Genomic DNA, 67,647 nt, shown 5'->3' with positions numbered 1-67,647 from the left:
TTCGGAGATTATTTATTGCATATTTGTTTTCTAGAGAAAGGAAATAATATATTTTAGAATTGAAAAGAAAACCCTATTTTTCATTTTGGTGTAAAGAGGCATTGGTATTTAGCTTCATCTGTTGGCTCACTGGAATAACTATGTTGTAAGCTTTTGAATTTCCTTCATTAAACAGAAAAAAAGGGGCACAATTGAGCTTTTGAAATGATCTGTCTTCATTTTGGTTGTAATAAACTGGGTCAGAACTTATCTTTTTATGTGTCAGCATATTAGGATGACCATTCTTGATCGTTTGCATGAGAATTTAAAAGTTTCTAACATAGCTAAATCAATTTGTATAAAGCAGTAGTGAAGTTCTTTGCAACTATTTTTCACTCAACAAAAACTAAATCAATTTGTTAATTTACAAGGACAAATATTCTATATTGACGGTCAACTTTCACTGATAAATGAAGACCAACATTTATGCTCCATGGCGTGCTCAAATTGTAAATTGCCATTTTTAAGAACTACTACACCAAGGCCAATCTACTGCATCCAGTGTGAAAGATCCACCCAACTTATTCCCATGTATTACTGATAAACATAGCATCGACAAATATTCAACCTTTAAAGAAATACTAAAAGACGTTTACACTTACATTACTCAACTCAACCGCTGAAACTACTATGAAACTACTTTGTTCGCGTAAAATAAAAATAGGAGGAGGATCTTATACCATAGATTATATCATACAATAGAGACATATAACTACCATATATATATATATATATATATATATGAAATTTTAAAGACTATACTACTCTACGAACATTTCCCGAACTTCATTTATTATTTTCTAGAAATATTTTTAAGTTTACATATCTAAAGTTGTAAAGATTATCACGTTTTAGGCTTGGAATATGATCGTTCAAATGCTGTTTACACATGTTCGAGAAGTCTTATTAGTGCATAAAAATAAAATGATTAACATATTTTGGGCCCGTGGTGCCACTTATTAAACTTGAATTTTATTTTTTTTACTTTATGACAGAATCCAATTTGAAGTTATGGTCATTGATCACACTGGTAGCACAGTAGCCTTCATCTCGGATCAATCAGCAACAAAGATGTTGAACCTCACTGTACAAGAGATTTATGACATCTGCCATGCACGGGTATTTTATATCAACGAATTTATAAACTTATGACAATCATCATGACTAACTAACTTTTTCTCGCTGTAGAGAAAAACGCTACTTCTTGACAATGCACATAAACAATTGGGACGAAAGACTTTCAGAATCCAAATGAAAAGATTATTTTCCAAAAATCAAGATAGGCTAGCTATCATGAATTATGAGGAAAAAGAACCTACAAACCAACCATCACCAACTGCACCAATGACCAGCACTGCTGAAACAAGCAAGCGCAAGGATATAGAGATTAGCTTCGACCGAACGAATCAGCAAAACCTGCCCAAAGACAAACCTTCGAGCACTAGACAGAAAACAGAAACCAAGACTCCTCTCAAAAGGGAGTGAAAGCTACTGGAAATGTAAGTCTTACAATTTCACACACAACTGAATCTTCTCCTTACTTATTACCATTATTAAAGTTACCATTATTTGGTTGTTTATTCTCTGCTATGCTAATAGAAACTTGATAAAAAAAATTGGCAATGGCCAACAGAAATACATAACAGATGTTTTTCATGCGCTAAAAACAACACTTTAATTTTAAAGCTGCAATTTGATGTGTTGATGGATCTCTATGGTACATCTGGAACATATGTGCAAGATAGAAAACCTGTGGATAAGGAGCGATACTTTGTGTTGTTGTAGTTGGCATGTGGTTTATCTGGGTAATTAGTGTTGGCTCAGAAGGTTTTAGTATAAGGGCAGTTTACCATACATTTTCCATTTTTAAGTTCCTTATATTTTTATGAAAAACACACTGATATAAGTTCTGAATAGACGTAAAGAGATGTTCTTACACTATTGTTAGATTAAGCTATTGGTCAATATGACAATTGTCATGCTATTTCTGGAAATTACTGCTGCTATAGTAAACTCATCTTATTTCTGTATGTATTGCTACTAATACAAAATAACAATTTTACTTCTAAGAAAAAAAATACTTTCTTTATATCCCTAAACCACTTTTGTCTAATGCTGATCTATCGATTGTTCCTCTGCAGCTAGCTTTTACAATTTCAAGATCCTTTCTCTTAATATTTGCCCAAATTTCTTCCACTTCTCTTCATCTTCATTTTTTTTGTTCTTTCTAAATCTCTGTTAATTTGAGTTATGTTGTATCAGTTTGTTAACATTGGAAAGTTTGATGGGTATATATTTATTTTCTTCTTCTTCTTCTTCTTCTTCTTCTTCTTCTTCTTCTTCTTCTTCTTCTTATTTTTTACTCAATTAAGGTTCAAACTACCATGTTTTGCATTTTGTTCTCTTGATTGTTTTTTCTCCAAAGGTGCATGGACAAGATGCTCACTTTAAAGTTTAAGGGATGTTTATGGTATCACGAGTAAATGTGTCAGAAAGACAAGTTACAGATGTACTGATCTAGCTGTGAGGTATAGGAATAGTGAGCTTAGGGTCCTGAGTCATTTAGAAATTTTTTAAACACTCGCAAAAGCAGAGTGGAAGAGTCTTTTAGCCATGCGAATTTACATGCGAAATTGATCATAAAATATTGAAAAACTCACAAGTTATTGAAGCTCAATAATGAATTTGTAGAAACTTGAATGGTTGCCTAATAAAAAGGCTGGTCTGGTGGGATACATTTTTCTGTTGGACCGGAATAAGCCACTAGGTCAGCAATGTTGCATAATTGACATATCTGGTAAGAATAAAAGTCGGTTGATTGAGGCATAGCTTATGAATGAGACTGATCACAAGAATGTCAGGTTCCATAATTGCTTCTAGAATAATGTGCTGAAGTACAGATTGACTTTATTACTATCAAGAGCACTTTAAATGGTCTAGAGAAGAAGTTTTTGGCAGTGATTGCGAAAGTAGAAGGAATAAACCATAAAAGGGATATAAGATGAGGCAATAAGTTTATAACAAAACAAAAAATTGTCACAATTTACATATGATTATCCCAACTGATTGAGATACGGTCAAGAATAATGTGAAACAGATTGACCTTATTTTTCTAGAGTGCAAAAATCAAATGTTACTCGTGTATTATTTACACTGGTTTCTGTGGGTAGAGTAGAGTGGCTATATTTACTTCTATTTAGTTTAGCTGCTGGAATGCACGTCCTTTATTACTATCTGACACGAATGGAGATAAAAGTGCTTTTATTGTTTTAAAATGTTTGTTAGATGTGTATCTCCGGATGTCCTCAGCTTACACCTCTTCTCTACTTAAACAATTAAGTCTACTTTTTGTTTGAAAAGAAATATAACTAAAAAGTTTAGTGGTTGGCTGTATGCCTGTCAACCGGTTCCAACCGGATCCGGACCGGGAACCGGTTAGGAAACCGGCCGGTTCCGGTTCCAAAACCGGAACCGCCTAACTGGTTCCGGTTTACCGGTTTTAAGGTCCAAACCGGAACCGGTCCGGTTTGGATTCGTTAAAATATTTTTTTTTGTTTTTTGTATTATATATATATATATTATAGTATTTATTTGTATATTGTAGGTATATTTACATATGTTATACAATTTTATAATTAAAGTTTAAATATTTACTGACTAACAGCCTAACAGCAAGTCAGCAATACAGAATAGTGCTTTTCGTACACATATATATGTATAACTTACATATACTTATATATATGTACTATAACTTAATATATATACTATATATATGTACTATATACTATATATAGGATAGCTTAATATATATATAGGTATAACTTAATATATATACTATATATACATATCTACTATATATACAATATATACTTAATATATATACTATATATATTTATATAATATATATACTTATATACTATGTATACTTATATATGTGTATAACTTAATATATATAGTATATATACTATATATACTTACTTATTATATACTATATATACTTACTTATATACTATATATACTATATATACTTACTTATATACTATATATACTTACTTATATACTATATATGTACTATATACTATATATAAGTAAGTATATATAGTAAGTATATATAGTATACTTACTTACTTATATATGTGTATAACTTAATATATATAGTATATATACTATATATACTTGTATATATGTACTATATACTATATATACTTACTTATATACTTATATACTATATATACTATTTTTTCTATATATACTTAAAATATACTAAGAATATACTATATATACTATATATACTATTTTTTGTATATATACTATATATACTTATATACTATATATACTATTTTTTCTATATATACTATATATACTTATATATGTTTAAGTATACTATATAACTTAAGTATATTCTTAGTATATTTTAGGTATATTCCTAACTTAATAAAAGTAAAAATATAAACACAAGTAAATAGAAGAAAGCTCAATGAGCCATATATTTTATTCATTCTTGGATAACATTTATTTGCAAGTTGTATTTTTTTTTAACTTGCAAATAATACATGAGTTATACAAAAATAGTAGAATAATAAAATCACCAATTTTGAACCATTTCATTAATTTCCCCCACATCATATTCGGTCATGGAAATATCTTCAAAGTCTTCCATTTGGTCCGGTCCACTAGCTATCAAATCTTCAATTTCTTCCTCTTCGCCTTGCTCCGCTTCTGAGTTTTGGTTGCGTCGCTCCGATCTAATCCAATCTCGAATGCACACTAGTACTTGCAAGCTAAAGCCGGATAATGAATGTCTATGGTCTCCAATTTGTTGTCTTCCTTGGCTAAATGCGCTCTCCGAAGCCACGGTTGATACTTGAACCGTAAGGATATCTCGAGCCATTCTTGAAAGTATCGGATAGCTTGCCTTGTACTTCTTCCACCATGCTAAGACGTCCACCTCATCCAGTTGGCTGATATCCACATTTGGCTGCATCAAATAAAAGTTAAATTCATCAAAGTTTTCAGTAGAAGAAGATGTAGGCTGTGAATGTAAAACTTTTAAACCCGACAAGCCCTTTTTGCTACTATGAGAAGTAGTAGGGCGTGGAGCAACTGGTGTAGCATAATGTAAGTGTAGTTCCACCTAGTCTCAATTTCTACTTGAATTTTCCTAGGTCTAAGCTACCATTTTAGCTACTTCTACGCGTTCTTTTTCTTGTCATACTTAAAATTTCTACCGGTTCGTGGGTCTATCGTCATTTGAATCCCCCCCACATTTGAACCCGTTTGCTCTCCCCAAACATCCATATGTTTGGTTCTCATATGAGCATTTAGTGTACCCGTTCCACCATCCTTACCAGTTCCTTGCTTAAAACTAAATACTTGTCCACATAGGGTACATATAACTGATTGATTTTCCCTATCCTTAGTCATAAATTTCCAAACTTTAGCTGTTGGCCTACGAGTTCTAGGCGGTTTGTCTTGTGTATGTGATTGTGCAGGACCTGTATCTCCTATAGGATTTTCGGGGGGTTGTGTTTCATCATCATCATCATCTAAGTCTTCATTAAAAGTGTCGGTAAAATGTTGTTGCATTGCCTCATGACCTAAAAGTGGATTATTTCCACCAACATCAATACCTAAATTAGGTGTTTCTTCCACAAATGTTTCCTCATTAAGCGCACCCCTAACAGTACGACTACTACTACCGGCACCACGTCTTAATCTCTTTGACATTATTAAATAGAAATAATTTAAATCACAATCAAATAAATCACAAGAAAATAAATTACAACAAATTAAATTGCTAGAATTAAATTGCGTAAATTAAATTTCAAAAAATAAATTGCTAGAATTAAATTGCAAAAATTAAAGATAGAGTTGGAACGAAGGTACCAAATTGCCGGAATAATTTCCAACAAAGCGAAGGCGGCTAGAATTGCAAATCCACCAAAGCTACTTCGGATTGTTGCAAAATCACCAACTCCACCAACAATATTATAATTGCAAAATTAATAATTGAAAGTTTAAACTATAATAAGACTTTGTGGCTAATTATTGCAAAGTAACTATAATTGAGAGATTGAGATTTGAGAGAAAGATGAAGAAGAGTGAATTGAAATGAAAATGAAGAAGGGTTTATATAGGGGTGGGAGAGGGGTTAAAGTGTTAAAAAAAATTGGGGGGCCAAAAATTAAGAAAATGACCGTTTGGCAACGGCCATTTTTGCAAATGGACCGTTGCCAACGGTCCATTACCGAGGCCCAAGTCCAACGGCTCTTTCCTTTTTTTTTTTTTTTTTTAAATTTTAACCGGTTTAACCGATCCGGTTCCGGTTAAACCGGTTTAACCGGTTTCGGTTAAGAAAAATTTGAAACCGGACCAGTTAAAACCGGTTACACGGAACCGGTTGACACCTTTAGTTGGCTGTATGGGTGAATTTATACACCTTTACACTTGCACAGGTAAAAAGTATATTATCTACAAAACAAAAATAGTCTTTCATATTCATCAAAAATAGAAGAGTTAAATTCTTCCAGTAAATTAGCTGCATGTGAATTTATATACCTTAAGAATCACACCAGTGAGTTTTTTCACTTATAACATCTTCTAAAAGTTGAATCTTCATATTCATAGAAATGTTTGCTGCCATTGTTAACTTTGACGGTTTCTAGCTAAATATCTTTGGATTCTAGCACTTCTCTTTTCTATGTTTTTTCTTTACCCTTTTCTATATTTGAAGGTGTAGCTGGCGTATTAAATTTCTCCTACGATTTTTAGCTAGTTAACTGTAATTGGTAGTTTTTTTTGGAGAAATGATGTTTCAATTTTTGAAGTTTTAGGTTACTCTGGGTACATGGGTAATTTGTATACTTTCAACATGTACATTCCTAACCAAAGCTAGCATCATTTTGTTATCAGGTTTTGCCAACAAGTTTTTGGAGCACATCTTTTTGCCAATGCATTGTCAAGCTACTATCTTTTTGCCACAAGACTGCCTTTTTGAAAAGCTACATTACAACCATATGTGACGCCCTCTGCTTTAAAAAGGTACATGACACAACTAGCTGAACTGCACTACTACTACACTCTCTACATCCATCACTTGAAAATGTGCATTAATTTTAACAACAAATTTCTACAGGTATTTTGTCAACCATGGCGTTGCACAACTACAACATGCAGGATTACTACTAAGAAATACTTTTTCTGTACCTATGTAGTATAAATGATGTTATATATGACAGTGCAATCATTAATGTAATAGACAAATGTATATATGCATAAACAATGCAAATTTATTTTAGTTGTCTTATACTATCTTACTGTTGACACCCAATTTTGTCCCGCTTCTCCTCCAAAATATATATTTGCGCTTCTAATATTTTAAATAAAAAAAAATAATAATAATATATATTATGTTTACTATAGTTATTAGTCCCTATCAATAACAGCGTTTCATTATTCTGTTACAACTATTATTATTATCACTATTATTATTATTATTATTATTAATTACTATTATTATTATTATTCTTAAATTACCATTATTACTAATTGTCATTAATTATTATTATTATTGTTATTTCAATTTTCATTATTATTATTATTATTATTATTATTATTATTATTATTATTATTATTATTATTATTATTATTATTATTATTATTATTATTATTATTACTAATCATTATTATCAGCGTTATTTGTTATCAATTTATTAATCATCATTATCATCGTTATTTTCATTATTAATTATTATCATTATTTTATCAATAATTGTTATCTATTATTATTATTATTATCATCATTATCTCTCTTATTATTATCATCATTATTATTTTATTATTACCCCTATTATTGTTATTATTATTAATTTATTATCATTTTTGTTATTTTCAATAATTGTTATTTATTATTTATTATTAATTACTATCATCTTTATTAGCTTTATTAATTATTATCATTTTTTATTATCAATATTTGTTATTTACTATTATTATTATATCTATTATTGTTTTTATCACCATTTATCATCAACGTTATCATTATTACCATTATCATTATTGTTATTAACAGTATCACTACCGCTATTTATTTGCTGCTGTTATTTAGTATTATTGAACTTGCATTTATCGACATTTTATCAATTCCCGCGTATGCATCGCATTTTATTTTTCGCACATTTAAAATGATAGCTTTATTTATTGTCAAAATATTATTGCGCGGTCATTGCAACATGATATAACTTTATTATCCGGGTCTTTTACAATTACACATTTTTCGTACCAGGTGATATTCTGGCACCCTTAGTACATCGTTAATCAAAATGTGTCTCTTATTCAAATTTAGAAGCCAAACTATTTCTTGCACTCAGTCCGTATTTTGACTTACCGGACCCCAAATCAAAGTTCGATTAATTCCTAATACTTTTGGACTACACCATATTTTTATCTCAATTTTTAGATCAGTCCATGTTTAATTTACTAGTCCATTCTTTTAAACACCCAGTCTAAAATTTGACCCGGTTCACAAATGGACCGGGTCCAATTCATTTTCAGCAAAATAAGGGAAACCCTTTTAGGGTTTCCCCTTCATTTCCCCTCATTTCTCACCGCCGCACCCTTTCTTTCCTCTTCCCTTCTCCTTCGTCGCCTCTCTTCCCTTTACCCCGAAAACCCTCACCGCCGCTCCCACTCACCCCCTTTCCCTCCTCCTTCTCCGCTCCCCACCTTGCCCTTTTCCCCACTCAGATTTGTCTCCCCCACTCCTCCTTCACTCTGTCTCTAGCACACACACACAAAAAAAAAATCGTTGTATAAATAGGGTTTTCGAAATGAGTAAAGGGGGGGGGGGGGGGGGGTTTGGAGAAGGAGAAAAACAGAAACATAAACGAGCACAACAAGAACAGAAAAAAGGAAAAATCAGAAAGAAACGAAGCCATTTTCTTTTGTATTCTTTTGATCCCCAAATACTGAAACCCTTTTGAATCGCAAGGATCCCCTAGGAATCGTAGTTCTTGAGATCGAGAACCCCCCCCTAAACCATCTATTTTCAATCACCGCTTCTGGCATTAATCGAAAAACCAAACCATTTTTTATTCCCTTTTTGCCCTCATTGCTATTTCAAGTCTGATTGCATGCAAATCTGGAAGTTGTAGTGTGTCGAGGGAAAATCGAAGATCCGTACTCATTTCGCTGCCTCCGGAAAAGGTAATCTTCATTCCTTTTTTTTTTTTTTTGTTTTTTTTTTTTGTGTGTTCCAATTCCTGTTTGTGCTTTAGTTCCATGTTTAATATAGCTAGTTAGTGTTAGCCTAGAGTTTCATGCTAGTTGTTTGATTGCCTGTTTTTGGTTTGGTTTTCCTGTTCAATGTAGCTAAATATGGCTTAAAATTAGTCTTAAATCTGTGAATAGGTTGATTCCTCTCTTTGTTGTATTTTGAGTTGTTTGAAATAGTATCAATATTAGCATGTAATACCCTGTCCCTTTTTAATATTTTTCTGTATTCTTTGTAGTTTTTTTTCTTTGTTTCTGCATTGTTTGGCTTTCCTATTGTTTTGTTATGATATTTAATTGTTGTTCCTTGTCTAGATAGTTGTATCCTGTTAGTTATAGCGCTTAAATTCTTGCTTCCTGTTTAATTAATACTATGTTCAACATAGTGTTTGATTTCCTTTTCTTGTTTAGCTAGTCTTACCCTATTGGTTGTGGTATGTGATGCTTGTTTAGTTCAGTATGTTAGTTATGGTATTTAACTGCTTTGTTTCATGTCTAAGCTCAGCTACTATCATGTACCAAGTGTGACCTTTGTAGACTCTAACTACATATGTGTTTTCTTTTGGACAAATTCTGGGAATAAAACAAGGTTAAAATGTCCTAGAAATTCTGTTGTTAGTCTGCCTTATGCTGAAGCCACTTAGAGGCTAAAAAATGGTTAATAGTTGATCCTGACTGTCCTTGTCACCACCATGCTTAAAAATCTACCTCACCCCTGATTTGCTTAAACTACTCATGTGGTTCCTTATTCATCTGATTCATTAATGGCATAGGGGCAATCAAATGTTCAGATATGGGTTTTGGGTTCAATCATTTAGAGTCTCTACATACCTAAAAACAGACTCAAAATGGTATGAAATTATTAATGTGGCTATTTGAGCATTGGCTTAAATTATCGACAAAAAGTTTGTTCAATGGTTCTGTGCTAGGTTAATATACCTTTACTTAAGTTTTTTTTTATGAATATCCCCTGCCTGCCTCTGATCAATTTGAGTTAAGTCTATTATAGATGTTTATACAATTCTACAAATGCTCATATACTGCCAATATTAGTCTTGATATTTATTCAATGTCTTCAGGCGGCTTATAAATGCATACATAATTCATGAATGCCTCAACATTAGTCTAGGTCATGTACAAGGGTTCTGTGGAAGTCGTCTGGTTTATCCTTATATGCCCTGTGTCTTCATAGATGATGATTAGAGCCAATGTTGGCCTTGTATGTCCTTGGTGTCTGAATATGGCCATGTCTACCTGTATGCTTGAGGATCAGCCTGTATCTGATTGTCTAAAACATGTCTAAACACCTACTTTGCTGATGTATGAGAGTTATCATATGTTGGGGTGATTACATAAATGCTTGGGTTTTGAACTTCCATTTCATCTTAAGTCTTGTGTCTGTTTAAGTCCTGAAACAGTATGCATACTTGCTAAACATATGGGTTTGGACTAATCTCTCTATAATCAGTGAGTGGCATAGGTCATTCTGTAATCTGTTAAGTCCCTTCTTTGCTGTAAAAAATGCATGACCAGGTTAGTGCCTAGTTTTAGGCTATTCTGGACTTGGCAACACCCCTATTATGTTTTAGTTGGTCTCTGTCATCTATTAGCAGTTCAGCATGATCATGTTAAGGATTTAAATTGAAGTCTAACTGGTTACATAAGCACTCGAACCTTAACTTTTGCCTAGTTTTTGAACTTTTCTGTTAAATGCCTTCTGTCAATGCGAAGCATACTCTAAGTGTAAGAGATTAGTCTTCTGTTGATCCATTTATTAACCAGAGTCCAATGATTTAAGATACCAGCCTCATCTAGTCTCCAGGTCCTCCCTGTGTTAAAATAAATTGGAAGTGACTAATTTATGCTTCTCTTCTCTCTTACTTGTATTAATCTGTGTATGTGGACTTGGGAGTCCACAGTTGACCCTATCTCTTTCCTTGTGTGGAAACTAAAATTGTCTTGTTTTAAATTTGTATAAGGAATTACAAGTGATAGTAGGTCTTCTCTGAAACTGAAATGCTTTCCTCCTTCGATACTTTGCATGAAACAGATCCAAGTATTGTGGAACTGTAGTATTTTTTTTTTTCTCTGTTTGAACTTAACCACTGCCATGCTTCGTTTTCCTTTGCTGGTTCAGTTCAAATTCATCCTGCAAGTGTATCTTGGCTAAGTCTTGTATATGCTGTAGACAGCAGTATGCTTTTTTTTGCTCGGTCTTGTGTATGCCCAAACCGCAGATATGTTTTGCCTAAACTATATCCACGCTGGCTGTTATGAAAAAATGCATTTTTTGCGTAAGTCTTGTATGTATTTGTGTGAACAGATATGCCCTATTGAGTGTGTATACATGATATATGTTCAAAATATGCGCAGCATATACATAATCTTTGACCTGTTTTGAATTTCACCGTTACATGTTCGACCTTATTCTTCTGATTACATTCTAATCCTTTTCCTCTCATTTTTTGCATGATCACCGTATATGAGTCCGAGAGACTCATTCTTCTTCCATATTCGGTGTTGGGCTAAAAGCCCAACGAAATCTTCTCGGTCCAGCCATCTGTCCGCAAAAAAAAAAAGATAGAAAAAATGAGCCCAGGGCCAAAGCCCAATAGGCAGCAACAGCAGCAGTAGCAGTCTTTCAAAATGGGCTGAGCCCATTTAATTTTATTTCAGCCTCTATTTATTTATTTATTTCTATTTTTTTTTTGCATTTAATTTGTATTATTTGACTAACCCTTACTTTGTTTTATTTTCCTAACTTAGATGAATTCTAGTAAATTTAGTGGGTTAGCTTTAGTATAATGGGTAGAATTTAAAAAAGAAACTCGCCATTAGTCCCATAAGTTTCTTTTCATGTTGAACTATTTATAGCATATATAATATTTATTTTATTGGAATAATCGATTTGCAAAATAGCATGCCTATATATTTTGGGTTAAAGGAATCGTTTTTGTTCTTACATTTTAGGAATTTCAGGATTTCACTAATACACAAATATAAATTCAAGTATATTTTATAAATAACTCTTCAAGTTTGAATCAATCATGCATATTTAGCTAAGCATAATTAATAAGAGATAATGAAAAGGAGAAAGAAAATTCGCACCTTGTCTATATTCCTAAATTGTAAAATCAATTAATATCTTGCCATTTGAGTTGTTTCAAATATTAAAACGCTGCAACCCACACTCTTTTCCATTCATATGCATATTATTATATTTGGCAAAATCCTTTTTTTTAAAATAGCATTTTTTAGCCGTAGCAGTATTTATAAGATTATTTTAAATAGCATTATTATATTTTCATTTAAAGCCTTAGCAACATTCTTAAAACTTATTTTTATTTATAAGTTTCCTTTTATGCAAATTATTCTACGAGTCTTATTTTAAATAGCATTTTTTTAAGCCTTAACAATATGCAGAAGTCTTATTTTAAATAGCATTATTATATTTTCCTTTAAAACTTTAGCAACATTTACAAGCTATTTTCTTAAAATTTAAATGTTACATTTGCATCTTTGACCTTAATTAATTAACTTAAGTTTGGCCGGATAACCGTGTTTAACGGATTCTAAAGGATGCCTAACCCCTTCCCTTTAGGATGATATAGAACCCTTACCTAGAATCACACTGGTTAAGCAGACCATTAACAGAGGTTTAGTTTTAACTTTACCTTAGTTAATATTTAGGTGTCCTAATTCACCGTTTAAAATTAATTAGGTGGCGACTCTTTAAACAATCAATTTAGGAGTCTCCAATATGTTGTACTCCGCTCTAACCCAGTTAAAATGGGGTGTAACAGCTTGGCGACTCCGCTGGGGAATTTTAGGTTCTTAACCATAACAACTTAGGTTAATAATTAAATTTGTTGGATGTTTGGTTGTTTTCTTTATTTTTTTGCCTTTATTGTTGCTTTATTTTTTTTTTATGTTCTTTTAAGTGATTATTTTATTATGTAAATTTTCTATGTAATATGTATGTTATTGCTTTCCTTAAATTGGCATTCCGCTCATATTTCTTCCACTCCTGGAAAACTCACACATATTCACACACTTAAAGCGGCTTCGCAGTTTGCGCCCGTGCACTACTAAATTACCCCTTTAGTTGGATTGGTCTAGTGGATTTAGTCGATCAGCGGTGCAGTCGACGGCCACAGACTTTCCACTCCCAAGTTGTCCGCTTGGGGGAGCCTTGCGTCGTAGGAAAACAACTCCTAGTCAGCCTAAGATAGAGCTAAGCCAAAACCCTTTAAGGGCATGCACGAACCTAGGAGGCTTAATACCCAGGGTGTATTAAGTCCATTAGTCAACCTCTTCCAAAATGTCCAGGTGGGTCTACGACCCCGAGCGACGGTTATCACGTTATGTGCATTGATTTGAAGGATGAATGTGCGTTATGTGGACCATGTGCTATTTAGGTAGAACTAACCATTTGTGAACACAGGTAACCATGAGTCAACACAATGCCTACCCGAGATTCAGCATGGTTTTGAGCGTCCCTTCCCAACTAACAGCATGGTGGGTTGATTTGGGGGATTACAGACAGCGGGTTGTACGTGGAGCATTGGGACACTTACCGTCTTTGATGGATATCCAGCCCTGCAGAGACATCATCGAGGCTGCAACTGTGTTTTGGGATGAAAAGAGGGTCGTGTTTAGATTTGGCAACATTGAGATGACTCCGTTGTTAGAGGAAATAGGAGGCTATATAGAAAATGTGGCATTATTACGTAAACCAAGAAAATGGCAAAATTGTGGCATGATTATTCCGAGGCAACCTTTACCAAAAGAATTTGCTGACAGCTTCGGGTTCAGAGAGGGTAAAGGTGTGGAATGTTTGCAGAAGTCTATGATACCACTCGAGTATTTGTATCACAGATTCGGTTATCAAAGGAGTTTCGTCGATCATCAGGATGAATTCTTCTCATATGACTCTTGGAAGCAGAAACGGTGCTTCGCTTTCGCAGTATGTTTTTTAGGGACTATAGTATTTCCTAAAGGAACCACAAAAGACATTCACACCCATCTTGTTATTGTAACTAAGGCTCTTTTTGGTGGCATCGACGGGAAACACTACACTCTGGTCCCTATGGTCGTGGCAGATATCTACCGAGCATTAGGGCGTTGTAAGCGCGGGTATAAGCATTTTGAAGGATGCAACTTGCTTCTGCAAATTTGGCTGATGGAACATCTTCAGAAAGTCAACGGGGGTCTAGCGTTCCAGAAGCCGACGGGTGAGAATCACGTTCTGGGTCACGTTCCAGGTGCTATCTTAACAGCAAAATCATTTGAGAAACCAAAGTGTGTGAAAGAGTGGGTAGAGTTTCTTAGCCATTTGAACGATGACTCGATGCAATGGATGTTTAGTTGGTTTCCGTCCGAGGTTTTGGTGTTTCGAACGAAGATCGTACCATTTTTGGTCTTGATAGGACTTCGAGGTTTGCAGCCTTACGCCCCGCTGAGAGTTTTGAGACAATCAGGGAGGAAGCAAAACACACCTTTAGTGGCAGATATGAATCATTACTATGTTGACTACAAAGAAGGGAAAATTCCTTTTGCAAAAGAGGTTATTCGCATGTGGAAATTGAAAGAGACCACAAAAGCAGATTCAGTTGAGCCAAATAGATACCAAGCTGGGTGCGAGGACAACTATGTGGAATGGCTGGCCGCTGATTTGGAGGAATCAATCAAACCCGGTGTTAGTTTGAAAGATCGGATTAAGGATGGGGAAGCCGAAGCATGCATATTACTCCGACAATTGCGTAAGAAAAGTCTTGTTTCTGAAGCCGAGCATCATGCGCAACTTAAGGAAAAGGAAAGGGAAGCAGAGAATTGGAAGCAGCAAGCACTTAGTTACGAGCAAAGTATGCAAGAGTTGGATACACTTCTGGCTGAACAGGGCGATACTTGTATCAAAGAAGGCATCAAAACAGGGGGTGTTCTAGCTATGTCATACCTTGCCCAGAATCGCCGAAAGATCGATCAGTCAATTCGGGCAACCAAGAGGTTCAAGAGCGACGAAGGGCCATCTTCATTTTAGTTAACTTGTTCAATAGCGATTGTAATAATTTCTTTTGCACTGGGATTGTATTCGTTTTGGGCTTTCAATTAATAGCACACTGGAATGACACATGACTACATATGTTATCCTTCAAATCCACGCTAGGCCTACCTTTGGCACAAAAGGTCCCTTGCATAATAGGACGCATTGATTTCCTTCCGATATGTTTTGTTTGCTATTCAATATATGTTTGTTTGCTATTCAATGTATGTTTGCTACGCAATATGTGCTTATTTGCTATGCAACATGTGCTTATTTCAACATTATCTGCTAAATCTCCATATTATTTTAAACAGCAATCATTCGGACCATACTAACACAGCTTTCTTCATTCTTAAAAGGTTTATTTTTTACTATCCCCCAGAGGTTGATTCGCGTTGACTGTGAACTGGCAGACCACCCATACTTCACGAGATCAAAAGCACGAACATCCGGTAATATGAATGATTCAGGGGCATCCGAACAGACTGGCTTGGGACTCGTCACTCTTCCAAGAGAGGAACCTGAGGCTTCAGGAGGGGGAAATGATGAACTCATTGCCCAATTGTTGCAGCAAATGGCCAATATGCAGACCGAAATTGAGCGACTGCGGAATCTCACCAATCTGTCCATCACTTTGAACGCCCCTCACCCTGAGCAAAGAACAAACACAACAATTCCACCATCCTTTTCGCCTGTCGATTCACCCGCTCCACAACCTTCTCCCTCAAACCCTCCGCTTTACACAGTCCATCCAAATACCTCCAACCCCCAACAAACTAACCAACAATCCGCCTCACAACAGTCAAATCCACAACAAACCATTCCACACCAGATCCACCCGCAACCAACCATCCCGCAACAAACTATCCAACAACAAACCATCCCGCAACAAGCCAACATACAACAAACTACTTCACAACCAAATGACCAGCAACAAGCCAACCTCCAGCAAATTAACTTCCAACAAACCAATTCACAACCTTTCGCTACTCCTTACATTCCTCAACCTGCAGTTACCCAAATTAACCCACATACCCAAAACTACCAAACAGTTCACCATACACCATTGGCGCATATTGCCAGCCATAACACACAGTATGCGGCAGAAGCTCATCCTTTCACTACCCAGGCACAGGCCTTGCAACATCCAGAAGTTGACCCCTATGAAGAGTTGGAAAGGGAAGCTAGGGCAAGAGCGGACGAAGATGTGGCAAAAGAGCTTCGCAGTCTGAGGGAAGCAGTCAGGAACATCCAAACCAACAGGGGATGTGAAGGACTTGAATATGAAGATCTGTGCATTCACCCGGACATTGAGTTACCTGCTGGATATAAGGTGCCGAAGTTTGACATGTTCGACGGGAAGGGAAACCCTCGGGCTCATTTGAGATCATATTGCGATAAGCTTGTCGGAGTGGGTAAAAATCAAGCTATCAGAATGAAACTGTTTATAAGGAGCTTAACTGGAGAGGCACTCGATTGGTACACATACCAAGACCCGCAGAGGTGGCACAGTTGGGGAGATATGGCCCAGGAATTCATGGACAGATTCAGGTTCAACACTGAGACTATCCCGGACCGGTTTTATTTGATGAAGCTGGAGAGAAAATCAACAGAAACTTTCCGGGAATACGCTATGCGCTGGAGAGCAGAAGCGGCAAAAGTCCAGCCTCCAATGGCAGAGAGTGAAATGACGATGCTTTTCGTACAATCTCTAAAGGACCCCACATATTATGAGAGAATGTTAAGTGTCATTGGGCAGAAGTTTGCTGAAGTCATCAGGATGGGGGACTTCATAGAAGAAGGGATAAAAACAGGAAGAGTTACAAATCTTGCGGCCTTGCAGGCCACAAGTAAGGCCATTCAGGCGGACCCTGCTAAGAAGAAGAGAGACGGAGTATCCCCGGTCATGGCCATCCAAGATCAAAGACCCACCCCAAAATCAACCCGCCAATATTCTTCGCCCCAGCCCTCGCACTACAGCCAGTACACCCAAATACCTCAGCCTTATTACCAACCCCCACCTACCCCCCTTCCGGTCTATCATACTCAACCAACATACTACTCACCCCGGTCACCTTCCTACCAAAACCCACCACAACACCGTCCAACCTACGCAACGCAACCCCAGTACCATTCACCAAACCGCCCACAAAACACCCCTAGACCACGCCCAAATGTCGAAAGAAGACCAGCCAAAACTTATACACCATTAGCCGAACCTTTAGCCCAACTGTACGAGAGGCTGAAAATGGCAGGGATACTCCAACCGATTCAAGGAAGAACTCCTGATCCCATCCCGGGATGGTATGACGGGACTAAACATTGTGCATATCATTCAGGAATTGCAGGGCATGATACCGGAAGCTGCTTTGCTCTCAAGGATAGAGTTGAGACGTTGATCAAGGAAGGGGTCATACAGCTTAAGGAAGCTCCCCCGAACATAAACAACAATCCGCTGCCGAATCATGGCGATGCAAATGTGCACATGATCACCCTTGATGAAGATTGCAATCTGGAGGGGACTATCGTGCCAATTAAAGAAAGGGAGGAGGTTGAATCGTCGGCTTGTGTTGCTCCAATAATCGCGGTTCAAAAGAGGGCCCCATTCGAAGTGCTCACCCCAAGGCCCAGGATCACAGCTTTCGTTGCCCCAACACCTTCTCGCAACACCAAAGCAGTCCCCTGGGATTATCAATCTGGTGAAAGAGACAAAGGGAAAGGAAGAGTAGTCGTGGAAGCCGTTGCCACCGGAATGACTAGGTCTGGACGGTGCTATGCCCCCGAAGAGATAGCACGAGGGGCGTCAAGCAAGGAAAATGGTCCGAAGAAGGCCGTTACAGAAGCTGAAGTCGAAGAATTCTGGAGAAAAATGCCAACGAAGGAATATTCTGTTGTAGAACAATTGAAGAAAATGCCAGCTCAGATTTCCTTATTCGCATTATTGATGAGTTCTGAAGCTCATAGGAGCGCTCTAGTGAAAATACTGAACGAAGCCTACTTTCCGGCCGAGACTTCCAGTGAGAAATTATCGGCTATGGTAGGGGAGATCCTTGAGGCCCACCGGGTCTCTTTTCATAACGACGAGTTGCCACCTGAAGGTTTGGGGCATAACAAAGCATTGAACATCACCATCAAATGCAGGGATAAGTTCATCTCCAAAGTATTGGTCGACGGAGGCTCTGCTGTGAATATATGTCCTGTTGCCACTCTACGAGCATTAGGGATAGACGTCGGGAAACTCCGTGACAGTCAAGTCAGTGTCAAAGGATTTGACGGAGCCCAAAGAGATGTTGTTGGAGAGATCGATTTGTTTCTGGAGATTGGGCCTGTGGAGTTCATTGTGAAGTTCCAAGTGATGGACATATCTACTTGTTACAACCTGCTGATCGGGAGACCATGGATCCACATGGCTGGCGCGGTTCCTTCCACTTTGCATCAGAGCCTGAAGTTTGTGTGGAATCACCAAGAAATAGTGATCCACGGAGAAGGCAACAATTCTTTATACCCGGAATGTTCAATTCCTCCTATTCAAAGTGTGGAAAGGCTAGACGGATCGGTTTTTCATATTAAGGAGAATGTGTGCACTGCTCAAGCGAAAAGAATGGAATTGCCACAAGTACTTATGATGGTGGCGTGGGAGATGCTGAAGAATGGCTTCCGACCCGGTCAAGGCCTTGGTCCGAACTTGAATGGAATTGTGGAACCAATTCAACTGCCCGGGCATAAGCATACTTTCGGTCTCGGATATGAGCCCACCCCCAAAGAGATTGCTTCGGCTTGTCTCAAAAGAAGAAGTGACATTCCCTTGCCAAAGCTTGTTCCTTGCCTGAATCAGTCATTTCTTAAGGCTTCCGCTGCCCAAGCACCAGAGGAAACGCTTGAAGACAAACTCCTGGAAAGTTTTAAACACTTATTCATCACTGAAGAAGAAACTGAATGCAGTATGGTTTCGGATGGGTATTCTGAAGACCTGACTATCCGGGATGCAGAGCCAGGATGTCGTTTGAACAATTGGATTTGTAACCCGCCCCCGTTTCTCTGGGAGTCTTGGTAGACTAATTGTATTCAGCATTTGATGAAACAGACACGATTTGAAATTGAGGCCTGAATCGTGTCTATGCTTTTGTTATTTTTGCCTCTAAACTTTGAAGTTCAAATGCAATTTTCAAGCCATGCTTTTATTTATATTTTTTTTTTTTCATCTTTGCTTAATTAATTTTCTTTTATTTTTCAGCAATCAAATTAACAAATCTGCCAATACTGTGAATGTGACACATAATGAAACAAGCAAGCCCATAGGAAATGCCGAGCAAGATTCTGAAGAATATGAAGGGGATATGCAACCCGAGGGATTAACTAAGGATTTTGAGTATTTTGAAAATAAGCCGAAACCAAATTTGGATGAAACGGAAATTATAAATTTGAGTAATTCAAAAATCATTATGGAAGTGAGAATCAGTGTCCATTTGACCCCGTCGCAGAGAGAAGAATTGATCAAACTCCTGAAGGAATATATAGATGTGTTCGCTTGGTCTTACGATGATATGCCCGGATTGAGCACTGACATTGTTTCGCATAAGTTGTCTCTTGATCCATCCTGTCCTCCGATAAAGCAAAAGAAAAGAAACATTAAATCAGACTTGAGCTTAAAAATCAAGGAAGAGATCTCCAAGCAGTTTGATGCCAAGGTCATTCGAACTACGATGTACCCCACTTGGCTAGCCAATATCGTTCCCGTGCCAAAGAAGGATGGCAAGGTTAGGGTATGCGTAGATTATCGGGATCTCAACAGAGCCAGTCCGAAAGATGACTTTCCCCTTCCAAATATCCATATGCTCATTGATAATTGTGCAAAGCATGAGTTGCAGTCTTTTGTTGACTGCTACGCGGGATATCACCAAATCCTGATGGACGAGGAAGATGCAGAGAAAACAGCATTCATCACACCTTGGGGGGTGTATTATTATCGGGTGATGCCTTTCGGGCTCAAAAACGCAGGGGCCACGTACATGAGAGCCATGACCACCATCTTCCATGATATGATCCATAAAGAGATTGAAGTCTATGTGGATGATATCATCATCAAGTCGCGAAAGAGGTCAGACCATCTAACGGATTTGAGAAAGTTCTTCGACAGGTTGAGGCGATACAATCTGAAGTTGAACCCCGCAAAATGTGCATTCGGTGTTCCTGCAGGGAAGTTGTTGGGTTTTATTGTGAGCAGAAGGGGCATAGAGTTAGACCCCTCGAAGATAAAGGCCATTCAGGAGTTGCCTGCCCCAAAGAGTCGGAAAGATGTGATGAGTTTCCTCGGGCGTCTCAACTACATCAATCGATTTATAGCGCAATCAACGGTGATATGCGAACCAATAATTAAGTTATTGAGGAAGGACGCTCCTACCAAATGGACTGAAGATTGCCAAAGAGCCTTTGACAAAATCAAAGAATATTTGTCTAGCCCGCCTGTTTTGGTGCCTCCAGAAGCTGGAAGACCTTTGCTATTGTATTTGTCCGTATCGGAGAACGCGTTTGGATGTGTATTAGGTCAACATGACAAAACAGGAAGGAAAGAGCGAGCAATATATTACTTGAGCAAAAAGTTCACACCTTACGAGGCACGGTATACGTTATTGGAACGCACCTGTTGTGCTTTGACTTGGGTTGCACAGAAGTTGAGACATTATTTGTCTGCATATACTACTTACCTCATCTCAAGGATGGACCCACTCAAGTACATCTTCCAGAAGCCTATGCCTACGGGGAAGCTAGCTAAGTGGCAAATGTTGTTGAGCGAGTTTGATATTGTGTATGTTACTCAAAAGGCTGTCAAAGGGCAGGCGATAGCTGATCATCTTGCAGAAAATCCTGTGGGCGAGGAATACATACCCCTTAAAACCTATTTCCCGGATGAAGAAGTGTTGTTCATCGGGGAAGATATCGCAGAAGAGTACCCAGGGTGGAGACTGTTTTTCGATGGGGCGGAAAATGCTAAAGGGGTCGGCATTGGAGCAGTTTTGATTTCAGAGTCAGGACAGCACTATCCCATTTCAGCCAAAATCAAGTTCCCGTGTACCAATAATATGGCAGAATATGAGGCTTGTATTCTTGGCCTCAGAATGGCCGCTGATATGCATATACAGGAACTTTTGGTTATAGGCGATTCAGACTTACTGGTTCATCAAGTGCGAGGCGAATGGACCACTAAGAACGGGAAAATACTGCCATACTTGCATTGCGTGAAAGATTTATGTAAGAGATTCATCAGGGTGGAATTCAAACACGTTCCAAGGACACAGAACGAGTTCACTGATGCTTTGGCCACTCTGTCCTCTATGATTCAGCACCCGGACAAGAATCGCATAGATCCTATCAAGATAAATGTGCACGATCAACAGGCATATTGCTTCTATGTGGACGAAGAGCCTGATGGAGAACCTTGGTACTATGACATTAACAAATATCTTAAGACAGGAGACTATCCGGAAGGCATAACCAGTGTTCAGAAGAAAACGCTTCGGAGATTAGCAAACCATTTCTTCCTAAGTGGAGAAATCCTGTATAGGAGGACTCCAGATTTAGGATTATTAAGATGTGTTGATGCTAAAGAAGCGGCTCGGTTGATTGAAGAAGTGCATGGCGGTACATGTGGGCCTCATATGAATGGCTTTAATCTGGCCAAGAAAATCCTTCGCGCAGGCTATTTCTGGATGACTATGGAATCAGATTGTATCCGTTTCGTGCAGAAATGTCATCGATGTCAGATTCATGGTGATTTGATTCGGGTTCCGCCAAATGAATTAAATGTGACAAGTTCTCCGTGGCCTTTCGCAGCTTGGGGTATGGATGTCATTGGTCCTATCGAGCCAGCCGCGTCGAATGGACACAGGTTCATTTTGGTAGCCATTGATTATTTCACAAAGTGGGTGGAAGCATCTTCGCACAAGTCGGTAACAAAGAAAGTGATAGCAGATTTCGTTCGGAGCAACATTATTTGCCGATTCGGAATCCCAGAGTCAATTATAACAGATAATGGAGCTAATCTTAACAGTGATCTAATGCGGGAGATTTGCGAGACATTTAAGATTACTCATCGCAATTCCACTCCTTATCGCCCTCAGATGAATGGGGCAGTCGAAGCAGCGAACAAAAACATCAAAAGAATACTGAGGAAGATGATCGATAATTACAGGCATTGGCACGAAAAACTGCCGTTAGCTCTCCTCGGTTATCGCACTACTGTGAGAACTTCAACGGGGGCAGCACCTTATCTTTTGGTCTATGGGACAGAGGCGGTGTTACCTGCTGAGGTAGAAATACCATCTTTGAGAATCATCCAAGAAGCTGAGTTAAGTGACGCTAAGTGGATGCAGAATCGATACGAACAATTGATGCTCATTGACGGAAAGAGATTGAATGCCGTTTGTCTTGGACAGCTTTATCAGAATAGAATGGCCAAAGCTTTCAACAAGAAGGTAAGACCGAGGCAATTCAAAACAGGGCAATTGGTACTGAAACGCATATTCCCATGTCAAGATGAAGCCAAAGGAAAATTTGCACCTAACTGGCAGGGACCTTATATGGTTCATCGGGTATTGACTGGAGGAGCATTAATCCTAGCAGAAATGGATGGCGAAATTTGGCCGAAAGCTATCAACGCAGATGCCGTCAAGAGATATTATATTTAGAAACCTTCTTTTATTTGCATGAAATATTCTTCAACACTTTTCCATGTAATAGCACTACTCTCCCTTAGCGGGACGCATGACAAACCTATATCGGGTTAGGTCTTTAAGATAGAATTTCTCTCGAATTTTTTTTTTTTTTCTTTCTTGTATTATGAACTACGCCTGACCTGATTCCCATGGGGGATACGTAGGCGGCCCGCATAGGCCTCGGTCACATTCTCACAAAACCTCAATATCCTTTTTGTATTATGAACTACGCCTGACCTGATTCCCATGGGGGATACGTAGGCGGCGGCCGCATAGGCCTCGGTCACATCACTTCAAAATTCCAATTTTATTTCTGCTTGTAATTATGAACTACGCCTGACCTGATTCCCATGGGGGATACGTAGGCGGCCCGCATAGGCCTCGGTCACATCATTTTATTCTCCCCAATTGCATTTCCGCTTGTAATATTGAACTACGCTCGACCTGATTCCTCTAGTGGGATACATAGGCAGCCTGTGTAGGCTCGGTCTCGCCATTTTGAAAAGATCAACATCCCTTGCACCAGAAACTGGGACAATTTTTTTAAAAAAAAAGGGATCACCGTAAGACAACATCGACAGACTCGGGAGAATATTGTTCGACAGAGTCGTCGGGCAGAAGAAAACTTCGGAAAAGGGGCATTCGCTTTGTTTCACAATGTGTCACAGTTCCGAGTTCAGCAAAATTATTTATCACCATACATATAGTTTACTATGTCTATTTTTTTCGAAATAATGTGATTCTAATCAGACTGTTTACTAGTCGGCCAAGACTTAAAATGAGCGGAGGTTACAAGTTCATACGAAGCTGGAGGCACAAAGCGCAAGAGCCAGATCCCCAAGTCAACGCGAATCAACCCCCTCCCCAAACTTACAAGATTTTCTTTGGATGCAGGTTTTCAAGTTGCAGAAGCTAAAACATGTACAGCCTTGTAAGGATGGCGCGTCAAACGGTTTGAGCATTCTTCTATCAATTATGCCTTCAAGTATCAATAACTTTTGACAATCACAATAAGCTAATCTTGCAAACTATTTTTTTTTCAAATATATATCAACGCACAAATATTTTCTATTGCTTTCGAATACATTGCTTTATTTACTTTCAAATGCCCCTGCATATGCTCGCGGCCGCATTGCACTGTACCTGCATTACTCACCGTTTTCATATGATGCATGGGCTGCGCACCGCCCTTTGCATCGCTTTCATATATTTACTGGGCTATGCACCGCCCTTTTAAATTTCGGCATAAGGCCATGCACCGCCTTTCATATGATGCATGGGCTGCGCACCGCCCTTTGCATCGCTTTCATATATTGCCTGGGCCATGCACCGCCCTTTTAAATTTCTGCATAAGGCCATGCACCGCCTTTCATGTGATGCACGGGCTGCGCACCGCCCTTCGCATCGCTCTCATGTATTGCCTGGGCCATGCACCGCCCTTTTAAATTTCTGCATAAGGCCATGCACCGCCTTTCATGTGATGCACGGGCTGCGCACCGCCCTTCGCATCGCTCTCATGTATTGCCTGGGCCATGCACCGCCCTTTTAAATTTCTGCACAAGGCCATGCACCGCCTTTCATATGATGCATGGGCTGCGCACCGCCCTTTGCATCGCTTTCATATATTGCCTGGGCCATGCACCGCCCTTTTAAATTTCTGCATAAGGCCATGCACCGCCTTTCATATGATGCATGAGCTGCGCACCGCTCTTCGCATCGCTTTCATATTTACTGGGCCATGCACCGCCCTTTTAAATTTCTGCATAAGGCCATGCACCGCCTTTCATATGATGCATGAGCTGCGCACCGCTCTTCGCACGTTTTCATATTTACTGGGCCATGCACCGCCCTTTTAAATTTCTGCATAAGGCCATGCACCGCCTTTCATATGATGCATGAGCTGCGCACCGCTCTTCGCATCGCTTTCACATTGCCTGGGCCATGCACCGCCCTTTTAAATTTCTGCATAAGGCCATGCACCGCCTTTCATATGATGCATGGGCTGCGCACCGCCCTTCGCACGTTTTCATATTTACTGGGCCATGCACCGCCTTTCATATGATGCATGAGCTGCGCACCGCTCTTCGCATCGCTTTCATATTGCCTGGGCCATGCACCGCCCTTTTAAATTTCAGCATAAAGCCTTGCGCCGCCTTTCATATGATGCATGGGCTGCGCACCGCCCTTCGCATCGCCTTTCATACATTACATGGGCCATGCACCGCCCTTTGTAAATTTCTGCATAGGCTGCGCACCGCCCTTAGCACCGCCTTTCATACATTATATGGGCCATGCACCGCCCTTTCAAATTAAAGCATAAGGACATTGCACCGCATTTGCGTCGCTATATTTCAATATTTATTCTTACTGACTATTTTCATCTAGTTTTTAGTTTCGCAGGAGCTTTAGCGCAACGTGGAACTATTTCTTCGGCAGCGAACTGGGGCAATACGTCGGGAAGGACAAGCAGACTTCTCGACAAGGGTCAAAGATCTACCTCGAACACTCGGCTCCAAATTCAAATTTCCCGTTCACATTCCAGCACAATCAATTTTTAGGGTTCTATCACAATACCCAGTGTCATTATAATTCGACACTGGGACAATATTTTTTGCGAAGATTCGCATCAAATCATGAGTTGCCAGTCATAGGTGTCGTAGTCTTCCCAGAACTACACACGGCCTGATTCTCGTGCAACCCGAGATATGTAGGCGATTCAGAAACCAGAGTTCGGCCGTAATTTTATTTACCCTTAGTCCTTCATAATCCTCTAGCCGGGACAAAATAGGCTACTAAGTCAACGTCTTTGCCCGAAAATTCATTCATCATTATCAGGCAAAGAGGGACAAGTTGTTGACACCCAATTTTGTCCCGCCTCTCCTCCAAAATATATATTTGCGCTTCTAATATTTTAAATAAAAAATAATAATAATAATATATATTATGTTTACTATAGTTATTACTCCCTATCAATAACAGCGTTTCATTATTCTGTTACAACTATTATTATTATCACTATTATTATTATTATTATTAATAATTACTATTATTATTATTATTCTTAAATTACCATTATTACTAATTGTCATTAATTATTATTATTTTTGTTATTTCAATTTTCATTATTATTATTATTATTATTATTATTATTATTATTATTATTATTATTATTATTATTATTATTATTATTATTACTAATCATTATTATCAGCGTTATTTGTTATCAATTTATTAATCATCATTATCATCGTTATTTTCATTATTAATTATTATCATTATTTTATCAATAATTGTTATCTATTATTATTATTATTATCATCATTATCTCTCTTATTATTATCATCATTATTATTTTATTATTACCCCTATTATTGTTATTATTATTAATTTATTATCATTTTTGTTATTTTCAATAATTGTTATTTATTATTTATTATTAATTACTATCATCTTTATTAGCTTTATTAATTATTATCATTTTTTATTATCAATATTTGTTATTTACTATTATTATTATATCTATTATTGTTTTTATCACCATTTATCATTAATGTTATCATTATTACCATTATCATTATTGTTATTAACAGTATCACTACCGCTATTTATTTGCTGCTGTTATTTAGTATTATTGAACTTGCATTTATCGACATTTTATCAATTCCCGCGTATGCATCGCATTTTATTTTTCGCACATTTAAAATGATAGCTTTATTTATTGTTAAAATATTATTGCGCGGTCATTGCAACATGATATAACTTTATTATCCGGGTCTTTTACAATTACACATTTTTCGTACCAGGTGATATTCTGGCACCCTTAGTACATCGTTAATCAAAATGTGTCTCTTATTCAAATTTAGAAGCCAAACTATTTCTTGCACTCAGTCCGTATTTTGACTTACCGGACCCCAAATCAAAGTTCGATTAATTCCTAATACTTTTGGACTACACCATATTTTTATCTCAATTTTTAGATCAGTCCATGTTTAATTTACTAGTCCATTCTTTTAAACACCCAGTCTAAAATTTGACCCGGTTCACAAATGGACCGGGTCCAATTCATTTTCAGCAAAATAAGGGAAACCCTTTTAGGGTTTCCCCTTCATTTCCCCTCATTTCTCACCGCCGCACCCTTTCTTTCCTCTTCCCTTCTCCTTCGTCGCCTCTCTTCCCTTTACCCCGAAAACTCTCACCGCCGCTCCCACTCACCCCCTTTCCCTCCTCCTTCTCCGCTCCCCACCTTGCCCTGTTCCCCACTCAGCTTTGTCTCCCCCACTCCTCCTTCACTCTGTCTCTAGCACACACACACAAAAAAAAAAATCGTTGTATAAATAGGGTTTTCGAAATGAGTAAAGGGGGGGGGGGGGGGGGGTTTGGAGAAGGAGAAAAACAGAAACATAAACGAGCACAACAAGAACAGAAAAAAGGAAAAATCAGAAAGAAACGAAGCCATTTTCTTTTGTATTCTTTTGATCCCCAAATACTGAAACCCTTTTGAATCGCAAGGATCCCCTAGGAATCGTAGTTCTTGAGATCGAGAACCCCCCCTAAACCATCTATTTTCAATCACCGCTTCTGGCATTAATCGAAAAACCAAACCATTGTTTATTCCCTTTTTGCCCTCATTGCTATTTCAAGTCTGATTGCATGCAAATCTGGAAGTTGTAGTGTGTCGAGGGAAAATCGAAGATCCGTACTCATTTCGCTGCCTCCGGAAAAGGTAATCTTCATTCCTTTTTATTTATTTTTGTTTTTTTTTGTGTGTTCCAATTCCTGTTTGTGCTTTAGTTCCATGTTTAATATAGCTAGTTAGTGTTAGCCTAGAGTTTCATGCTAGTTGTTTGATTGCCTGTTTTTGGTTTGGTTTTCCTGTTCAATGTAGCTAAATATGGCTTAAAATTAGTCTTAAATCTGTGAATAGGTTGATTCCTCTCTTTGTTGTATTTTGAGTTGTTTGAAATAGTATCAATATTAGCATGTAATACCCTGTCCCTTTTTATTATTTTTCTGTATTCTTTGTAGTTTTTTTTCTTTGTTTCTGCATTGTTTGGCTTTCCTATTGTTTTGTTATGATATTTAATTGTTGTTCCTTGTCTAGATAGTTGTATCCTGTTAGTTATAGCGCTTAAATTCTTGCTTCCTGTTTAATTAATACTATGTTCAACATAGTGTTTGATTTCCTTTTCTTGTTTAGCTAGTCTTACCCTATTGGTTGTGGTATGTGATGCTTGTTTAGTTCAGTATGTTAGTTATGGTATTTAACTGCTTTGTTTCATGTCTAAGCTCAGCTACTATCATGTACCAAGTGTGACCTTTGTAGACTCTAACTACATATGTGTTTTCTTTTGGACAAATTCTGGGAATAAAACAAGGTTAAAATGTCCTGGAAATTCTGTTGTTAGTCTGCCTTATGCTGAAGCCACTTAGAGGCTAAAAAATGGTTAATAGTTGATCCTGACTGTCCTTGTCACCACCATGCTTAAAAATCTACCTCACCCCTGATTTGCTTAAACTACTCATGTGGTTCCTTATTCATCTGATTCATTAATGGCATAGGGGCAATCAAATGTTCAGATATGGGTTTTGGGTTCAATCATTTAGGGTCTCTACATACCTAAAAACAGACTCAAAATGGTATGAAATTATTAATGTGGCTATTTGAGCATTGGCTTAAATTATCGACAAAAAGTTTGTTCAATGGTTCTGTGCTAGGTTAATATACCTTTACTTAAGTTTTTTTTTATGAATATCCCCTGCCTGCCTCTGATCAATTTGAGTTAAGTCTATTATAGATGTTTATACAATTCTACAAATGCTCATATACTGCCAATATTAGTCTTGATATTTATTCAATGTCTTCAGGCGGCTTATAAATGCATACATAATTCATGAATGCCTCAACATTAGTCTAGGTCATGTACAAGGGTTCTGTGGAAGTCGTCTGGTTTATCCTTATATGCCCTGTGTCTTCATAGATGATGATTAGAGCCAATGTTGGCCTTGTATGTCCTTGGTGTCTGAATATGGCCATGTCTACCTGTATGCTTGAGGATCAGCCTGTATCTGATTGTCTAAAACATGTCTAAACACCTACTTTGCTGATGTATGAGAGTTATCATATGTTGGGGTGATTACATAAATGCTTGGGTTTTGAACTTCCATTTCATCTTAAGTCTTGTGTCTGTTTAAGTCCTGAAACAGTATGCATACTTGCTAAACATATGGGTTTGGACTAATCTCTCTATAATCAGTGAGTGGCATAGGTCATTCTGTAATCTGTTAAGTCCCTTCTTTGCTGTAAAAAATGCATGACCAGGTTAGTGCCTAGTTTTAGGCTATTCTGGACTTGGCAACACCCCTATTATGTTTTAGTTGGTCTCTGTCATCTATTAGCAGTTCAGCATGATCATGTTAAGGATTTAAATTGAAGTCTAACTGGTTACATAAGCACTCGAACCTTAACTTTTGCCTAGTTTTTGAACTTTTCTGTTAAATGCCTTCTGTCAATGCGAAGCATACTCTAAGTGTAAGAGATTAGTCTTCTGTTGATCCATTTATTAACCAGAGTCCAATGATTTAAGATACCAGCCTCATCTAGTCTCCAGGTCCTCCCTGTGTTAAAATAAATTGGAAGTGACTAATTTATGCTTCTCTTCTCTCTTACTTGTATTAATCTGTGTATGTGGACTTGGGAGTCCACAGTTGACCCTATCTCTTTCCTTGTGTGGAAACTAAAATTGTCTTGTTTTAAATTTGTATAAGGAATTACAAGTGATAGTAGGTCTTCTCTGAAACTGAAATGCTTTCCTCCTTCGATACTTTGCATGAAACAGATCCAAGTATTGTGGAACTGTAGTATTTTTTTTTTTTCTCTGTTTGAACTTAACCACTGCCATGCTTCGTTTTCCTTTGCTGGTTCAGTTCAAATTCATCCTGCAAGTGTATCTTGGCTAAGTCTTGTATATGATGTAGACAGCAGTATGCTTTTTTTTGCTCGGTCTTGTGTATGCCCAAACCGCAGATATGTTTTGCCTAAACTATATCCACGCTGGCTGTTATGAAAAAATGCATTTTTTGCGTAAGTCTTGTATGTATTTGTGTGAACAGATATGCCCTATTGAGTGTGTATACATGATATATGTTCAAAATATGCGCAGCATATACATAATCTTTGACCTGTTTTGAATTTCACCCTTACATGTTCGACCTTATTCTTCTGATTACATTCTAATCCTTTTCCTCTCATTTTTTGCATGATCACCGTATACGAGTCCGAGAGACTCATTCTTCTTCCATATTCGGTGTTGGGCTAAAAGCCCAACGAAATCTTCTCGGTCCAGCCATCTGTCCGCAAAAAAAAAAAAGATAGAAAAAATGAGCCCAGGGCCAAAGCCCAATAGGCAGCAACAGCAGCAGTAGCAGTCTTTCAAAATGGGCTGAGCCCATTTAATTTTATTTCAGCCTCTATTTATTTATTTATTTCTATTTTTTTTTTGCATTTAATTTGTATTATTTGACTAACCCTTACTTTGTTTTATTTTCCTAACTTAGATGAATTCTAGTAAATTTAGTGGGTTAGCTTTAGTATAATGGGTAGAATTTAAAAAAGAAACTCGCCATTAGTCCCATAAGTTTCTTTTCATGTTGAACTATTTATAGCATATATAATATTTATTTTATTGGAATAATCGATTTGCAAAATAGCATGCCTATATATTTTGGGTTAAAGGAATCGTTTTTGTTCTTACATTTTAGGAATTTCAGGATTTCACTAATACACAAATATAAATTCAAGTATATTTTATAAATAACTCTTCAAGTTTGAATCAATCATGCATATTTAGCTAAGCATAATTAATAAGAGATAATGAAAAGGAGAAAGAAAATTCGCACCTTGTCTATATTCCTAAATTGTAAAATCAATTAATATCTTGTCATTTGAGTTGTTTCAAATATTAAAACGCTGCAACCCACACTCTTTTCCATTCATATGCATATTATTATATTTGGCAAAATCCTTTTTTTTTTAAATAGCATTTTTTAGCCGTAGCAGTATTTATAAGATTATTTTAAATAGCATTATTATATTTTCATTTAAAGCCTTAGCAACATTCTTAAAACTTATTTTTATTTATAAGTTTCCTTTTATGCAAATTATTCTACGAGTCTTATTTTAAATAGCATTTTTTTAAGCCTTAACAATATGCAGAAGTCTTATTTTAAATAGCATTATTATATTTTCCTTTAAAACTTTAGCAACATTTACAAGCTATTTTCTTAAAATTTAAATGTTACATTTGCATCTTTGACCTTAATTAATTAACTTAAGTTTGGCCGGATAACCGTGTTTAACGGATTCTAAAGGATGCCTAACCCCTTCCCTTTAGGATGATATAGAACCCTTACCTAGAATCACACTGGTTAAGCAGACCATTAACAGAGGTTTAGTTTTAACTTTACCTTAGTTAATATTTAGGTGTCCTAATTCACCGTTTAAAATTAATTAGGTGGTGACTCTTTAAACAATCAATTTAGGAGTCTCCAATATGTTGTACTCCGCTCTAACCCAGTTAAAATGGGGTGTAACACTTACCTCATTACTTACAATAATCTTCTTACTGTTGGATATTTTAAATCATCCCTAAATATTGTCAAAGTGAACGATTTTTACGTTGGTTTTGGGAAGAGCAATATCTGTTAAATTGATCAAAGATTTGCTTGAACTTCTTATTTCTTTGAAAGATATCTTAAACCCGCTAAAAAAGTTTGTCTGAAGAACCTTGATTGGTGAGTTTGGCCTGTAATATTATGTTTATCTAACTATCATTTCTCCTTAGATGCTTGCCTTCATATTTATTAATTTTCATCTTTTAGGATATCATGTATCGAATTATGCATCACTGATGCATTAGTAAACCCCTAGATATTCTCTTTTTCAGGATTTATTGTTACTTATAATATCGCTCGCGCTGCACGGACGCAACATTTATAAATCTGATACTAATTAATGCAGCTACCCTTTACTTGCACAATTTCATTCACCTAAGATGTGACTTAAATCCTAAATGGCAATAACTATTTCAACATTACATAATAACATTACCCAATAATAACACTATTCAATACATAAATTTTTATAATTGTACGCAATTACATATATATAAATACATTATAATTCAAGGTGTTAGGCCCGTGCGCAGCACGGACATACACCCTCTAGTATTAAAACAGCCATTGGACCATTCTGGCTAGGATAGGTGACATACTGACATTCATTAACTCTCCATTATGATTGAAAATTGCTGTTTCAATTTGTTATACACAATGTCAGTTTAAGAATTTTTTGCATCATTTCTTTATCTTTACATGTTAGTAGCAAGTAACTTATTTTATTTTTAATATTACAAATCTCACGTTTTAAAAAAACTTAAATGAAATATTGTTTGGGTTACCGGATAATACAAAACTCTTTAAACTGACGGTTTACCTAACTTAAACTCTTTCAATTAAAAAAAAACACAATAGGATCGACCCCTACATTTATGTCGAAAGGCGTTTGAGGAGCATTTTAATTGTTTCATGAAAATAATCTTTTCGAAAACATTTAATCCATCGGTAGGCAGGTGATTTATTAAATAGGAAATTTAATATTAGCTAGTTGACTAGTTGAAAATTAAAAGCAAGTTTCCATTAAAGACAATTATCAAATGAACGAGTAAAAGAGGATGCAATGTTATTATAGCAAAGAGGGAATCTATATATAATATACAGCTAGGCATAAATAAGGTGATGTGGCACCTCTCTATGACTATCATTCTTATTTATCTTTTTTCTCCTTTTTTTGAAAATTTTCCCTTATTTTTTTAATTATTTAATTTTAAAAAGGCATCTCCATAACTCCCACCACTTTATCTTCATAAATTCTACTTTTAATTAGTACTAAAAATATTCATAACTCCCAGGCCTTTTATATTCATAACCTCCAATTATTTAATGTGCAAATTTATGGCACCTAAAAATCACACCAATAATATAGCATTTCCATCCAAATAAATATGCATGTTTTGACCCATGTAAATTATTCTCTACCTTTGAAGTAAATTTCCTTTCAGTTTTCCTGTTTTTGATATGTCTACGTTTTCCTTCATGTTTATGTTGTTAAAATTTTAGTTTTCCTTCACGTTTGCTTGGTGCTTCATGTATTTTTGTTGTAAAATCTTGGGCGATTGTAGCAAATCAAATTTGCATGTAAAAAAATGATTTCGATTTTCCTCTTTCTTTCCTTTTGTATTTTTTTAAAGAATTTGATTACCTTATATTAACGATAATATAGTTTTTTCCCTTCTTATATTAAACGTTCATGTTTTTACTTGGGCCTAAAATACCCTCGAATTATTGAAAATTGAGCAAAAATACCCTCCATCCACCTTTCAGCCCCCAAATACCCTTATCATCCACCTATTGGGTCTAAAATACCCTTATCACCACCTATTGGGTCTAAAATACCCTTATCACTAACAGAATCTTTTCATTAAACACGTGTCATTTTTCTATTGGTTGGATTATAAAATTAATTAAACTAATTAACATTTGCAATATTGACCAGATAGTGCCCCCCGACCCGACCCCCCGACCCACCCCCCCCCCCCCCCCCGTGATTTTTTTTTTTTTTTTTTTGCACCCCACCCCGCACCCCTACCCCCCCCCCCCCCGAAGCAAAAAAAATTAATATTTTTGAAAAAAAAAAGTTTTGACGTTTTTTTTTGGGTTTTTTTTAGCTGGGAGGGGAGGGGGGCGTAGGGTGCGGGGTTTGGGGGGTGGGGGAGGGGGAGGGTGCGGGGTGGAAAAAAAAGTCAACTTTTTTTTTCAGCTGGGAGGGGGGGGAGGTGTAGGGTGCGGGGTGGGGTGCAAAAAAAATATTGTTACGCTTCTCAACTTCCTAGTAAAAAGCACAAGTACTGTGAAATGTCTTGATAAATTAAAATGTCTAATGTAATTGAGTTACCAAAAAAATAAATATCTCACCCTAAAAAACATGGTATATTTTCAACCAAAATCTAAAAGGCACAAGTGTAGACTACAATATTTTTTTTGCACCCCACCCCACACCCTACACCTCCCCCGCACCCCCCCCCCCCCAAAAAAAATCTAAAAGGCACAAGTTGACTTTTTTTCCACCCCTCCCCTCCCCCTACGCCCCCCTCCCCTCCCAGCTAAAAAAACCCAAAAAAAACGTCAAAACTTTTTTTTTCAAAAATATTAATTTTTTTGCGTCGGGGGGGGGGGGGGGGGGTGGGGGGGGAGAGGTAGGGGTGCGGGGTGGGTGTAAAAAAAATGTCAACTTTTTTTTCAAAAAAAAAAAAAAAATCACCGGGGGGGGGGGGGGGCACTTGGGTTATCTGGTCAATTAGTTTAATTAATTTTATAAGCCAACCAATAAAAAAATGCCACGTGTTTGACCAGAATATTCTGTTAGCAATAGGGGTATTTTAGACCCAATAGGTGGATGGTAAGGGTATTTGGGGGCTGAAAGGTGGATGGAGAGTATTTTTGCTCCATTTTCAATAGTTCGAGGGTATTTTAGGCCCTTTTCCGTTTAAAGAATTTGATTACCTTATGTCAACATATAGTTTTCCCTCTTCAATTCATATATCTAAAGTTTTCATTTGCTTAGTTAATTCTTAATTTCTTCTGATTTTTTTCCTTTATTGGCGAGGTTAAATAACTTTTTATGTCTCTAACTAGAGTGTTTCGAAAGTGGAAGTACCGGAAAAAAGTCATCATATACGTGTATGCTGCTTAAGAAAGTACGTATATGTCCATCCGCATGTGGATCAACTTTTAGTAAGCATAATAGAACACAAGAATGTAAAATTAGTTTGTAGTTCATAGAATGCAATTTAATTCATAAGAAAGTTACTTAATTACAGATTAATTCATAAGAAAGTTACTTAATTACAGATATGAAAAATTACCGTCCTCAAGTATTTTGTTTTTTATTATTCATAAACGTCTTCAAAGTTTTAAATTTTCATAGAATATTAGTATCATTTGTTGGGTTTAAATCTTTTGAGCTTACTACTTGAAAAAAAAATACAAGAAATGAATTAGCTATTAACAAAATATAACATAATAGGTATTGACTTCGGGAGGAATTGAATAAGCAAAGGTAAAGAAATGAAAAGAAAGTGTGGAAAGGAAAAGGCTAAAAATAATGTTGCAATGAATACGAAGAGGAGTAGGATTACAAGTAGAGGCGGATATAGGATTTAAGTTTTAGGGGTTTAACATCTTAAATTTTTAGTACTAAACCATTATATTTTTAAAGTTATGGGTTCATATCTACTATTTATTATAATTTTAGTAAATTTTTACACATAAATTTATACCCCGCAATGAAAGTTTGGGTTCAATTGAACCCCAAGTTATAGAGCTCCATCCGCCACTGATTATAAGAGAGAAACACAATAAGATGGAAAATAATAGAAAAAATGACAAGAAAAAAAATGACAGTTAATCAAGAAAAATAACAAAAAGAAAAAAATGGGATTTCAAAAAATGTATAGAAGATAATGAGAACATGATCGAATAAATTTATTTTCTTAATTAAATTCCTAAAATTGTGAAAAAAAAATTATAACTTAAAAATATTTATTAGAAATCTTAAGAAAATTATTAAGTTGGTGGGTTAAAATTGAATGCCTTTGACAAGCCACATACGATTCTTGTGAGAGATGAGAGATGGGGGGAGTCAAAACTAACGACGATCGTTTATTTGATATTAAATTTTTTGACCTAAATTTTCTTTTTTTCCATTTGGTTCAACCTTGAAAATATAACTAGAATAACAAATAACAATTGAAGAGTAGAGAAAAAATAAAATTAATCAATCAGTGAAGATTAATCTTATTAGCTAGAAAAATTGACAATAATTGTTTAGTAATGTTCGAATACTATTTTTTAATAACCGCGTGATATGCGGACAAATTCATTAGTGTTGGATAAATGAGAGTGAGGCAGGAACTGGATATATCTGTAGTTGTCGCCCTTAATGATCGTTCAAAATGGACCTATCATTTATCGTACATATGTCCATGTAATTTTTATTTCACTATCTATTGATTACTTCTTCTATTTCAGTTTTGTAAGGCATTTTTTTTTTCTCATTTTCAGCCATTTCAAATTTTGTCTAGTAAAAAATCATCGCATAAATTCAAACGAAAGGGGTATTAAAAGGTAGGAGGGATGATATTGTATTATCGATCGTGAAGCTATTGCGTGGGGATAAATGTAAACCAAAAGAGGTCAAACTCATCTTTTCCAGCATGCATAAGTTTGTTTTGTTTTGTAAAAGACACCACTCTACCATGAAAGAAGATGAAAAGAAAGCTTTAAATGGTGAGAGAGACCTAAAAGACCAAAAGGAAAAAAGCCATATGCATAGTCCCTTGACAATATTTGTAAAAGAGATAGCCATGTGCATATTGCTTTTAAATCTATACATATGTAGCAAAGCAGATAAAAGAGAAGGTAGGGCACTGACTACAAGGAGAAATATTGGCCTAATTTTGAGTAAATGATGAGAGTAAGCACCACTGCAGTGATCGTTGGATGAAAGAGATATGACAACGAAGTTTCATAAATACTGAAATATTCCCCTTTTTCTTCACAATTTTTGTACAAATTATCTGTACAATGTATCCATGCTATCTCAAATTGTTAACCAGATATGGTCCATACCCTTAATGCAAATAAAAGGATCATGATATGATGAAAGCCCTTGGTTGTTGGAGTTGGTGCCTATCTACAATGCATTTACTCATCCAATCGGCCTGGTCCTAATTAATTATTAATATGGTATATCTACAAAAGTATTCTTGCAAACAGGGGCAGTATACGTATATGTTACAATGATGAATGCGAGTGTACATAATATCTTTGACTTGAGTTACGTACCGTACTTTAATGTACAATTGATCAAATTTTAATTTGTATATAATAGTTAAACTTGCTTGCACTCTCTAACAGTGATAAAGTAGTAGTGAATGAATTAATGCTACTCATATTTAGTGATGTAAAGTTCTAGAATCGCCTCCGCATTGAAACATGAAAAGAAATGAAGAATTAAATGACACAAGACACAAGATATATACTCCGTATATAGAAAGTTACAATCATCCTTTTTCTGTTACCTTTGTTAGGAAAGATGAGAAGTAACATGCAATACTCAAATGTCTGATACATATGTATGTTAGATAAAAGGAATTAAAAGAATTTAACTAAAGTTTACTAGTTAACAAGTTTTCAAGTGTGGAGAGTATTGAGTATTGGTTCATTTATTTTGAGGAAATAGTTTGGCCTCATAATAAGGGGCTACATATATATGTTTGGCAGGCTTAAATATTCCGTGGTTGTCTTTTCTTTTTCTTCATAAATTAAAGGTTGTATTCACATTACTTTTTGCTTGCACTTTAGTTATTTCACCAGCTACTTGCAATATCTTCTGCTAGTATAAATAAGTATCTGACTTTGTCCATCAAAAATTAGATAAATAAAACAAAATCAGGCTCTTTTTCGTCTACTACAGTTCAAGCCCTTTCCTCCAATTATGTATCTCTTCGATTAAGTATATATTAACAGAACTTTTGTTTATCAAATATCTTTTTATGTAATCTTTGCTTCTTCTTCTAGCCTCAGTGCTGTTAGATGAGGATATTAATTATTCTGTCTTGGTACATTGTCTTCGAATAAAAGCTATGTAAAGTCGATTTCTTTCTCTAGTACATGAACAAACTCCGAACTGAAGCCAACCAATTCCACCAAACTGTCTTCTCAAAGGAGATTTTTAAAAATCACTATTATCATTGCTATTATTATTCACGTCCTGCTATAACTTTTCAAGAAAAAACAGTATAGCTCGTGATGTACCCCAAAGACGTTATATATAAGTCAGGGTACATATTTACTTGTATTAACTGTTTACATCAAATCAATGAACACAAGACATGTGTTTCTTATTATACACGTATTCATCACTTAATTAATCATGGCTAGGTGATATATATACTTGTTTATCCCGGATTTTGGTAACAATTAAATTTGTAAGTGAGGTATAGAATATGTAGATGAATTTAATCTGTTTGGTTGTTATGAAACGTCTATGGATTTGTTTGTTGCAATATATGTATAGATGTGTGTTATTGCTGTGAGAACATGAATTGTGTTTGGTGATATATACCAAATATATATATTAGGTAATATGTTATATTAGATGAATAAGTAAAGCTAAAAAAGAACACCACAGATCCGGACCAATATCAGAGAGAGAGAGAGAGAGAGAGAGAGAGATTCAATATATTTGACTATTACAATGTTGAGATCTGAAAAAAGCTAACTCCAAAAAGGGGAAGAATGTCCTCTATTTAGAGGTATGCCTTATGGGCCATGAATACAACATAAAATCCCTTGTGAATAAAGAAACCCTAAAAAAGATAAGGTAGGATCGCATGGTCTGACACTCGTACGGTTGTCAGTACAAATGACAGAACGGTTTCCTGACGCATGGCAACATCGCAACCGGTTAACCGGACCAACGGACGCGTTGAACTTGGATTGGCGAACCCAGACCAACGGACACGTTTTTCTTGTCTCGGGTCAATTGCATCTAGTACGATACCCCGGTGTGAAGAAAGGACCGAACATGCTCGTGCTCATTTGGACATACCCTCGGCTCCAGATTCACTGGTCACACATTGACCCGGTTTTTATCGTATACAGATAGTCCCCACACTTTCTGGATCGTAGTTTAACCGGAGTAACGGGAAATGGATAAGTCCCAAAACCGGTGGTTCCATAAGCTTGTTCTTGTCTTCAAATTTGGCGGGAACAGTTATGTCACGTCCTTCTGACTTCAGCCACGTGTCTCGTCTCGAGTGGTCGGGAACCGCCTTAACTGATGAGTCGTGAAATTACGCGATATTCGACGCTAATTCCTTAAGCTTTTGTGACTCCTTCAGCACTTTTGTTGTTACTTTTTGTGTTTTTTATGTTGTTTTGTAGGAAAAGATGCCCGGAGAGCATAAAAGAGCAAAATGGATCAAAATGGACTAAAATGGAATAAAATAGAGCAAAACAAGCCAAGTAGCTGAAATGAGTGATCGGAAGAAACCAAGTGAAAAGAAAGTCAAAAAGAGGTCAAACTGGACATTTTTGAAAAACTGTCAAAACTGGACAGTTTTGCAAAAACGGGATAGATTTGCAAAACTGTCAAAAGTGGACAGTTTTGCAAAAACGGGCAGAATTGCAAAAACAGAAATATGGGGGCAGATTTTGACATTCTTTTGAACTTGGAAGAATTAGAGGAGCTACAAAAGAGAGGCTAGGGCAAAACATTTTCCATCTTTTGCCATTTTGCAAGTTTTGGAGGCTAGGGTTTTCACCTACACCATTGGAGGAGAAGATTGGAGCACTTTAATGAGATAATTCTTAAACCTTTCTTCAATTCCTTGTTTTGTATTGAATATTTTAGTGTGTAGTATTTCATTTCTAGACTTGAATCTTGTTTATGAAAATATTCTTGATTAAAGTTTGGATTGAAACTCTTGTTTTGCTTATGTATTGAATGATTCTTATTGCTATTGAAGTGGGTCTTTGTTAATTTAATTAATCTTGTTCTTGAATGTTTCCAAAGGGATTAGCTAACCCTAGGACTCACCCATTTACTTAGATTGAGCTTGGAAAAGAAAATCTAGGTTGGGAAAGATTAATTAACAAGAATTTGGGTCATTAAACTCATCTAATAACTTGAGCTCGGAAGAGGATAGTTACTTGAGGTTAAATTGATTGTGTCTAATATCACACTCTAAGGCTTGGAAAAGCTTAGAGTGAAATTCATTGATTTGGTTGGAAGACTTTCAATGAGATTTTAGATATCATTATCTATTGACATAAACCCATTCTTAGTTGTAAAATCGTGAAATACATTGGATCGTTACTTGAGTGTAATTTCCTTTGTATCCAAACTTGTGGCCATTGATCATTTTACTTGCTTTCTAGGTTAGTTTACATTTCCGCATTAGTCATAATTTTCTCAAAAACCCAAAATATTATCCATCGTTTGGCTTTAGCGTAGTTGGTGAAAGTTCCTTACTTTCTTAATCGCCTAGCATATTGTTCCCTGTGGGATCGACCCCGACTCATAGTTGGGTAAATATATTGCATACGACCGTGTACACTTTCTCTTTGAAGAGTGTATTTGGACGTTATCATTAACCCACGTCGCCTCAAATCACGTCTCATTAATTATGGGACACGCGTCACCTCTCGATTGGTCGTTCTGTATAACCGCTACAGTGGAACGCCTATATAAGGCCCAAAGCAGCTCTGTTTTCCACTTTCACTTTCATTTCTCTTCACTTATCTTTTTCAACTTCTTTGCTTATTTGATCGTAAAAGCCTCTTTGTTATCTTTCTTCATCTGCTCTGAATCTTCAAGGTTTTTTGCATCTTTCAACTGCCTTTTCAATCTCTCTAATATTCCTCTTTCATTGTTTCGTTCTTGTCTTGAATCTTTCATCTGCCTCTTCAAATCCTCAAAATTTTCATACTTACTCTTTCACCGTTAAAATGTCTGCCAACACCGAATCTACTTCCAGGACGTTCCCTCGGTTTCTTCCCCGGGAGTCGAGCCTGTTTCAAAACCCAAAGGAAAAACATTTGTGAAACCGACTGCTCTGGACATAATATTGTCCAGACCCAACTATAGCCATGAATTTGACATAGAGAAGCTATCTCTAATCGTGGATAGAGGTTTCGACGTAAGGCGATACCCTTTGTCTATTACGGAGGATCTCCTCCCTCGGGTTCTGGCCGATTGTGGATGGGATAAGTATCCAATGCAAGTGTTCGCCCCGGGCCCGACGAGTCCATTATCGATTACAAAGAAGGTTTCTTATACATTTACATGTATCCGTTCACGCTCAAAGTCGATCCTCCAATTGATCCGGTTATTCTCGAGATATGTCGGACGCACAACGTGACCTTGGCCCAAATTGGGCCGATTATCTGGAGGATCGTGGCCTGCCTCTGCCTACTGGCCAATAACGCCAAAAGGGAATTCACGCTGGCGCACTTCATCCGGTTGTATTCTCCGAGAATCTTCTGAGGGGGCGTGATAAAGGTCACCAAACGAGGTCGAAACCCGATTCTTTCCAAACTCGATGAGGATAGAGATCGAGGATGGTTGGAACGTTATGTCCGGGTAAGGACCGCAGACATTATTCCGGCTGATCACATGCCCTTTCCGAAAAAGTGGAACAATAGACGTAAGTTTCTCAGTTGTCTCCCATCTATAATTACCTTTTCTCTATACTTTGTCCAAATTTGCTCCCTTACACGCATATATATATATATATATATATATATTATCCGAGGCATGGATACCTTCAGCTATCTGGAACCTTTCCGAGTGGGTTGGGGCAACCATTAGCCAACACCCTCATGGTGAACGAACATGGAGGGACCTGTCCCGTGGTCGGTAGTGTCATGACCCGACTAGGGGCCATGACGGGTACCCGGGGCTAACCACTGAGCACCACTCATTCTATTACTCATCGTACTCATCCTGCATTCATTCATTATTCTCATGCTTATAATCATAAGAAAACCATTTTCATTTGAAACATATTTACCTTTATATACATAAGCCCTTCGGCTATCAAAATGATATACATACAATAAGGACATCGTGTGACCATACTACCCACACATACGCATCTACGAGCCTCTACTGGAGTACTAGACATATGGACGGGACAAGACCCCATCGTGCCCAAAATATATATACACACAAAATAATAAGCAATGGCACCTCCGGAACAATGGAGTGCTCTAAAAATCTGCTGATATATCTTATGAATCTGGATCACCTCCCTGTCTACCTGTGGGCATGAACACAGCGTCCAAAGAAAAGGACGTCAGTACGAGCATTGTACTGAGTATGTAATTCATAAACAATAACAATACATCAATAAAATAAAGAGACATCAAGTGAAGGACAACCTGTAACTGACTGTCAATATTGATAGAAATAAGGCATGCTAACTCACTTCATAAACATCATCATATCATGTATGCATATCTATATAAGTTGCCCGACCATATAGGTACGGTGTGATCATCATTAGCCCGCGTCTGGGGTAACCATCTCATGCCGCCCACTAGTGGTGTCTGCCCATGCCATCTAGACATGGTGTATACGCTGCCCGCCTTAGCGGTGTCTGCCCGGCCATATAGGCGCGGTGTAATATCATCATCATGTACTCATCATAATGCATGCATAGAAACTCAAAGATAACTATACTTTATCGGGGTGACATAAGGTCGTGAACCCCCGATCCCATTATGAAGTTTCATAAGCATTCTGTCTCGCCTTGAAGGAATTAGCATATAAGGTGAGTGTGGCACAAAGAACAACAACAATAAATCATAATTTGGATCATTAGCTTTATAGAAGCATCATATCATGAACTTTAGAATCTTTAGACTTAAGCTCACCATCATCATTATCATACTCATAACGTATCTCTTACTTTATCTCATGTTAAGCTCCTTATAATCATAGGCTCATAATTGCCGGAATGTAAGAAAGTTATGGGAAAATAGGAGAATTCATGCCATGGGAGTCATGCATTAGAAAGAAGGGCCTTACATACCTTTTTTGTTTAGCTATTCTATCGCTTGATCATTCTCCTTCAATGCTCGCATTTCTACCTTCAAGAGAGTTCGTATTAACATTAGCTAATCGATCACATGAACATGCTCAACTAAAGCTAGAGAAAATGGGGCAGCATTTCCGTTGTTTATACCACTTTCCCCATATCATATATCAACTCCCAAACGTCTATAATAACATTCACAATATTGTACCCAACAATCTTCATTCACCTACATTATCCACATTTCACAATTTCACTTCAATTCATCCATAACCATGGTCATAGTACACTATTGCATTTACTCATAATATAATGTTTATTCCATGTTCTTAATATCATTTATAACATAATCATAATCACAACATATCAAGAATCATGACTCATTCCAAACTACTATTTGAAAATGCCATTATTCTCACATTCATGACCCGTTTTCTATCTCCTTCTACAATCCAAGTCTTTCAACCTCTCAATACCTTAAACAACATGGAATGATCATAAAAATTACCTTAGATGGTGTGGGAATGAGCTTTGAGTGGAAATACTTCACTTGAGCCAAAACCCTAGTTCACTTCCAATGGGATTTTCTTGACTTGGATGAACCTTAATGAGTTTCTTACACTTGATTCTCTTAGTATGATGTAGTTGATCATAAATTTCTCTTGAGTTCTTGTGGAAGAAGGGAGGAGATCTTTCTAGAGTGTTCTTGAAGTGTGGAGTGAGAAAATGAAATGAATGGAATGAGGTTGGATCCCTTATATCAATTTTAAAATCTGTCCCGATTCAGTTCTACGGACCAATATACGATCCGTATAATTTATATGGACCGTATGTCTGACCGTATATTTGGTCCAGTGAAATTCCCCAATCTGGCAGAACATACGGCTTAACATACGGCCAGTATGTTTTATACGATCCGTATGTTGGACCGTATATTACCCAGCTTTCCGAAATTCGTTCTCGTCGACTCGTTTGATTTCCAATCCTTATGGAACCCTCTTAACACTTGTTTAAAACCTCATTAACAATCTAAGGGACGTTATAACTCTTCTCCAAGACATTATTAATTCATCATTAACTTGGTACTCGTAAATATTTTTCGATACATAACGTGTACTTTGCCTTTCTTGGCAAACTTTCTTCTCTTGCCTCGAATGTCTTTGTCCGTGCCCAACACGAGGTTGACGACTTAAAGGGCCAGATTGATGCCTAAGGCCGAGAAACGGAGAAGTTCCAGCTCCTTCTACAGTAAAAAGAAGACCAATTAAGACAGGCCGCTACTCTTCCCAACCTTCAATCGGAGCTCGAAGCGGCAAAGGCCGAAAACCTTCGCTTGAAGGTCGAGTTGGCCGATATAGTAGAAAAGAACCGGCTCCTTGAAGCGGATAAAGCCGGTATTTACCGAGATAATGCCCATTTTATTTCGAGGCTTGGTGAACTCGAGGCAACTATTTCCCAACTTCGAAGTGAACTTGACTCGGTCAAGGCCGATGCCGTGAGGATGGCAGAAAGGCATCAGCAGCTTAAATCCGAGAGTGTTAATGACAAGGAGAAGTTGAGAGTGGTCGAACAGAAAGCCGAGACTCGAGCCCGAATTAGTGACAAGCTCAAGAGCAAGCTCGAAGAGGCTGCAGAGGCTAATAATGTGCTTCAGGCCGAGCTTGAGTCAGCTAATCAAATTCAAATAGTTCTTCTCGAAGAGAGATCCAAACTAGAGACAAAATTCAAAAAAGCCGAGGCCGACCTAGAAGAGACCCTTAAAGACGTGAAGACTGTCGATGCTCGTTCTACGATTCTGATCGACTATGAGCGGTGGAAATCCCAGAGAGTTACCCTCGAACTGGTTAAAAAGGGTTAGGGGACCTCCAGGTCCGGATACTCGAAGCCAAAGAAATCGAGGAGAGGGCCAAGAAAGCTCTCGATGCTGAGTCTGAAGATTCTGAGCAAACGGTTTTCGAGAACTCCGGTCCCAACCATACCGAATAGATCAGGGCCTGTACGAGCCTTTATTTTGTTTTTGTTTTTGACTTGTGTAAAATGTCAAAATGTAAAGACTTAGTTTTATATATGAAATGCGTATTTCCTTTTGGTTGTTGTTTTCTTCATTCTTTTATCCGAATGCACATTATGACATTTGCCTTAATTGTTTACCCCGTTAGGAATAATCAAAGGTTTGGAGCCACCACTTTTGTCTGAATTGCGCCAATCTTAACTCATTAAGTATTGACTTTTTCTTCGTTCGGTAATTTTTTGACTGAGGATTTTATCGAGTGATTTACCCGCGGGGCTTATTTATGCTTCGTGAATTCAGACGTATCTGAATCACGTTGGGCATTTTAGGTTGAGGTTTTTAAATTGTTTGAACCTTTTGCGACTGTTTACTTATAATAGATTAGGTTCGGATACCTGAATCCCTGCTTTTTGTCAAATTTTAAAACGGCAGTCCCCATTCGAGGGTGTTAAAAGATTTTGGCTCGATTCAACGTGACCTTGTTGCCTTTGTCGAATTTCGACGATAGTCCCTGATATAGGGTATTTAATAAAAAGACATGTCCGAGACGTATTTTTTCATAACGCTTTTTTGTATTGCAAGTGTTTGCACGTACATAATATAAGGATTTCATCCGTTTCCATATGTTTTTGCCGTTGCAAATACTAAGTGGACACGATTCATTTTTTATCGTTTGGTTCTTACATCAAAACCTAATACAGAAGGTCCGGATTTACACAAAAATAAGAAACATAAAACTTCGAGGACCTTTCCGGGATAGCACTTAACAGTGTTTCTTCATTTGCTTTGGTGAATTGAACTCATTGTACCTTTCCGAGATAGGCCTCGATGTGGGTATGATAGTCCTCTAGTGTTTATCCAAGATGCATAATCGAGTAAGCACTATTAAGTCCCCACTCGATGGGGAGACCCTCCGTTTCCGGGTAACACGTTGTACTTGTTATCTCATTAAAAACCTTGTCAGAAAACCAACTTCGAGACAAAACCGTACTAATGAAAAGAGTGCAACACGAGTTTTTAGACTTAACTTCATTCAGTACTACTTTTGCAAAAAAGGATATGTTAATAAAATATGATCACAAAGGTAGGCATCCATACCTTAGCAATAGTATCTCTTCAAATGAGCCACATTCCAGTTATTGCGCAACCGTTGTCCGTCCATGGATTCCAGTTAGTACGATCCTTTTCCCGTTACTTCGGTTATCTTATATGGCCCTTCCCAGTTCAGAACCAACTTCCCGTTATTAGGATCTTTGGTGTTCAAGGTAACTTTCTGAAGTACGAAGTCCCCTACTCGGAAATGCCGATGATTGGCCCTCCGGTTATAGTACCTCTCCATTCTTTATTTTTGAGCTGCTAAATGGACCAGCGCATTGCCAGGTAGAGTTTTACAGCCATAGCCTCCTCGTTTGACCCGCTGGTGACATATTTGAACCGAAGGCTCGGTTCGCTAACTTTTACGGGAATCAGAGCTTCGGCCCCGTAGACCAATGAGAAAGGTGTTTCTCCCGTGCTTGATTTTGACGTAGTTCTGTAAGCCCATAATACCTCCGGCAGCACTTCCCTCTATTTATGTTTCGATGTTTCTAGTCTTTTCCTTAGATTTTGAATTATTATTTATTTCGTGGATTCCGCTTGTCCGTTTGCACTTGGGTGATACGGAGTCGATACAATCTTCTTGATCTTCAACCCTTCGAGGAAATTATTGACCTTACTACCAATGAACCGAGGGCCGTTATCACAAGTTATTTCAGCTGAGATGTCGAAACGACAGATAATATGGTCCCATATGAAGTCAATAACCTCCTTTTCTCTAATCTTTTTGAAGGCCTGCACTTCAAACTATTTTGAGAAATAGGCATTCATAAACAGAATGAAACGATCTTTAACCGGTGCCCATGGTAAAGGACCGACGATGTCTATTCCCCAGTTCATAAACGGCTAAGCTGATAACACTGGGTGCAGCATTTCCGGGGGTTGATGAATCATCGGGGCATGCCTTTGACACACGTCGCATTTCCGAACAAAATTTTTCGCATCATCATCCATCCGGTTCTAGTAATAACCGGCTCTGATAATTTTTTGAACCAAGGCCTCTGCACCGGTGTGATTACCGCAGGAACCCTCGTGGACTTCTCTCATCACATAATCTGTTTCTCCGGGACCCAAACACTTGGCCAGAGGTCCGAAGAAGATCGTCAATATAATTGACCGTCTATTAAGCACTACCAAGTTGCTTTGGTCCGGAGCGATCGTGATTCTTTCGGGTCACTTGGCAGCTTCCCATCTTGCAAGTAGTCGATGTATCCGTTGCGCCAATCCCAAGTTAAACCCATAGTGTTTATCTCAACCTGCTAGTTTTCTACCGTCGAATTCATCAATTGCACTACGGTACCGGGGTTGATTTCCTCCGCCTCGACTGAAGAGCCCAAATTGGCCAATGCATCGGCTTCGTTATTCTGCTCCTTGGGTATATGTTGCATGGTCCATTCTTTAAGCCGGTGTAGTATCACCTGATTTTTCTCCAAGTATCTTTGCATATGCTCGTCCCTGACCTCGATGACGCCATTCACCTGGTTAACGACCAAGAGAAAGTCACATTTTGCTTCGACTATTTCGAATCCCAGACTCCGAGCCAATTCCAAACCTGCAATCATAGCCCCATATTCGGCTTCATTGTTAATCAATTTTATAGTTCTAATAGACGGTCTAATGGCATCACCGGCGGGGTTCTTAAGAACAATGCCCAACCAGGAACCTTTTAGGTTCGAAGCCCCGTCTGTGTGTAGAGACCAGATACCCGAAGCTTTTCCCGAGGTTAGCAAAAGTTCTTTCTCGACCTCCGGAATCATGGCGGGGGTAAAGTCTGCTACAAAATCGGCTAAGATTTGAGACTTAATAGTTGTTCTAGACTTATACTCGATCTCATATCCGCTAATCTCTACAGCCCATTTGATCAGTCTACCCGATAACTAATGTTTATGCATGACATTTTTTAGCTTGTAAGTAGTCATTACACATATCGAATGGCATTGAAAGTAAGGTTTCAACTTTCTTGATGCAATTACCAATGCTAAGGCCAACTTTTTGAGATGTGGATAACGAGTCTCCTCATCCCCTAAAGTCCTACTCACATAATATATTGGGAATTGCGTACCTGCTTCTTCCCAACCCAAAGCATCGCTTACCGCTACCTCGGACACGGCAAGGTATAGAAACAATTGTTCGTCTGCCTTCGGTATGTGCAGCAGAGGCGGGCTCGATAAGTACTTTCTTAATTCCTGCAAAGCTTTTTAACATTCCGATGTTCAAACGAAGTCATTCTTCTTTCTCAGTAGTGAGAAGAAATGGTGACTTTTATCCAAAGACCTCGAAATGAACAGCTTAGTGCTGCTATCCTTCCGGTGAGCCTCTACACGGCCTTGACGTTGTTCACCACCTCAATATCCTCAATGGCTTTGATCTTGTCCGGGTTAATTTTAATTCCCCGGTTCTACACCATGAAGCCCAAAAATTTGCTTGATCGGACACCCAAGGCACATTTCTCCGGATTAAGCTTCATGTTGTATTTGCGAAGTACATCAAAGGTAGCCTGTAAATGTTTCAAATGGTCCTCTGTTTCCAGGGACTTGACTAGCATGTCATCAATATAAACTTCCATTGTTTTCCCTATCTGTTATTCGAACATTCCATTAACTAGGCGTTGGTAAGTTGCTCCGGCATTGTTTAACCCGAATGGCATGACATTATAACAGTAAGTCTCGTATCGGGTAATAAAAGAAGTTTTCCCTTGATCCTTCGGGTGCATTCGGATTTGGTTGTATGCAGAGTAAGCATCAAGAAAACTTAACATCTCATGCCCGGCCATTGAATCGATCATTCGATCGATGTGAGGCATCGAAAACGAATCCTTCAGGCATGTTTTGTTTAGATCCTTGTAGTCAACACACATTCTAAATTTATTACCTTTCTTTGGCACTACCACTACATTAGCTAGCCAATCCGGGTATTTTACCTCCCGAATAGAGCCTATTTTTAAAAGCTTTGTTACCTCATCTTTTACGAAGGCATATTTTGGCTCAGCCATTGGCCTCCTTTTCTGCTTCACCGGGGGAAATCTCATATCGAGGATGAGCTTATGAGTCGTGACTTCCGGAGGCACACATGACATGTCTATATGGGACCATGCAAAACAATCGGCATTAGCTTGAAGAAATTTAATTAACTTGATCTGAGCTCCGAGGTTAACCCCGTGCCCAGGTATACCTTTCTATCCGGTAGATGTTCGAACAAGATGACTTGTTCCAGTTCCTCCACAGTAGATTTGGTTGCATCCGAATCGTCCGGTAATACAAATGATCTGGGTACGCCGAAATCGTCCTCTTCACTAACTGGGTTCGATCCCTTCTGCTCCGCTTCTGAACCCGTATCCTTTAATTGCTATTTGGTGTTCTTGCCTCTGATTAATTCATCATCTCTTTGTTCCGGACTTTTTGGAAAAGGGGGCTCTTCCTCGACCCCGAACATCTCCCTTGCAACGAGCTGTTTGCCTCGGATAGTTTTTATCCCCTCCGGGGTCGGGAACTTCAACAACTGGTGCAGTGTTGATGGTATTGCTCTCATGCTATGAATCTACAGTCTGCCGAGCAAAGCATTATACTTCATATCTTCTTCGATGACATAGAATACCGTCTGATGTATGGTGCCGTCAATATTAACCGGCAAAGAAATTTCTCCCTTTGTGGTTTCGCTTGCCATATGAAACCCGTTGAGTACTCGGGCTACCGGTACAATCTGGTCGAGTAGCCTTATATGTTCTACCACTCTCCAACGGATGATGTTGGTCGAACTACCTGGGTCAATCAAAGTATGTTTAACTTGTGATTTGAAAATAAGGATAGAAATTACCAATGCATCATTATGCGGTTGAATGATGCCTTCTGCATCCTCGTTACTGAAAGAAATGGAACCCTCAGGTACATAGTCCCGGTTGCGCTTCTCTCATATAATGGAAACCTTTGTTTGTTTCATCACCAGCCCTCGTGGAGCATCCGTTCCCCCAATTATCATATTGATTACATGTTGAGGTTCCACTGGCTCCGTTCGTTTGTGACCCTCCCTTTTTTGTAATGGTTTTTCGCTCGTTCACTCAGGAATTCTCAAAGGTGGCCATTCTTCAATAAACGAGCCATCTCCTCCCTTAACTCACGATAGTCTTTAGTTCTGTGCCCATGGGTCTCATGATATTCACACACCACGCTCGGGTCCCGTTGACCCGATTCTGACCTCAATGGCCTTGGCCATCTAGCCTCCGTAATACGGCTGATAGCTGAGACGATGTCCAAGGTGTTGATGTTGAAGTTGTACTCTGATATTCTCGGTATGTCTTTGTTGCTAGCCGAACTCCCGACATCACTTCCAAATGACAGGCCTCGACTGTTTGACGGGCGTTCGACCTGTTTATCGCCCCTACCCAAGAAGTGACTGGGGTCGACCCTCAATTTTTCTGACCTGAAGCTCGATTTTTTCGAATGAGAATATGAGCGGTACCTTTCCCTCGATGGTCGAGTCTCCGGCTTGTAATTTTTCCTCTACCTCTCAGAGCTTTTGCTCATATTTATGGGTCCCGGGGGAAGTTCGAGTTGGTCATCCTCTACCCGAATCTTTGATTTGTATCTGTTAAGAACATCTGCCCAGGTTACAACCTCACATTCCAATAAGTTTTCTTTCAGTTTGAATGAAGCAATCGAGCTCCGAGGATTAAGCCCTTTGGTGAAAGCTTGTGCAGCCCATTCTTCTGGAATCGGAGGAAGGTCCATCTGTTCCTTTTGGAAACGGTTCACAAATTCCTGTAACAACTTATTGTCCCTTTGGGCTAATCGGAAGATGTCTGTCTGCCGGGCTTGCATCTTTTTAGCTCCGGCATGGGCTTTGATGAACGTATCTGCGAGCATTTCGAAGGAAGTGATGGAATGCTCGGGCAGATGGTCATACCAGGTCAACGCTCCTTTCGATAGTGTTTCCCCAAATTTTTTCAACAACACAGACTTAATTTCAACCTCTTCGAAATCATTTCCTTTGATGGCACAGGTGTACGAAGTCATGTGCTCCTGCGGGTCCGTTGTACCATTATATTTCGGTATATCCGGCATCTTGAACCTCTTCGGGATTAACTTCGGAGCCACACTAGGAGGGAAAGGCCTTTGAATGTACCTCTTTGAATCCGGCCCTTTTAGAATCGGCGGAGCTCCCGGGATCTGATCAACTCGAGAGTTATACGTTTCCACCCTCTTCTCCGTTGAATCTACCCGCTTTGCTAAGTTCTCGAGCATCTTCAGAACTTCGGTGGATGATCCAGCTTCGGATCCATTACTCTCGACTATCCGTGTTTCATCCTTCCTTAGTTCGGTGACCCCTTTTGACCTTTCCAGAGTTGCCTTATCATTTTTGCTCTGCAGCTGAGATATTGCAATCCCCTATTCGGCTATGGCGGTCCCCTGTTCCTGCAACATTTTAAATATTAAACGTAAGTTAATCGCATCCGGAGTATCCGGTGTTTTCCGGTTATGAGTATTCAAGTAATCGAGTTATGAGTATTCAAGGGATCGGTGGCAGGAAAGGCAGCATTCTCCTGATTCACGGTATTCTGCCGGTTAAGGCCTTCTCTCGAATCAACAGAGTTCGGGTCGACTGGATCTGCAGGTAGGTTTCGTAACCCATTGTTATTCTTGTTTTCAGCCACAATTTCGTTGTTGTTGACATGATCAGACTATCCGCTGCTTGCCATTTTGTCCGTTTTTTGTGGAAATTAGCAGATTCCTCAATCAACGGGTAAAAGAAGAAGCAAAGATTAAAAAAAAAACTATTATCCTAGCCCCACGGTGGGCGCCAAACTGTTTACCCCGAATTTTGGTAATAATTAAATTTGTAAGTAAGGTATAAGATATGTGGATGAATTTTAATCTATTTGGTTGGTATGAAATGTCTATGGATTTGTTTGTTGCAATATATGTATAGATGTGTGCTATTGCTGTGAGAACGTGAATTGTGTTTGGTGATTTATACCAAATATATATATTAGGTAATATGTTATATTGGATGAATAAGTAAAGCTAAAAAAGAATACCATAGATTCGGACAAATATCAGAGAGAGAGAGAGAGAGAGAGAGAGCTTCAATATATTTGACTATTATAATGTTGAGATTTGAAAAAGCTAACCTCAAAAAGGGGAAGAATGTCCTCTATTTATAGGTATGCCTTATGGGTCATGAATACAACACAAAAACCCTTGTGAATAAAGAAATCCTAAATAAGATAAGGTAGAACCGTACGGTCTGACACCCATACGGTTGTCAGTACAAATAACAGAACGGTTTCCTGATGCTTGGCAACATCGCAACCGGTTAACCGGACCAACGGACACTCTTTTCTTGTCTCGGATCAATTGCATCCGGTACGATACCCCAGTGTAAAGAAAAGACCGAACATGCTCGTGCTCATTTGGACATACCCTCGGCTCCGGATTCACCGATCACACATTGACCCGGTTTTTACCGTATACAATACTCATAGTTAATTTTAACAGCTAACATTAATCGGTTTGTTTTCTTTTCGGTTTTATCAATAAAAAAATAACCATCTCTTGATTTGGTGGTTTATTATTAAAAAAATCTGAATATCAGCCAATCTTCCTTTCAACTTAGTACTATCAAATTATTCAAGCACATAACTATTGTTCCTTAGAGAAAAAAAAGAAGAAAATACGAGCTTTGTAAATTAAAGTATAATTGAATAGGACATTGTTGCACTTTAGGAAGACACGTTAGAGTATATGATAATAAATTCTTCTATATCTTTATTTATGCATGAAAAAGCTTATTGTCTGATAGTCACTGTTAAGATTGGAGACCAATTTCTACGTGAAAAGGCATCTATCATTACTCTATAATATGTTTGTGACATAAAAGTGATTATTAATCCTAGCAGAATCTATTTGAAGTGACCACCCTACTACAACCCTCCAATTTCATCACTTGTTATTTATTAGTAGTAATATTAAATTCATAAATCACTTTCAATGACTCCCATATAATATTAATGTGGGCTCCCCCCACTCTTGCTAATTAACATTAGTCAAACGAAACCAAAAGCAGGCATTTTTATTAAAGTAATTACAGCAACATTATTTTTCTAGCTTAACATATTGCAGGACCATTTTTTTTCTCAATAAAAGAACAACAGACCAGTTACTCAAAGGAGTTGAAATGCAAATCTTTTTTCCTTTCTGTTTTATATAGACTTGAGTCCCAAGACTTTGACTACCTCTCTCACTGTATGCAAGTACTTAGACTGTAACATCCGACATGGTGACATTAACAATTATGGTTTAAAAATTAGAAAAGAAAAATGAAAGAGGGCATTTGCAGAGACCAAAAATGGACAAGAGGAAGAAGTTGATCGGAGCATCTTCAGCTGCGCATACCACAATTTCAAAAGTGTTGTCCTAAATTTTTGTCCAATGGTTATCCAGATTTCCAAAAGTTTAACATTTTCATTCACATCCCATTGTATTCTTTGTTTGTTTAGACATGATTTAAAATAAGTGATTTGAAATCAGGTTGATTTAAAGTTGAAAAGGCTCTTCTTAAGTTATTTTTTCTCGTAAAGAAAACCCTACAATTTGCAAAACCTATTAAAATTTTCCCAATTTGTATATAATCTTATAAAACGAGCAAATCAAAGTTCACAACAAAGTATAATACGCTATCAGAAGGCATTTCTAAAATACACAACATTTATTGGTCGAACTTTAGTTCACTAAAAAGAAAAATTGAACATGAATTATAGTGTAACTACTCTTTAATAAAATCGTCCCACATGATATGAACAATCTTTTCACGTCGAAAATGCATTTTCCCATCTGAGTAAATATAAATATGGTTGGTAAGAGTAAATACGGTTGCAGAAGTCTTACCTATTTTTTTTTTTAATAAAATATAAATTTATTGGTCAAGTTTTATATTTTAAAAAAATTTGAAATCACGACTTGAAATTTAAATCTTATTTTTTAGAGAATTTGAGATTTGAAGTTAAAATTAAAATTTTGTGCAGATTTCATAAACATACATTATTTAAATCAAAACTTGAAATTGAGGTCTCAAATCCTATGACGAAACGCCTACTTAATATTTTCAATTCATGTTGTGTCAACGTGAAATGTGTCTCCTTTTTCCTTTGTGTGTATCAATCAGAGGGAAAGCCTTAGAAATTTACTTGCTGATAGAAAAGAAGGCACACTCTGATATTATGAAAGAGCAAACACAATGTCACGCGTGGTCCTCGTTCGGATCACCTTTAAATTATAGCGTGAAAAAAAAACTAATTAGAGCCTCATGATGATCTGTCACTCCGAACTTGAGGCTCGGACCATCCACGTCGACTCGGATAGTGCTTTGGAGGGCCAAACCACATCCCAATAAAATAAACCAAAAACCCAACATAATTATAAGGAAACTCAACCATGCAAGAAATAAAAGAGGGAAATCAAACCACAGAAAAGTAAAATTATGGAGTAAACATTTTACTTGTATATATGCACGGATCTGTGTAAACATCCTTTTCTGGACTATTAAGTTTTACTCTCTGTATTTCATCTTATATGATTGTGTATTTACTTTTTTAGTTTATCCTCCGTTCTGTTCTGGTTCATGTGACACTATTACCTTATTAATTAGTTTGTTTAAAAAAGAATGATATACATTTATATTTAGAAACAATTAATTTTGCACTTTCTATCTTACCGTTAATTAGAAACTTTATTATAGCCGCACAAATGCTACGTCATATTTAAGGTTAAGTTTTAAAGTCACACAAATGATATGACATATTTAAGATTCTAAATTTTAAAGATACTCCTATTTCTTTCTTAAACTTCATGCCAATTCAAAATAAATCACATACTATATAAATTGAAACAAAAAGAGTTGCAAACAAGTTAAACTAAAAACATTAACTTGACTCTTAACTCTTATAATAGCGGAGTCACTGTCAGCTGCAGTCATTGATAGTCGTTTTTCCATTTCTCACCCCAAAATCCATATTGCAGACTTGTAGCATTGTTAGAAGATTCAACAGAAACATCAAAATATTTTGTTTGCATTTGTTAGCTAGCTGTTGCTTTTCTTAGAAGCCACCCATTTTCTCCTTATATCAACTTCTTCCTTTTGGAAATTTGATGTTGTTCTCCGTTAAAGCTATGAGAATGGTTATTTGATCATTTACAAAAAAAATTTAGTTTTATGACCTTTTTACAAAAGATTTTCATTTTTTACACGTAAGAGATTATAAAAAAAAAACACATAAGAAATCTAAAAAAATCATTTTCTTCTATTCAAATTGTAATAGGCCAAAAGATCTTATTTCCTCTAAATAGCTTTCACGAACCCCATTTAGCCATTTCACAATTTGTTGGATAATTTAATTAAACACTTCTCTCGCAGTTTAACCATTTTTTATTTCCTACTAAGGTACCAAAGGTTTGGAAATAAACTTTTGGATACTGGTGTGTTTGAAGAGTTGGTTTAATTAACTAGGAGTAGAGTATTGACAGAGTTACATATCAAACGATTTAGTTACTCCTTATTAGCTACTAGTTGACTTTTGGATGAATTGAAAATTATTTGTTCATTGCAACATTAAATTGGTCAATAGCCGAAGCCGACCTACATTAATTAACTACTTGTCCTCAACAACAAGGCTATAGAATCGTACATTCGGACTGGAAGATCATGTGACGTTCATTTACTACTTCACCCTCACCAAAATAAAGCAAGGGCCACGAATAGAAAACAATGCTTCAATCAACCAACCAAGCAACATTTTGTTCGAAAAAGGTATTGCCTTTATAATTGCTAAAATATTTTTTTTTTCCAAAACTAATCCATGCGTTTATTGATGCAGAACCGAATTCAAAATTTAAACTTCATTGCTTCGAGTTTGAGATTCTACCACAACTCATTTGATTTACTTTATTCGAAATGGATATATTATTCTTTTTTCATGTCTTTTCAACAGAATCCGAGCTAAAACTAGTTCGAAAGAATTCGTAACTCACACTTCACATCGGTGGGGCATATTAGTTTCTTTCTAAAATATTTTAATTATCGCTATAAGATGCAAGCTTACATTAAAGACAAAAATTGAACGTGTGAAAAGGATGTATGGTAATTCTTTTGGGTGAAAAGGGAATTGCATGGTGGAATAAATGAGAGTGAAGTAAGACTGGGAAATATATATATTGGAATAGCAAAACGAAGCTTTTTCAGTGTTGAGAGAGAGACCTAATGACGAAAAGGAAGAAGCCACTGACATAGATGGAGCCTTGGCAATATATATTTTGTTAAACATATATCAACGCAACATGTGCATTGCCCAGATCTCTATGAATCAAAAAAAGAGAGGATATAGGGCACTCATGATGACCAAATATATTGGCCTAACTTTGAGTAAATGAGAATGCGCATCACGTCTGTAATAACCGGGTGAAAGAGACATGATACCTAAGTTTTAGAAAGTCATCCAAATTCCCATTGTCCGTCTGTAAAATGCAGGCTCTGCAGTCATGCTTATTGCCATTCAAATATCTTAATCCCAAAATCCTGGTGGTCCACACCCTTAACCTTACTGCAAAAAGATTAGATGATGCCCAGGTTGTTGGGCTTGGTGTGGTGCTATATATCTATGTTTGAAAATGTGGACCATGAAAAAAATGGATCAAGTCTTGGAAACACTTTAAATATACTTGAATTTTCAAAAGAAACAGTTGCTAACTTTCTTTCACGACATTTCTATATAGAGTTATAATTGCAAATAATTTTAGTAAATATGATGAGATTTGTATTCCTACATTAGGCAAATCTTGGAGAAATTCTTCTTAAAAGCAAGAACTACCTGATCATCCTTTAAATGTAGAAGAAAGAGAGTTTATGGAATGGTAGTAAGAGGAGGCAAAGTTGTTATAAAGAAAGTAATTGTTTCAAAATGGAAGACCAGTTGTAATTATACAAATTGTAGTCAGAAAAATCTTAACATTTCTTAATTAATTATATTTAAATAAAATTCTAACGATCTACACACTATGCATGTACAGACATACAAATGCACTTAAATACACATTCGATTTAAGTTTGTGCTGATATGTAGCTTGGTTGATATAAAAGAAGTTTACCTACATTAATAAATCATACGTGAGCATGAGACAAGTCTTTATTTTACTTGATACGGAACGAGCCCTATATATCCTGTGAAACTTTATTTTATAATATTTCTCCCACCTCAGTACTTGTAACAATAAAAGATATATATATTTCTTCCACTCAGTGCTTGTAGATGAGAGGACATTATTCTGTCTTTGTACATTGTCTTCACACACAAGCTACGACAGTAGATTTCTACTTTATAAACAAAAGTTGATTAATTATACGCTAATTTGCTTTCAGTAACCAAATAAAGCATCATCAACTTGATCATACGTGAAATTCAATCTCACAAATATAAGGCTATAGCAAATGCGCCCCCCCCCCCCCCCCCCCAACACAATAGTTATTCAAAATAACAAAAACAGTTTGAACATTATTATACCTTTGGGGGGGAAAAGAGCCGATATGAAGAATAATGGAATAGGACATTGTTGCACTTTAGGGACACATAAATAGCAAATCAGTGGGAAAAGGAATTAAATGGAAGAGAACCAAAACATAAATATCACATCATACTACTAAATATTAATGTTCTTAAGTCAGCAGGTCTTCCGCCCTACTTTAATATGCATGAAAAAAAGCTAATGTTCTAAAATCACTATTATGACTGAACGACTAATTTCTACGTGAAAAGCAACCATCACTACTCTATAATATACCTTGAGGCATTATTATTGATCATAAGAATCTATTTGATATGACCCCCAATCCCCCTAATTTATCACTTGTTATTTAGCAATTCTTGAAACATCAACAAATCCCGTAACTTTGCTGTCGGCTCCTTTTACTACCCATCAATTCACTTTAATTAGGCAAACGTAATTAATTAATGCATCGCGGTTCTATTATACTCCCATAGTCGCAAAATAAGTGTTATCTAAATAAAAATAACACTCATTAAGAAATTAATAATTATTATAAGGGGCATACTAAATTATCTCTATTTATTATATGTTTTTGAGAATTGAGCATTATTAAAGAAGAATACTCCTTTAGTGCTAAAGGCATAATTGAAAATATTTGCCAATTTTTATCTTAAATTCCTTTTTAAAAAAAAAAATGTTTTTATTACATAGGGGGTAGGTGAAGGGGAAATAAGGAGGGGATTACAATGTGGGGATTCAAACTCTCACCAACAAGTTGGTGAGAGTTCAGGTAGTCAACCAACTGAGCTACTAGATCTCTACTATCTTAAATTCCTAACTTCTTGTGACAGTTTTTTTTTTTTTTTTTTTTTGGTGCTAAGATAACACTTATTTCGGTTTTTTTTTTTTTTTTTTTTTTTTTCTCTTGCTAAAACCATTGGAGCTGACTACTTATTGCTAACTGCTAAGGTGGTCGGAGCCCCATGACCCATGTTTAAGTGGGCCAATATGGGCCCAAATAAGAAATCTTATCCGAACATATCAAACATTTTTTTATGCGGATTCAAATGCACTGATCTTTAATTTTTGTCCCTCAACTTAGATGATATTTAATTTTTGTCCTTCGCCTAATATCATGAGGTTTGGGATTCGAATCCTGACTCAGTAAAAAAAATCGTAAGACAGAGTTTCGTAGCAAAGTTAGGCCTTTAAGGCAGAGTTTTGTAAACTTCCAACTGAGTAAAAAAAAAATTGGCTTAATGCAAACCTCTACCTATGCCTAAAGGCAAGACTCTATCTTAAGGTAGAGTTTGAAGTCAAACTCTGCCTAATCAGAGAGAGCTGCAAACATAAGGTAGAGTTTCAAACTCTGCCCGAATAGGTCTAACTTTGGCTCGAATAGGCCTAACTTTGCTACGAAATTCTACCTTGCGAATTCTTTTTTAATTTTTGATGGAGCGAAATTCGAATTTGGAACCAAAGAATTTTAGCGAAGAGTAAAAATGAAAGACCACCAATTTAAGAGGTAAAATAATAGACCACCACCGAATAAGGGCGATAGTGCAAATTGCCCCAAACCAAACGTAGCGTCGGGTAACTTAACGTGAGGGGCATGTGGAAATGCAACTTTTTGTCCTTTCAGTTATCTATTATGACTTGGCTCCCAAGACTTTGACCCTTCAGTCTCTGATAAGATCTTTGACTGTAGAAACACCATCCATATAATTTATTAGTAAAAGAACAAAAATGAAAACAGAAGTATTTGAGGTGAGAAAAAAGGGAGTCCGGAACCAAAATGCCTTAAAAAAAAATATTTTGAACCAAAATATCCCAATAAAAAAAAAAAGTTACCAAACTACCTTTAGCGCAGTATTTTACTGCGCTATAGCACTTGACGGAGACGGAGCCGTTAAGTGTTATAACGCAGTATTTTACTGCGTTATAGAAAAAAAATATTCTATAACGCAGAAAAATACTGCGTTATATAAAAGTACAAAAAAAAAAAATTGGCCAACTTTATTTTTTGCAACACTTAGTGTTATTTTCCATACTTTGACCAATGATTAGTCGTGTGTCAAGACTCCGAAACGTCAATATTTTATATAGAACCTGATATATTTTTCTGCGTACAATAATATAGGCCCAATACATCAAGGATACGTAGACGATCGAATCGTCATTTTAGGGGTTGAAAAGGTGTCCGAAGTAAGTTTTGTTTGATAAAACTTAGTGTTTGACTGTAAGGTTATTTTAGTCAACTTTATATGTCGAGAAAATTAGTCAGCTTTATTTTCAAAAATTGAAACCGTAGAAGTGAAATTGACATTCACAGCTACATTATCCCGGGATTTTTACGTTGAAATTTATTGCGTATCATCATCTTATAAGTAAATAAAACTGAAAATTTCACGCCAATTTGGAAGAAAATCGAAATTGAATGGGATAAAAGGCGTTTTATTTAAAATCGGCTCGGCAGTTTGGCCGCATAGATCTCTAAAAAATACGCAAGTTAAAAAAAAACGCGTAAAACGGACGTCCGAGCGCAAAGTTATGACCATCTAAAGTTTGACGACTTTACAACTAGTTTTTGTCCCTATATTTTTTAGAATTATATTTATATTCAAAATAAAGTTATGTCTTGATTAAAAAATAACACGCTTAAATCAAAATCTTAAAAAATAAAACACTCTAAAGTTTCCAAACAAAACTTACTTCGGGCACCTTTTCAACCCCTAAAATGACGATCCGAACGTCTACGTATCATTGATGTATTGAGCCTACATTATTGTATGCAGAAAAAAATATCAGGTTCTATATAAAATATTGGTATCTGACCTCTTTTTATGTTTTTATTGAGTCGAGGGTCTCTCGGAAACAGCCATTCTACCTTGGTAGAAGTAAGGTCTGCGTACACTCTACCCTCCCCAGACCCCACGTTGTGGGATTTCACTGGGTTGTTGTTGTTGTTGTATATAAAATATTGACGTTTCGGAGTCTTGACACACGACTAATCATTGGTCAAAGTATGAAAAAAAACACTAAATTTTTTCAAACAAAACTTACTTCGGGCACCTTTTCAACCCCTAAAATGACGATCCAAACGTCTACTTATCCTTGATGTATTGAGCCTACATTATTGTACGCAGAAAAAAAATATCAGGTTCTATATAAAATATTGACGTTTCGGAGTTTTAACACACGACTAATCATTAGTCAAAGTATGGAAAAAACACTAAGTTTTATCAAACAAAACTTACTTCGGGCACCTTTTTAACCCCTAAAATGACGATCCGAACGTCTACGTATCCTTGATGTATTGAGCCTATATTATTGTACACAGAAAAAAATATCAGGTTTTATATAAAATATTGACGTTTCGGAATCTTGACACACGACTAATTATTGGTCAAAGTATGAAAAATAACACTAGGTGTTGCAAAAAATAAAGTTGGCCAATTTTTATTTTTTTTGTACTGTTTATATAACGCAGTATTTTACTGCGTTATAGAAAAAAAAATTGGTACTTCTATAACGCAGTAAAATACTGTGTTATATTTTACTGCGTTATATATAGAAGTACCAAAAAAAATATTTTTTTTCTATAACGCAGTAAAATACTGCGTTAAAGCACTTAACGGCTCCGTCTCCGTCAAGTGCTATAGCGCAGTAAAATACTGCGCTAAAGGTAGTTTGGTAACTTTTTTTTTTGTTGGGTATTTTGGTTCAAAATGTTTTTTTTAAGGCATTTTGGTTCCGGACTCGAAAAAAGGACACGAGGAAATTGATATAAGCACATCCCCACTGCTTACTTACCTAATAAGTAAGTAGTTAAATAAATCCCTTATTTTGAAGGTCTTTTCCTATATTTCCAAAGCTAGAGAGCTGTTCTTACCGACTATTGTCTACTTTTTCAAATTTGAAGTCTTTTAACTGTTGTGCCAACATGAAATTCACCTCCCCTGTGTAGAGCATAATTGTGGCAGTTAGAACTAAAATGGCACCTTCTAAAGGAACAACTACTAGCAACAAGGTTCTCAAATTAATTTATGCAATTCCATAAAATGTTACAGATTAGCAAACAAAAAAGAAATAGTGAAAATTGTACTTTTTAATGAAAGAGAGCAACCACAAGGGCCACGTGGTCCTCGTCCTAGGCACCGCAAAGCCCCAAGCCTAATGACCTGTCACTCCAAACTCAAGGCTCCGAGCATGCATGTAGGCTCGGACATAAATAAATAAACAGAACAAAACAAACAAAAATCCTAGTACTACACTACTATTAATTTAAGAAAAAATTATTTACATTAAATTATAACAAAAATCAAACACAACTTAACTATCATTTTTTCGTCAGTTTCACACCCTTAACTATTTATTTTCTTTTCTTACCTAAAGTATCACAATCTATATATTAAAACACAAGTAGTTGAGTAGATGATAATAGTTAAGGTATGAAATATCGAGATGGCTTTTATACGTACCTAAATTCGAAGTTTATTTTAATGCATAGATGGTGATAATTCAGATAGAAAAACAACAACTAATAATTCAGGTATAAACTGTCAAAAAGGAAAAGTTTTACCTTGAGTGAGGCACAACTATTACTAGTTGTGTGAGGCAATTATTTAATTGGTATTAAATGTGGGATCCACTTCGTTGCTTTATCTTCCTCTTCCCTAGCTTTTCACTCTTTTTTTATTTTATTTTTATAATCTCATTTTCTGTTTTTTCAATAACTTTGAAACTAATTTTATAATATATATGGATCATAATTGTTTAAGATATTGTTCAGTGTCACTGCCCAATTTTTAAATTCTTTCATGATTTGGTTAGAACCCGATTCAAATCGAAAATGGAATCACATCGATTAAATAAGTGATATTTTTTCCAGTTTGATTTGGACGATTTTTAATTTTTGAAAATGAGAATATTTGATTTGGCTCATTTTATTGAAAACAAACTGAATAAAAAATTGAACTAAATTGTCAAATTATTATATATATAATTTTTATAATTATTTATATGTAATATATTTCAGTAATTTTTATAAATAATTTTAAGTATTTTATACTCCCACCGTTTCAATTTATGTGAACCCATTTGAATGGGCACGTCATTTAATAAAGAGTGAAGACTTTTGAAACTTATGGTTCAAAATAAGTTTTGAATATTTGTGTGGATGTATGTCACACCCCATTTTAACCGGGTCGATTTAGGGAGTATGACGTATTGGTGATTCCTATTTATTTTATTTTAAGGAGTCGCCACCTAATTAATTTAACGGTGAATTAGGACACCGAAATGTTAACTAAGGTAAAGTTAAAACTAAACCTCAATTAATAGTCTGCTTAACCAGTGTGATTCTAAGTAAGGGCTCTATATTATCCTAAAGGGAAGGGGTTAGGCATCCTTTAGAATCCGTTAACTTACGGTTATCCGATCAAACTTAGGTTAATTAATTAGGGCTAAAGATGCAAATAAAATATTTAAAATTAAAGAAAATAGCTTGTAAATACCGCTAAAGTTTTAAAGAAAAATATAAAATATTGCTTAAGATAAGATTTAGAGAGAATATAATAATTTGCATAAAAAGATTTCAAACACCATTTAAACAAAATTGATAGAAATTGATAAAACTTTAAATAAAAATGCTATTTGGAATGAGATTTGTAGAAAACAGATGATTTGCATAAAAGGAAATTTCAAATGCCATTTAAACTAAACTTATAAATGTTGATATGATTTCGAATACTAATGATATTCTTTGCAATAAAACCTGCAAAGATAATTTATATATGAGTAAACAAAAATACGAATTTATGCGACGCTTTCACGAGATACTTGAAATAATTCAAATGGTGAGATGTTTATTGGTTTTTAGGAACAAAATACAAAGTGGCTATTGAAAGTTTTCTTTATCCTTTCCATCACTTTTTATTAACTATGCTTAGCTAAAAATATATATATGATTGATTCAAAACTTGAAGAATTATTTAAAATATGTTTGAATTTATGTTTGCATATTAATGATGTTTTGAAATTAAGACAATAAGAATGTGACTCTGTTAATTCGAAAATATGAATTTTATACTATCAATTATTTTAGAAGTAAATATTATGGATACTATAAATAATTTTAATATAAAAAGAAGGAAGAAAAAAAATGGAATTTTGGGGAAAACTAATCATTGGTTTTTCCTTAAATAAACTACCCATTATTAAAACTAAACTTACTAATTAATTAGGATTTATCTAACTAATGAAATAATAAATAAAACGGTTAGTGGCATAATACAAATTAAAATCACAAAATAAATAAGAGAGGAGACAATTAAAGCAAATGGGCTCAGCCCCATTTTAAGATGGCCTGCTATGGGTATTGCTGTTGGGCTGCGGCCCAACAGCCCTTATTTTGCTGGGCTGCTACTGTTGGGCTGGACGCGGAAGGAATTTCGTTGGGCTTTAGCCCAACATCGGGTGCGGAAGTGGGCGAGTCTCTCGGACTCGTATGCGATGATCATGCCACAAAATAAAAGGGAAGGATTAGTATATAATCAACGGATGAGGTTAAAACATGTAAAATATAACTCAAAACAAATCAATAAATTATATATATATATATATATATATATATACTGTATATATTTTGGTATATCTTTTGCATACATTCACGATTGTTTTAAATAGAGGTATATCAATAATATACATAAATATATATAACCAACTGAAACATACTTGCAACAGTGCACAAAGTCAAATAATACCCAAAACTGATAACAAAATTTACCCAAGACTCACTGATACATATTTTACTAATAACAGTACATATTTGCACATTTAGACTACTTGCTTACAAGAAACCAGCGGGACAGGGATATTCTTTAGCGAATTAAGACCTATATTTATCAATATCCAATAACATTCTAACAATTTCTGTATTTAAACTAAATGGAGACAAGTTAAACAGATGGGCTGAAGTTTGAAATAATTGGTCGAGTTCATTTTCTGCTCACAGGGATCTTATCTAACTGGTTTTGAGAATCATTTCAGCGTCATATCAAATCTAAAATTCTTAAGAACTCTTAAAGGATAAACATAGCTAAAACATTTAGGTGAAACAGAGAACAAAGGCTGTGAACTATAAATATATATAGAGATGAAAAGGGGATGATTATGAAAGGCAGGATAGCAGGGAATGAAGATATGTCAACATCAACATATAGGAGATTAATCAGAACAATATAGGCATAATGCAAATGGTGATATGCACAAAGGTCATAATCCAGGATGGAGCTAACATGGTGTTTCAACAAGATAGACTAATCAATGATGATGCTAGGGGCAGTATGACCTATAAATGTATGGATAAGATGCAATATATGATCCTGGATCCCAAAGTTCAGCTAAGGGCTGATCTGGAGGTTGACAATAGCAATGTAGGTCTTTGCCAAGAAACAGTTATGAACTAGAAATTTAGACAGACTACATTGAAACCAAAGTTACACTCTTAAAACTGTCATCAGTTTGAAGTCTCAGCAACAGCTTCAAAATCACTTAAAGTTATCATATATGCTGATATCCAGACTAGGTATGGATCACAACAGCAACCAAAACTAAAAATGACAAAAAGAAGCAGGCTAATGTCTAACTTGGATTATTACACATTCCACCAAGCAGACCAAAACGAATTTATGCTAAGACCAAATGTTTATCAAAAATTTTATAGAATAAGCAGAGACCTTAGTGTACAAACCCATACCCAGAGGATTCAAACAATACGAAGCAAAGGTTAGCATTTCTAGTGCAGACAGATGAAGTTCAGAACATAGATTTTATGACTTAGTCTAACATGTCGAATCTCATTTTTATTACCAACTGGCCTTAACAACATATTCCAGTCAAATAAGGAAGGATATTGTCCTATTTTGAATGGGGTTACCATGACACAACTGCCAAACCAAGTTTAAATCAAACCAACAACTACAAGGCACAAAGAGTCAATGTGTTTATCATAAACTGTATGGGAGCGGCACTAAACCGAAACATCATTCATATTCTTCATTGAACTACTAAAACATCTGAATAAATATATGCAATTGTACCTACAGGACTTCTGCTAAACATAAAATGAACCCTTGCGAAACAGACTGAAGGTATGCACATACACATCGTTAGCAAACCACAAACTAATATACAGAACTAATCTTATAAATAATAGATAAACAATGTGAACCTAACAAAATGCATGATTAATCCAAGTCGATACATAGCATAGAACTGCATAACCACAGAACTAGACACAGGATTGAACTAACCAATCCTGAACATGCTCGATACTACAAGTCACAAACTAAGATTCAACCAAAACGAAACAAACATGCGAACATATTCGAAACTTCGGATTTGAAAAGGAGAGGAACATGCTGACCTTTTGTGGGTGCAGCAAAGTGGGTGCGGGTCTTCGATTCACACTCGAAACACTTCAAATTCGAGGTTGCGAAACTCAGATTCGCAACAAACACAGAACAGACGAAAAATCGTTTGAGTATTTTGATTCGATATTTTGCGATATTGTGACAACTAAACAAAATATTTCACAGGGGGTTTCTTGAACTGAAAGAAAATCGGCTATTTGGGAATTTGCTCAATCCCCAAAAAAAATCCCCCCTTTTATCGATGAATCAACCCCATTTTATAGGGTTTTGGGTTCAAGACAAAAAATGGCGAAAGGAACAGAGGGAGAAGTAACGTGGTGATGTCAGAGCACGTGGGGGTATGGGTGTGGTGGAGATGATGGATATGGGTGTGATGATGTCGGAAAAGTAGTGGGGGTAACGTGGTGTAATGGGAAGGTGAGGAAGTGTCGAGTGAGTGGGGCGGAGATGGAAGTAGTGGAGGTGTCAGAGCAAGTGGGGTGGCAGTGGTGAGTGGGTTGGCAGGAGGTAGTGGAGGAGTGCAAGGGGCAGTGGAGAGTGGGGAGGTCAGAAAGAGAATGTGGGTGTGGTGGAGATGATGGATATGGGTGTGATGATGTCGGAAAAGTAGTGGGGGTAACGTGGTGTAATGGGAAGGTGAGGAAGTGTCGAGTGAGTGGGGCGGAGATGGAAGTAGTGGAGGTGTCAGAGCAAGTGGGGTGGCAGTGGTGAGTGGGTTGGCAGGAGGTAGTGGAGGAGTGCAAGGGGCAGTGGAGAGTGGGGAGGTCAGAAAGAGAACGTGGGTGTGGTGGAGGTGGTGAAGAAGGTGGTGAAGATGATGGAGAGATGGGTGGAGACGGCGATGGGAGATGACGACGAAAGAGGGAGGCGGAGGAAAGGTGGAGGGAGGCGAGAGAAGGTGCGGCGGTGGAGGAAAAAATGATAAGGAAACCCTAAAGGGTTTCCCTTATCCTGAACGAAAATGGGCTGGACCCGGGTATTAAAAGAATGAGCTAGCGAATTAAAACACGGACTATTCCAAAAAATTGAGATCAAAATATGGGCTAGTCAGGAAATATTTATGAGTTGATTGGGATTTGATTTGGGATCCGATAAATCAAAATACGGACTGAGTGCAAGAAATAGTTTGGCTTCTAAATTTAAATAAAAAGACCTGTTTAAACAACTTGTGTTAAATATTGCTCAATACAAAATACGCAATCATCAATGCTCGGGTAAAAAATGGCGTTGTAATGGCCGTGCAATAATATTTCGAAAATCCGCAGTAAGATAAATACTATTATTTAATTATGCAAAGATAAATGTGATGTGTGTGCGTAAGCTGGTAAAATGCCGAAATGATAAAAATTATGAATTATAATAATAGTAATATATAATAATGATAATAATAATAATAATAATAATAATAATAATAATACTAATAATAATAATAATAAAATGCGGTAATAGTAATAAGAATAATTAATAGAATAATGCAATAGCGGTATTGATAAGAGGCTAATAATTATAGTAAACACATAATATATATATATATTTTTATTTTTTCCAAAAAATATTAGAAGCGCAAAAATAGGTATTTCGGCAGAGAGATGGGACAAAATTGGGTGTCAACAACTTGTCCCTCTTTGCCCGGTAATGATGAAAAGAGTTGTCGGGCAAAGATGTTGACTTAGTAGCCTATTTTGTCCCGGCTAAAGGAAACTTGAGAGGATTATGACTGGACTCCGGTCTCTGAGTTGCCTACATATCTCGGGCTATACGAGAATCAGGTCGAGTGTAGTTCTGGGACAATTACG

At 36.8% G+C, this 67,647-nt stretch overlaps 1 protein-coding gene across 1 annotated transcript; it reads left to right on the top strand.

Moving 5' to 3' along the window:
• The first annotated feature begins 14,491 nt into the window (after positions 1-14,491).
• Positions 14,492-44,640, top strand: LOC132611728 (uncharacterized). Its single transcript, XM_060326112.1, has 2 exons — positions 14,492-15,085; positions 44,056-44,640. The coding sequence occupies exons 1-2, from the start codon at positions 14,492-14,494 to the stop codon at positions 44,638-44,640; spliced, it is 1,179 nt and encodes a 392-aa protein (XP_060182095.1).
• Positions 44,641-67,647: the final 23,007 nt, after the last annotated feature.

Source organism: Lycium barbarum, chromosome 9 (genome assembly GCF_019175385.1).
Source record: "Lycium barbarum isolate Lr01 chromosome 9, ASM1917538v2, whole genome shotgun sequence".
Classification (NCBI taxonomy): domain Eukaryota; kingdom Viridiplantae; phylum Streptophyta; class Magnoliopsida; order Solanales; family Solanaceae; genus Lycium; species Lycium barbarum.
The sequence above is the reverse complement of the archived record's forward strand: the minus strand, read 5'-3'. Positions and strand labels throughout refer to the sequence as shown.

What these genes read in the sequence shown, in the direction of transcription:
- LOC132611728 (XM_060326112.1), top strand. Translation starts at nt 14,492, where the DNA reads ATGGAACATCTTCAGAAAGTCAACGGGGGTCTAGCGTTCCAGAAGCCG. An exon ending in AATTGCGTAAGAAAAGTCTT is followed by an intron (nt 15,086 to 44,055) that starts GTTTCTGAAGCC and finishes CAATTAAGACAG; the next exon opens with GCCGCTACTCTTCCCAACCT.